The 72,089-nt window shown below is 35.0% G+C and overlaps 2 long non-coding RNA genes across 26 annotated transcripts; both read right to left on the reverse strand.

The window, feature by feature from the left end:
• Nucleotides 1-24,378: 24,378 nt before the first annotated feature.
• LOC110874330 lies at nucleotides 24,379-30,370 on the reverse strand. Its single transcript, XR_002555848.2, has 6 exons — nucleotides 30,220-30,370; nucleotides 29,469-29,524; nucleotides 25,343-25,415; nucleotides 25,221-25,270; nucleotides 25,050-25,130; nucleotides 24,379-24,865 (listed from the first exon to the last, which is right to left on the reverse strand). It is a non-coding gene; the product is annotated as an uncharacterized LOC110874330 (long non-coding RNA).
• Nucleotides 30,371-31,198: 828 nt separating this feature from the next.
• LOC110877680 lies at nucleotides 31,199-37,788 on the reverse strand. 25 transcript variants are annotated; one of them, XR_004862218.1, is made up of 13 exons: nucleotides 37,093-37,779; nucleotides 36,738-36,867; nucleotides 36,567-36,632; nucleotides 36,229-36,351; nucleotides 35,910-36,010; nucleotides 35,741-35,807; nucleotides 34,780-34,928; nucleotides 34,293-34,444; nucleotides 33,597-33,663; nucleotides 33,362-33,423; nucleotides 32,834-32,919; nucleotides 31,625-31,833; nucleotides 31,199-31,492 (listed from the first exon to the last, which is right to left on the reverse strand). It is a non-coding gene; the product is annotated as an uncharacterized LOC110877680 (long non-coding RNA). The 25 variants fall into 25 exon arrangements; XR_002557224.2 differs by having other exon boundaries at nucleotides 36,225-36,351; XR_004862221.1 differs by having other exon boundaries at nucleotides 35,910-35,944; nucleotides 36,225-36,351; nucleotides 37,093-37,778.
• Between the last annotated feature and the right edge of the window lie 34,301 nt (nucleotides 37,789-72,089).

The following is a 72,089-nucleotide window of genomic DNA, read 5'->3' on the forward strand; positions in this document are numbered from 1 at the left end:
TAAAGAGACGGATATGTTGGAAATTAAATGATGTTGGTGTACATTTAGATTTCTTCAGTTTAAATGATGTTGGTGTACTTTAGATTTCTTCAGTTAGGGGGTTGAAATGGGCTTTATAGGGCTATTGATTTTGTTAGCCTTTGTTGGGCTCTTGAACTGTTCAATAACATTTGGATCAAATATAAGGGGCTTTATTGAACTGTTCAATAACATTTGGATCAAATATAAGTGCTCTAATCCATTATTAAGTTTAATTGGATCAAATATAATGGGCTTTATTGAACTGTTCAATAACATTTGGTTATTTGAATTAGGCCAGGCTTTAATTATTAGACAATATAAAATTAGGTCATGCTTTCATTTTAGACAAGAAATTTTCAGTTAGTTAGCTAATTTCTATATCAAACATGAACTAAATACAAACAATTTAAATGATGTATTATAATCTATTTCGATGGTTATTAAAGCTACACGTGTGGTCATACATACTGTCTTCAACATTACTTTATAAAGATACAGAACTAAAGACCAAAATTTAAATGATATATTATAATCTATTTTTTAGTATTTTATTTCAATCATTACTAAACCTACTCGTGTGGTTACACGGGTCCTACACCTAGTTTATTTATTGTTTGAAATACAAAAACCAGAGCCCTAGATAGAACTTATCATGTAAAAATATAAAGAAAATTATTTGTACATAGAAGCATAAATGTCTTCCTACTGGACTTCTAAACAAAACATATCAAACCAAAAGAGAATGCTAATTTAGTATAAAAAGGACTTTACAATAGAATAGCATTAAAATATAATAAATAAAATAACATGAGAGCATACCTTCCTTACAAGCTCATCATCATCCACATAAGTGCTTAGTTTCCCAAATAGCTCACATAAAGCCTACCCACCTCATTAATAGTAACTGCAAGAATTCGAAGTGTTCAGTAGCAATCACAGTCCAATAAACATGTAATACATGTTAAATCTGTATGTCAGTCGGGCATACTCAATCTTCGTCGGATTACTCAACTTATGCGTCTGTACTCTGTTTATAGCCGCCCTTTCCTTCGCACGTTTTGTTGTTTACGAGGTCAAATAGGATTGTATGTAGGCTTTCATTAATCGACTAATTGGTGCTTTCAATGGGCTGTTTAGTGTATTACTAGTAACTGGGCCTTGGATAAAGAAAACACACCCATAAATTTGGAGGCCTTTTAATTTGGGTGACCCTAGGCCTGGGCCTAGGGTCTAAAGCCCATTGGGCCAGCCCTGGTTCCACTGTGTCGAAGAAAATTCCTAGATACGGTATATTTGTAAATTATCAATTTTCTAAAAAAAACAATTGAAATTTACTTCCTTATTATTAATATTATAATTTCGTGATAATTATTTAATACAATAGTGTTAATTATTAATTATCAAATAAGTTAGTTGTCGATAATTAAGTTTTGCCAATTTTCATATGTTACAGTTGTGCTCTGCCAGAAAGATCAAGTCTCAGCTAAAGTTGAAAGCAGGCATGATATCATTAGTCAAGGGGGAGTCTGTAAGTACAGTATCCGGCAACTGAAGTTTATCGATGCCACACAGAACTGATAGCAACAATTAAGGGGGAGTCTGGAAGTGCAGTTCCTGCCATGTGAGTATGCTTTATCAATTCTGGTCAACAAAGTCAAAGGTCCAAATCAAAGAAGTCAAAAATGGTGAAACATGACAGATTCCAGATTTGTAATGTGTGCCTTGTCCAAATTTATCTGTTAAATTCGGACTAGGTTTGGTAGTCCGAATTTGTATAGGAGTCCGAATATGTCTATAAGTTCGGACCTCCTAGTTATCTTGAGATAGCCGAGTTTGTTAGTTAGTGTTTGGAGACTTTGTGATGTCTGAATATGTGATATATATTCGGACTAGGTTTTTGTCAGAGTTTGTGTATCCCGGACAATATGCTTTGTCCGGGTTTAGTACCTAGTCTATATGTGTGTGTGTGTGTGTGTGTGTTGATAGGGTAGGTTAGGGTAAGAACTCTCACAAACTCCTACAATCCTTCAACAGTGTGTGCACATTTCTAGAGAGGGAAACTATGTGTTAGTGAGAGAAAGCTAGGTTTAGATCTTATTGATCTAAACCAGCTTGTAGAAGATGATGTATACTCTTTCGGTTTGTAAATCTGTGATGATTGATTCGATAATAAAGAGATTCATCTTCTACATCTTTCTGTCTTTTATGTTTTTGGTGTTTCACATCTTGTTCGAGGGCAGTGGATGTTGTTCGTCGATGATCCAGGGGGTCTTGGGGACACTCAGTACACGTAACACAGAAGTTAACTTTTGAATTGAGGTGAATCCTAGACATCCTCTCGCATCGGTTTTTTGCTTAAAGTAGTCACACACACTCATAACCGCTTCTTCCTCCTTCGCAACTTCTTCGAAAAATAAAAATCTTTGGTATAGACCGATAAACAAATCTTCCAATGGAGGCGAAGACATTGTAAAGAGTATTTTTGGTACAAAACAAGTATTGTTACATTGGGAAACCTCTATTTGGACTATCCTCTATTGCTTTGATCTAAACATCTGTTTGGCCAAACATATGTTTAGTCTTCTTCATAAGACCTTTGCTCTTCAACAGACTTTATTCTTCAACAAATCTTGTTTCTTCTTGAACAACGGTTCCAAGGCTTTTGTAACAACCCTTGAAAAAGGCCATAACGAACCATAATCGAGACTCCAAACACTTACAATAGGAACCAACACGAGAAATGAAGGAACCCAAATTTAGACCCCGCCGCGCTACACGACGGTATTAGAAAGATCTGGTCGCGTGACACGACACCTCGTTGTTCGCCAGAAGACACATGGTAGCCATGTGACATGCCTACATGGTGACTCTTTACACCTAAGCCCTAGCTAACACCTTCGCGCCACGCGACGGTGATAATGGAACCCGGTCGCGTGACGCGACGTGGTGGTTCTTCAACTATAAATTAGATGTAATTTGAGCATTTCAACCTGTTCAAATTCTTTCTTTCTTTCTCTCACTCTCTCGTTCTGTTGTTTTAATTCCCAAGCCCCTAAACCCTCGAAATTCTGCTTTGTAGAAAGTGTGCTAACCCTGATTACTAGTACGATACCCTGTCCGATTGATCTGAAACAAATCAACGGATGTCAAAGTACTGCCTAGATAAGGCGATACTTTGTTAACTACATTGGGATTTTAATCTCGTGATTACCATTAAAGTTTGAATTGGGTTAATACACTAATACGAGTTGCATTGTGTGCTTATCTAGAAATTAGAACTTAACTAGTAAAGTTAGTGGTTAAGTAAATCTAGCAGTTAAGAAAACTTAGCGGTTAAGAAAGCTTAGTGGTTCAGTGAACTTAATAGCTAAGGAAACTTAACAACTAAGTAAGCTAAATAAGTTAATTAATTAATCGGCTAAATAAGTTTATTAATTAATCGGCTAAGTCAATTAATAAATTAATAGGGTAACTAAGTTAATTAATTAATCAGATAAGTAAGTTAATCGGTTAAGTAAGTTACTTGATTAAATAGTTAAAGATTAATCAGTTAAACAACTAAGTAAGATAATCAGTTAAAAAGCTAAGTAAACTTGACAGCTAAAACAATTAAGTAAACTTAATAGGTAAATAAACTTAATAAGTAAGAAAACTTCCTAGCTAAGAAAGCAATCTGCCTTACCTATAAATAGGTAGCCTATGACTTCATTCTTTCTTGTTCATTTCTTCTTCTCTTCTCTCTTTATAGTTGGTGTTCTAACCAACGATCACCGATACGATACTCTGTCCCATTGATTAGTAAACTGAGTAACGTATGTCAAAGTGCTGCCTGAATAAGGCAATGCTTTGTTAACTGGCGTTGTAGTTTTGATCTCGTGACCATCGTTAGGTTTGATTTGGTTTTACACTACTGCGTATCCTACTCTGTTAAACTATATGTTTAACTATCCAAAAGCTGAGAACCATAAACTTACTATCAAACAAGATGCTTAATTACCAGAAGATTCAGAATTATAAGTAGATGCTTAACTATCAGAAGGCTTAAAATCAGGAGACCTGTTAAATCAAGACTGTATTCTAACAAGGTGAGTCATTCTCTTTTTATCAAATGTTTTGCAAAACCCTAAATGTTTTTTAGTTATACTTACAGTGATTAAATCTTTGTATTATGAAATTACTGCCGGTATGTGGGGTTTTGTATACACTACTTGATAATCTTCATTATTGGACAAAGAGTTAGCCAATGAGTGATATGACCACAGTCATAGGAACTGCCACCGATTGACAAATATTGATTTTAGTAACTAATAGATGTAAACAAATGTACAAACTCTTAGTGTTGTAAATTATAGCAGTGTGTTCTTTTATACAATTGAATGATTTCACCAGTATTTTCAGATGATAAAATGTTTTTAAACATGTTTCAGGTGATTACTATAGATCTGAATAAGAGTTGTGATACGGCACCAAAAAGCTTAAAGAAGTGGCTTACTTTATCAATTATGTATTCGGGTTTATCCCATATTAAAGCTGCCTTTGTAAAACACGGGTTTATTCCCATCTGTTTAAATAAATAAAATCCAGTGGTTCTAAACTCTGATATTTTTCCTAACTCACGGTCCTGGTGAAAAATTCCGCTGCAATATTTTCGAAATAACCATCGGCACCCACTTGACTGTTCACAACTCCTGTCCAAGGTGTGGTCGGGCGTTGTGACAAAAGTGGTATCCGAGCCACTGGTTTAAGCAAATAGGTGTTGTAATAATACCTAAGCTTAAATAAAAGAGTTAGGAAATTAATATTGACTGGTAGCACCCAGGATAGTATTTAACTATTTATACTTGAACGTAAGAAAAATGCCTTAGTATATGTTTCGAGATAAGCTAATTACTTGCGTAGATAAAGTGTGATGGGTGTTGGTATGCCGAGATGATGATGACTAGAACATTGCAAGTATGATAAATAAGCAATAACACTTGATCACCGTTATTTATTGCTTATTAGTACTACTCTGTTTTGGAATATGATCCGTCATGTGAATACTAATTTCCTTGTTTCTTGATGAAAGTCCTAATAAAAGATGCACCTTTAAAAATCATAATTTGAGAAAATTCTGTTTATGGTAAGTACAATAAATAATTAATTCTGATGCATTGACGAGGGTTTACTAGAGATATAATTGGAAATTTACCATCAAGATGTGGATTTCACTCCTAACTTGATGGCGTGATTTCGTGCAAAAATGAATAACGCCGATTGAGAGTCTTCACCAAATTATGGGTAAATACTCTTGTCGAGAAGCGATTAATGGTATTTACCCTTCCAGTTACTACACGTCCCTAGTCGATTGAAAAAGTGAAACTTTGGCGGGATTGAAAATCGAGGAGTGGGACTAGTTGTCAAGATGCGGGTTTCACCGCTAACTTGGAAACATCGTACCCTAAGTGTGGTTAGTACTCGTTGAACAGATCGAGAAAATTAATTCCGATGCGTTGATGAGGGTCCACTAGAGTTAGAATTGGAAATTTACCATCAAGATGTGGATTTCACTCCTAACTTGATGGCGTGATTTCGTGCAAAAGCGAATAGAGCGGATTGAGAGTCGTTCACCAAATTATGGGTTTCACGCCTATTTTGGTGAAGTCATCTTGTTTGTATAATACGAGTGTCTTCGATTCTTCAAGCGTGTATTTTGTGTAAATGTCTTAGGAAAGACATGTGTATATTTAAGACAAAGAATAGAGATAAAAGCAAGGTAGGAAGAAATTGTAACATTTAAGCAAGAAAGTAAGAATGGTCAAGTTTGGTCACTTAAACTACAGACTAGGTCAAACATGGCAATTCTACCTAATTCCTTATAGTTATGGCTCTGATACTAATCTGTCACACCCCAACCTATGGTGGAAACGTCATGGTGGGACGAGGACGAGATTGTTCGAGACTTCATAACACCACTGCGACAATAACTAATTCAAAACCGATTTCATTTCATTTCATAATTTGTCAAATACATCATGTGGAAATAAAAGTACAACATTGAAAGAGGAAAGTACAACATGTTTGAGAACAATACAACAAATATAACAACATAATCTAGTTTTCTAAGCGTGTATCTAAGCATCCCTACTAGATTCCATGATCATCAATCTTATCAACCTGCAACATGTTTTAAAGTATAGTTCAATACACAAAGTATTGGCGAGTATACAAGTTTAAATACTAACATAAGTATAAAAATAATTTAAATGAATCCACATGGCAAAACTTATTAACTAGATTAACGTAAAACTGGCATGCGATTAAAGTGTCAACCCAAAGATTACCGCTAACGTAATCCTATCGTAGCAACGATAGGACCGTTCTGTTTAACTTAACATGACCACAAGACTATGGGCGATGCGTTACTCCTATAGCGCTATACATGTTAAGGGGAGGCTCGTACGAAGTTGATGACAAGTTTATCACATAAGAATGTTCCAGTAACATAAATCAAGTATAACGTATTAAGCATGCATGATTGGATTGTTTGTGTGATTGCATAAAGTATAAGTGTGATTGTGTAAGTTGATAAAGTAAACATATTGCACCCAAAAGTGTAAAACGTAAAGAGGGCGTTCGTGTATACTCACGGTTTTGCAAATCTTCGTTTGTAATTCCCACGAGTTATGGAGTTGTTGACGAGAGGAACACCGAGGGTACCTTACATGGGGTAAACGAAGGTGTGATTGTTTAATGTTGTCACACTTTATGAAGCTTGCTAATTTGGTTTAATTGTTTGTTTGAAAAGAGATGTCGGATTAAACTGACAAGTTTGATGCTAGAATGATTAACTACTAAAACTTGAATGCTTGTGATTACACGAAAACTTGATTAATGATTTTAAACAATACTTGAGAACAACGTTCACACCCGGTTCGGTACTTGAAGACCTAGGGTTTCTACTTAGGTTTAATTCAATTGCATATATGATTACGAATTTAGTATCGCGTGGCTTAGGTGCCAAAAGCTATCAACGTCGTACATGACGGACCGCAATGCACTTTGTTACCAATAGCATGTAAATCCTACTAATTGATAAGGCATAAGTGCACAAATTCATTTTGCAAAGTCAAATTTTATCATCATTGACAATTCACAAATTCAAATCAAATACACGATAGTTATCAAAAGCTTCAAAATCAAAATACAATTTGTCACAAATCAAACACACCGAGGTGAAACCCGAGAGGATAACCCGCACATGATTGAGAAAACTTGATCACCGGATAAATTAAGCTTGATCACGAACATCTTGAAGCCTTGAGGTTCAGTATGATGAAGGTTAGGGTTATAGTGGATGATGGTGATGGAAGGTTTGGTGAGATAATGGATATGATGATGATTAGGGTTAGGAAGATGAAGATGGATGATCAATTCCAATGATTATTGATGATTCAGATTGATTAGAATTGTGGTTTTTGAAGTTCTTGGCTCCAAGAGAGGTTTCAAACTCAGCTGAGGGCGTCGCCGACGGCCCAGGAGGACGTCGGCGATGGCTTGTGATTAGTCAGATACTTCCGACGGCTTAATAGGCTGCCTACGTCAAAATCCACCCGACGGGACTTTGTAGAGGGCGTCGCCGACTAGCAAGTAGGGTGTCACCGACTAGAAAGTAGGGCGTCACCGACTACCTCTCTAAAACCTGTTTTCCTGATTTAGTTATTTCGCATGTCCGGTTGTTCCGTTTACCGTCCCGATGCCCCATAAAGTTCCCCAATAGCTCCTTAAACTCCGTTAGACCAGCAAAACACAATTCTCATCAAAGTAGGCTATTCGAAACCAAAAGTCATGTAAAAGATCAACTTAAATACGAGTTACACTTCGGTTTTCGACCACTCATCACTGGGTTAGACTCAGAAATGGTTTAACTGGTTGAACCGGGTTGTACAGGGCGGTTCAACCGTGTTGACTAATGAACTCTATAAATCCATAAGATATAATTTCAACTCAAAAAATAATTCAAAACTACATTATTACATAATATAAAATATTCCAAAGGTTAACCCATAATCAAAATATTATCCAAAAGTTCATGATTAGCAATTAGCAAACACTATAACAATTAACAGCATGAATGATTGAACAAAAGTCAAAAGAAGTTAAACCTGGATGATCGGTTGAAGAACTTAATTTGAAAAACCTAATTAGTGATTTTCTATCTTTGAGTGAGAAAGAAGTTTGATTGATGTGGATTGTCAATAGTATGCGCTAAGTTTTACACTTTAACTAAGAAGGTAAATAGTCACCTTTTTAGTCAACTAAAAACTAAACGTTTAAAAATTTGACCTTTGGCCTGGTATGAACCGGTACCGGTATACCGGTATAACCGAATTTACCGGCGGTACAACTTCTTTGCCATTTCCTTAGTTTACCGGTGTGATTCGTACCAGCCAAGCATCCGACATCCGGTTTAAACCGGTTTTTAAAACATTGTATTTATATAAGAGAGAATTGGAGTGAGTAAATGGAAAGAATAAGAGAATAGAAAATAAGAATGTGCAATTGATATTAACCAATAAAGTTGAAAAATTGGTCAAATTAATTGCACTTTCTATAGATAGAATAGCCACATAAACTATAAAAATTTATTATTATTAAACACTAAATTATATCTTTAAAATTAAACATTTTAACACGTCAATCTATTTAATAAATAGGTCATGTTTAGATAGACCTTTTCACAACAAACTCAGATTAGTGGGATTCTATAACCGAGATGCAAAACCAAGTTTGTTGTATGAAGACGCATGATTCAGGATTCAGCCATCCACGATAACAGATGATAGTAGATAATTAACGGTAGTAGAGTTATGGTTGAACCTAAAGATGGATGGAGATTCGATATACGTCGATAAAACTTTGATGAAGATCAATTTTAAGAAAATAAGTAATTGGCATAAAAATCTAAGCTAAAAAACGTTAATAAATTCTCTAAATCTGTTAGAAATTAAACTTTCATATCTATTTAAAAGAGATAAACCTTTTCTAATGATCAGTTAAAGACTAAATGTATTCCTTTTCTAATTTGTCATACCCATTCTCTAAGAAATTAATTTAAAACTTGCCATGTTCCTCTAATTAAAAAATCATTATTTATAAAAAGGGTACAAAAACACTTTATGTAAAAAAATAGAAAACATAAAAACGTTTTTTTTTATACAAAACACATTTCGTAAAACAAGAAAAAAACAAAGAATCACACATTTTCTAAAAAAAAATTCGAAAGTCGTTTTAAAAATATTTTCTCTAACTAACTAGTCTTTTAATTCTTTATAAAAAGTATTTAAAAAATAATCATATAACGTTTTTTACACGATAAACATAAGTTTTGTTTTTTTTTTCTTGCCATACCCCAACCCCGTAAAAGAATGACACGTTAACCGTTTTGTAGGAAGTTCGTTTATTTAATAAAAGAATGAACATAGACTATTTTCTTGATCACTAAGTTAAACAAACGAACATTAATAATTGTTTTTTATTCATTTAGTTAAAAGAACATAGACACATATTTCATTCATCCATTGTTTGTTTATGTTTATTAACTAGTCTAAGATCCCGCGAGTTTCGCGGGTGAACCCATATTTGTTAAGATTTGTTCTAACACGGAATTATTATGGAAATCTGAAGTTCACGATCAAAATACAACGAACCAACGTACTATAGATACAAAATAACTGAAAGGACAAGTAAATGAAAGAGATCTGTTTTTGTGGTTTGAAATATAAATTGAAAGCCTATTGCTCTAATATTTTTGCTTGCTGGAGCTTCGTAACCAATAAATCAAACTTTACCACATATAAGGACCGAGCAAGCTTTTTACATTTTTCAAGCATATGTTTTTTTTTTTTTTAACATTTTACATTGTCATTCGGATTTTCAAAGTTAAAGAAAGATGTAAAAAGTATTGGGTATCTTTACCACATATAGTAATCTAGAATGGTTTAAGTAGGTTTTTAAATTATTAATGTTCTTTATCTTTCTATTTAATTAGCTTTTTAATTAATTTTTATAAATAAGGTAAATCAATTTTGAAGTAATTTATTATGGAACTTATTTAAAATTAAATCATTCGTTCCACAATTTAGGAAATATACATTATTAATCTAAATGGTTTCTAATATAAAATTTTCAAACATTCCAATCTTGAATGGCAATGTAAAATGTAAAAGATTATATCATTTAATATATTAAACTAAATTTCGTTTTGATGTGAATATGATATGATAATCATGGGTGAATGAGTGGATTAGTTATTTTATTAATAAAAATGTTGTGGTTTCAAAATATATCTTTTAAATTTGAATTAGTTTCTTAATATCAGTATACTTAAATAGGGAAATGAAGAAATTATTAAATTTCACATATACATTTTGGTAACTTACTACTTAGAAAATTTTAGAAGTTATTAGTCAGCCATATAATATATGGTTATTTTTTTTAAATGCCAACAAATCTATTAGTCATCAATACTGGCAACAACAGTTAACCCAACATTCATACAAAGTCCACAAAAAAAAAAAAAAACTACACAATATTACACCAAAAACAACAGTACATCAAACCCCAAGCGGGCTAAATCGAAACTGCACCAATCTTCCCAGCTTAAGTCTTACCGTTTTGTCCTATGCTTAACACAAAGATACCCAAAAGTTTTTACATCTTTCTTTAACCATGAAAAATCTGACTACTTGTTATTAAACACAACATTGTTCCTGTTTTCCACAAAACCCACACAACAACCTGGATAATGGACAACACGACCTTCCGCCATTTTTGCGAACATGGACAACGATTATGGATGGAGAGTGCATATATACCATATTATTTTAAAATATGAATCTATAAATTTATGTTTTTAAAATCAAATTAAAAATGGATAGTCATTCATTGAGTACATTGAGGGCGACCGAGTTTGGACTTTGTTTTTTTATGGGTTCTCCAATTCAAAAAGTTGTAATATATGAAAAAAAGGAAAGCAAACGAATACATATGTGTTGGCTAAGAATAAGCCAGATAAAACCATAAAACCTGAGACAATTAAATCAAGCCAGATCCGCTTTGTCTAGATCTTCCATTTGCAGGGCCTGTCAAGGAATAAATAAAAGACTAACTTCCACTAAATCAAAATAAAACAACTTAAAGTTCAAAAAGAACCTGGTGCAATGGGAGACAATGTGCGAATGGTAAAACTTCAACTTTGCCGTTACGAAGATTGGTTTGATTCAATCTGATTCAAAACAAAGCAAATAACCAAACCATTTTAGAATCATCGAATCAACAAAATATAATTAGACTATACAAAAAATATAACTAACACCAAGCAGAAATTATAAACCAAAATGATAGATAATAACAATCAGATTGAATATGCACACTTCTTTGATATTTTAAAAGAAATCAAACACACTCCAGACTATTTTCAGTCTGTTACGATTTACCCTGTTTGACCCGTTAATTTTTTAACTAATAATTTTATATTACCAGCTTGACCACTTAAAATACAACATAACCCTAACCAACCCATTCATACATAAGAGACCTCTAAAGAGAACCAACAAGTTGTGGTATACTAACTGACTTATCAAAGAATGTTGCATCCTATCCAAGCTCAGGGTTAATGATGCACTATTGTAACCTCAAATGGTATGAATATTTAACCAAAAACACTAAAGAATTTTAACCCATTAAGGTGTATAAATTAACACATATCTATGCAAAATTATAAGTTGTATAGTGTATAATTTTGACCCGTAACACATAATTTCAACCCATGATATAAAAGGTCTTAGTAACCAAAATTTAGTTAAAAGTTTTACTTATTCTTATTCTTATTTCATTCACTTGTTTTCAAATGCTGCTACTCAAGTTACAAATCCTATATTCAATGGAGAATTAAAACCTATTCAATCGGTCAATTAAAAATACGTACCTGGAAATAGTGTAATCGGCTTAGCACTCCAACGGTAATGGTATCATCGAAAGGAAACAACTCTAAATGGTAAACTGAGAAAAAAAACAAAACAACAAATACAGAGTCTTCTTCAATTAAAAACAATAATACCTGGCAATAGCGTAATCGGCTAGCCGACTCATCAAATTCATAGTCGTAGGAAGCCTATCTATAACGACTCGTTAAACCAAAAAAATTACCTTCAACGGGCACCCACCTGTTCCAATTAAGTTAATCCTGCTGTTTGTAAAAGACCGCTTCTCTATAACCAACCTCAAGCTTTGAACCGAAAAATTACCAGACGAATCCAGAAACCATGACCCTCTATCCTGCCCCGAACCATACGCCACAACAGAACCTACTGCTTGCAGATCTGTCAGTTCTGGTTGACTGCTGAGCTTCCTCGTCCAACTAAACTGCAGATTGTGCAGGCCATTTGTCTCCACAACCCGGTCTTTAACGCTTACGCATTTGTATAATAAATAAATAAATTAGAAATGATTTTATGGCTAATTTTATAAAAAATAAACAAATAAATTTTAAATAAAATGTAAAATTCATCAAACATACTATAATTGATTTTAAATTTATTATGTTGTTTCTGTCTTGGAAGCATCATGTTCGCCTTTTTGTTGAATGAAAGTTAATTTAAAAAAAAAATGATTTTAAATTTATTATGTTTCATAATAAATATAAATTATCAAACATAGAATACATGGTATTTATATTAGAACACATTTATGATTAAATGTAAATCACATGGCGAGCAGCTCTCATTCCCAAACGGAATACCTATGATAATCATAGAATCAGCAGGTTTACGCTTTAGAAATTATTTTCCTCGTCATCAAAAGCTTCCATTAACAAAACAAAATCAAGCATAAAACACCAATTAATACGGTTTCCTACCTGAGTCGCCGTGGAGGACGAATCGACACAAACATGTGTGTGTTATAGTGAATGAAATCACGGACATCAATAACACATTAGGGTTACGGGTTTGTATAAAACCCCCAAAATCTACACAACTGTTGGTCTAAGTGGGTCTCCTATTCAAAAAGTTGTAATAGATGAAAAAAGGAAAGCAAACGAATACATATGCGTTGGCTAAGAATAAGCCAGATAACCTGAGACGATTAAATCAAGCCATATCCGCTTCGTCTAAATCTTCCATTTGCAGGGCCTGTAAGGGAATGAACCAAAGACTAAATTCCACTAAATCAAAATAAAACAACTTAAAGTTCAAAAATAACCTGGTGCAATGGGCAACAATGGGCGAATGGTAAAACTTCAACTTTGTCGTTACATAGATTGGTTTGATTCAATCTGATTCAAAACAAAGCAAATAACCAAACCATTTTAGAATCATCGAATCAACAAAAACTAATTAGGCTATACAAAAAATATAACTAATACCAAGCGGAAATTATAAACCAAAATGATAGATAATAACAATCAGATTGAATATGCACACTTGTTCGATATTTTAAAAGAAATCAAACACACTCCGGAGTATTTTCAGTCTGTTACGATTTACCCTGTTTGACCCGTTAATTTTTTAACTAATAATTTTATATTACCAGCTTGACCACTTAAAATACAACATAACCCTAACCAACCCATTCATACATAAGAGACCTCTAAAGAGAACCAATAAGTTGTGGTATACTAACCGACTCATTAAAGAATGTTGCATCCCATCCAAGCTCAGGGTTAAAAAGTGAAACCTTAGAAATGTAGAGCATATTGTATGAAATACTGTCTAATATAGTAATATACTAATATGTATAATTAACATCAATAATATTCAAGAATTGCTCACCGTACTTATCATAAATGCAGCAATGGACCCAAAACCAGCAAGAGAGTTCGTATTTGGAGATCCCTTAAAGAATGCCTTAAGACCATCTGAAAGCAACTATGAGAAAGAAGCAATTATATACGATCAGCTAAATGTGTGGCTCTAAGCTACGTCAGCATAAAATTAAAAAGCAAATAATGTCCTATTTTGGTCTTTTCTCATTAAGACAAATAATGATTAAGTATAATAATGTGTATATTAGAGATCAATAGTGTTAGTCTAATATTAACACATAAAACATTTGGTATATGATTGTAGTCTCATGTTTTTTTTTATGAAGAAAACGCTAGTATATTTTAAAGAAGCAAAACCAAAAAAAGCTATCCGTTAAATCTTTACCATTTTCGGTCCCATACCCCACAGCTAGCACCATGATCTGAAGTTGTTCCACATGAACGTGAAGATACCTTGCGTACATTAAACGACTCAAATATTATTTAGATTCTTGATTCGCTTATGCGGTTTGTGATTATCTAAATGACTAAATCATGTGTATATTGTATTACCAAAGTGTAAAACTGGAAATCCTTGCCCCCGGCTTCAATAGCAACAACAATAGGTCGGTTTACAACAACTTTCTTGAGCGATGATTCGTCATTAACCGGTACATCATCATAACCATCAGTAGTAACAACCTTCACGTTTTTTCCGCCCAAAGCAAACACTCATCAGACATAAACTATAAAACCAAACTGAAAAAATTCAAAGAAGAACACAATCCAAACCTTTTAAGCATCACATCTACCCTTTCTACCAGTGTAAGGCTAGTCTTGTTCGGTCTCAATACCACCATAATCAAATATATAATCAATTTTTTTTTGTAATTATCTGTTAGTGTTATGGTATTTATATATACACATGATTAATAATAAAATTAATCCTTATTATATTATCATATAGATCCGGAGAAAGTAAATTTACGAAGTTAGGGTTTCCATCATCAATCTAAACTAAAAGACACTATGAACCCCATATTATCAAAATCAATCAAACCCTAAACAAAACAAAACAACACACAAAGAAGTTCAAATACCTGTGAATAAAACTTGATGTGAGATTATGATGGCTTATTTCAGAAGTCGACAGTGTAGAAGACGATAGAGCAGAGATCAATTAGGGTTTTTTTAGTTGAAATTCAAATGAAGAAGCAAAGGATCTCAATGATTTTGGCAGGTTGGATTGATTGGAGAGAGATAATGAAGAGGCGGTTTCATAATTGAATGAAGGAGAATGGAGGAAAAGCGTGTTTGAGAAGCCGCTTTTTATTGAGAAAACAATTGCCGCTCAAAATCAATTAGGGAGGAGTATCACATTGCCACGTGGCATCAAGTAGCCTAAGTATATGCCATGTGGCCTAAGCTTGTTTTGTTTTATTATTATTTACCAGCGGTAAGACCCGTGTGCAAACACGGGTCGTTTCTTAGAAACCATGCATAGCCCATATTGACAAAGAGAAAAAAAATAATTAGTGCAGACTTATAAAATTGATATACACTAATGGTCAATAGGTTTATTCAACAGCAATTCCATTATGTTGATAGCAAACTACTGTTGTCTATTAACTGTTAAAAACCTCTGTTTCTTTCCAACAGACTTTCCTAAAAAATGTTATCCATTATCTCCAACAGAGCTTGCCAGATGGATAGATAGTAAACAGATATGCATGTTAGTCAACCCATGTTAAAAAGGTCAGTCAACAAAAATTACAAAGGTTAGTAAACAGATGTTAAGAGAATTAACAAAGAATTTAGTACTCTCATTAAAAATGAGAGCTGCAAACACGGGTCGTTTCTTAGACAAGCATGCATAACACATATTAATAGAACATATAGATACGTGCATAGATATTGTACCAAAACGTGTTATCTATTATAGCTAAAAGACAACTATAAACATAGATTATCGATTAATATATCAGTTACATACAATTTAACTGTTTACCCAAAAAGACAATATAAATTGTTTATAAACATACGTACTTCATAGAATTTGAATACAACTTAAAGTTCAACAAACGTTAACTACATACACACAATCACCTGCCTCAACAACTTTCAGCAAAACTAAATCAAGGAATCACCAGATTTTAGAAATCAGCAGATCTTTATTCTCGCATCAACATTTCCCGGATTTGCCCTTTGAATTGGAGCTCAAAATCCAAAGAATCAGTAACATCTTCATCCCTATCAAGCTGAAGGTTAAAAAGATCTTGGAGGTCAACTGGATTCACACCAAGTGCATTCTCCCTTGATATCTTTTCAACACTACCATCAAACTTGATCAAAGTCAATTCATGGGTCTGTTTGTCACACTTCCACTTTACTATTTTTGGATCTGATGGGTTTCTTGGGAGAAGTTTTATTTGAGAGGAGTTTGGCGATTGAGGCCTGGTTGCTAACTTCTGAAATGATTGAGCAAATTGAGCTTGTAGTTGCGACGAAGCATCATCCAATCCATATCGTAACTGATTTCTGATGGACTCTTTTCTGTACTCAGCATACCTATTTTCATCTTCCTCATCCATCAGTTGTTGTCTTTTTCTTTGGTTCAAGGCAGCGATGGATACATCTGCTGATGAGAACAACTTTTTAGATGTAACGGTCTGCCGACGTATAACAGTCATTTCATCTTTGTATACTGGCTTTTTAGGAAGGGATGGATCTGTCTTTCTTCGCTCTTCTAACCTACTGTAAGCTCGATCAATAGACTGCCTAGTCCATTTTCCAATTTGTCTAGCAGTCCCAACTTAGCTACTACAAGTTCTGCCTTCATTCTCTTATACTTCAACACTTCAACCTTTTTGTATTGTTTCCAGTTGGGAGCAGATTTTCGCATTTGAGGATCTTTATTCATCTTTTCAATTCTATTAACTTCCTCATTAAGAGCCTCAAAGGGCCAGTCTTTGAAATCAGACCTGTGGGCTTCGTAGGGCTTGGTTTCCATGATAGTGTTCAAGAAATCATTCCTTAATGTCTTTTCTAACTCAGCATTTGGTGAAAGATTTGACATATTCTTACTCAGGTCTCTAGCAAAATCTTCCAACTTCTTGACTTCACCAAGCCAATGTTGCATGCGAGCTGATAACTTAATGTCTCCTAGCCCTTTACACTTTTCATTTGCCTTATCTTCTGCTTGCTTGCCCTTTAGCTTCAGATATTCATAAATATTCTTTGGAGTTTCGAATCCCTGAAGAGATGGGAAGGTTCTTTTGGATGGATCATCCTCTGTGTAAAATTGAGTCATTTCATCTTGAACTGCAAGCAGTTCCAGAGGGAAAGTTACTGCCAATGGGTTGATCTTTGTTGATGGAGTTGGGACGAATGGTTTGGGTGAAGTTTGGATGAACGGAGTAGCTGATAACGGAATTGGTGCGGGTATATCTTTTTCTTCCTTCTCTTCTTCATACGCCATGAGTTTTCTCTTTCTTGTGTAAACAGATTTTGGAGAAGGAGGAGTTAGGGAAGAAAAAGGTGCCATAACTGTAAGGGTTGATTATGATGGAAATTGAAATTGGGTAGAATCAGTGGATTGACTAACAACTGTTGAAACAACTAGTGTGTCAACCGCTGTTGTCTTAACATATGCTGAAACATTTGTTGCATCAACAATTGTTTCAGTGGAGGTTGGCAGTGGTGATGAGGATTTTGTATTCTGCTTTTTGACAGGTGGTTTTTGTCGCGACCCCCGACCCACCCTGGACGGAATCGGGAGCCGCGAGCAGTTCCAGTGGTACCCGTGGTATCTGATTTATGCGGCAGCGGAAGTCTTTTATTACAGGATCTTTTCACGGTAAAAATTTCTCGTTTAATATATTACACAAAGTTTAAGGGATAAATCCCATAATTTACAATAAGTTGATTTCACACAGAAATCTTTATTTTTCAAAACATATTTTATTGATTTATTCATACTGAGCCACTTCCTTGAGCTTGTAGTGCTTTACTGCACTTTTCCTGGATCACACAAATCACCTGAAACATGTTTGAAAAAGGTTTTGTCAGCGGGGAAATACTGAGTGAATCATTCGGTTTTTCTAAAACGACCCGTTAGTTATAAATTACAGTATTAAGGGGAATTACAATGTTTTTATCAACCAATTATCAAGAATGGGTATTTGTCACTCGACCGGATCTGTGACTATGGTCATACCACTATTGGGTCCCGTCGCCCCAATAGTGACGGCTCACTCACCTAGAGTAATAAAAATAGTAATGTGCACAATACCCCACATACCAGCTGTAATTTGGTGATTACAAAGACTTAATCCCTGTAATTATAACCTTTGAAAATAACTTAAAGTTTTGTAATACTTACTCACAAACTGTGAGAAAACAGTTAAAAAGAAGAATGACTCACATTGCAGATTAACGAGCAAATAGATATAAGCCTACTGATTAGCCTTGATTAAACCTAGTTTAACACAATGCACACACAGGCAGGTTAGTAACTAATACAGCAGTTACGTCAATTCACGAGATTAAACCCTCACAACGGTTAATCAGTGCAATACTCGATAATTCAATCGGATTCACAACGAATAACAGAGCATAGTCCGAATTCGAACAGCACTCAAATATTCAAGTCGAAATCACGACGAATAATCAAAGTACAAGCTCAATTGAGCAGCACCCGGATTATTGTTGGATAGTTATAATCGATCGGACGTTGAATCGTAATAGCGATCGAGTTATTACCCTGATTGCGGCAGCACCTCGTGATCGTGTGTGTGTTGTGAACTGTATTGTATGTAACTCGACGTACACACAGAAGTTTTACGTCGTTTTAACTTCACATTTTAAGTGCCAATGTCGGCTATTTATAGCCAGAAATTCGACTCGCTTACGGACCGTATGCCTAACCCCTTACGGTCCGTAAGGGAACCTGGTCTGCTTACGGTCTGAAAGGACTAACCTTTACGGTCCGTAAAGGGTGCAGCCTACTTCCTAGCCTAGCTGAGTTCGGTTGTAGCCTTGGTGAATCAACACTTTTAACAAATCAGGATATAGCAACGTTTATATTTAGATAATTATCAATTAGGGTTTGCCCCCCTCGAGTTTTAGGGGCCCTGATCCTGATTCTGATTGTTCCGGAAATTTCAGGGTTTATGCCAAATTACTTGGGTGTCTTAATTAGGGTTTTCTTATTGGATAATTATTATCCTAATTACGGATTTTAGTGACAGTTGTTACAGTTTTTCTGGTGAGAGTTTTGTTTTAGGTGTATCAGAATCTGACTTCTTAGGTTCAGCAGTGGTTTTGAGTTTCGCAGCAGTGATTGGTTTTTCTGGTGGTGATATTGGTTTAGGAAATATGACAATAAGAGATTCGTTTTCTTTGTGTGATTTTCTTCTATTTAAAGTTCCAATGTTGAGCACTTCATCTTCCTCTTTTGTATGCTTCCTTTTCTGCTTTCGTTCAATCTCCTTATCTGTCTGTTTGTTAACGGAATCATCAATTCCCTATTTCTTACCAGTATCAGATTTTCTAGGAGATTTTGCAGAAGTTTGCTTGGCAGGCTTTGGATTTTGTTTTGGCTGATTCCTTGGTGTTGGTTTGCCAAAGTTTTTCATGGAATCCTTTTCCCTCTTTTCAGCATCATCTTCATCATCTTTTTCAAACACAGGTGCAGAGGTAGTACCAGTTAACTTTGCAATGCATTCTTTTATACCCTTGATGTCAGCCTGCGTGTCTTTGTATCTTGCTTCAACCATAACTCTAATTAGCTTCATGTGGGAATTAAGTTGAATCTCAGCCAGTTCCCTTTGAGCTGCAAGAATGGGTTGTATCGAATTCCAAAGCTCTTGGCATAACTGCTGATGAGAAGGTCGACTTTTGAAAGCATCCACCAACTGCTTCAATTGATCTTTCATATCAGCAACAGTTGTTTCCAAGTTAGATATCCTGTCCGTCAAATCCTGGTATTTTAATCCATCACCTAACTTAATAGGATCATCTGAATTCCCACCAGATGTGGTTGTATCTGCTTTTGAAAGAGGAGGTATCTCCAAATTTTCATTAGCAGATGCCCCTTGTTCTTGGTTCTGGGGACTTCCCTCAGCATCAGTGGTTACCTTAGTGATCTCACCCGTGGTTAACTTGAACTCACTAGTGGATACCTTGATAGACACAGCAGTTGTTGCCTTCAAGGGAGTCTGACTGATGAAACTACTGTCCAAGTGTAAATCAGTGGATTTGACATTTGTAGTAGCTGCTCCACTTGAAATACCATCAAGAATATGCTGAAATTAAAGAGGTGTAGCCTCCTCAACTATTTCTGGGTTAGGTAATTGAAAAGGTTCAGACATAGCTATTGTTGAAGTTAAACTCTCACTAACGTGTTCGTGAGAGGTATTGCTATCACTCTGAATGTCAATAGCTTGAAACAGTGTTACAAACTTTGGTGGAATGGAAGATGAAGGGATTGCTGTCGAAAGAGACACTGCCGCGGGAGAAGGGCTTTTAAGTATACTCTCATATGAGTATGAGGGTATGACATCATATTGTGGTGTCCCTGTGAATACAAGATGTTCCTTTTGTGAGGAATCATGAGGAGTTTGGTTTATGGGTTGAGATCTTTCCACATGTTGTGAGGAAGTAGCAACAGTGGTTTGTAGTGACATATGTGTTGTCACAGGGTTAACCACTAGGATCTCATCTTCCAGAGGACCTGTTTTACTAGTTTCGGTGGGCTTTTTGGATTTTATTTTGGTCTTTTTGACTTTTGTTGGTGAGGTTTCACAGCAGTGGTTGTAGTGTTGTGATCACCAAGAGCAGTGGGCTCAACAACAGACGTTTGAGGAGCAGTTGTGGACTCATCTAAAACTTCCTCATTCCCCTCTGCTTCAGTTTTGAAAACATCTGACTCTTTAGCCATAAGGCGAGTAAAAGTTTCAGATATTAGATTATTCATTTTAATAGCTTCACCTTTTTCAAAAGCTTTTTGAGAAACATGTTTTTGCAGGTAGTAGCTTAATAGTCTAGGAAACATAAGAAAACCAGCAGTTTTCCCCTTTTTAATAGCAACAGTTTTCCCCTTTTTAATAGCAGCAGTTTGCCCTTTCTAATGTTTTTTAAATTTGCAACCAAATCAACAAACAGTGCTTGGGAGTAGTTAAAATCAGTATTTGTCAAAACTGCATACCCCAATGGCTGAATTTTCAAAGGTATTTCATTAAAAGAAGTAGTTTAATTTGAGAGACAGATTAAGAGTGTATGGAACAGGAATTTCATTGGTGGTGGAAAATACCTTTAAACATAGTTGCCTGATTCAACTGTCCATGATATCCCTTCCCAATCAAGTATGTTTGAATCTCATTTTTCGGCAAAAAGGTCTTACCTGCCAAGTCGTTTACCTCAAATGTTGTTGATATGGTACTAGGGGTAATAGCAACCGATTCACCTCTGACTTTTGAAGTTATACTTACGGCCACATTGTTTTGTTCTTCAATATTCACATTAGCCCAAAAATCGCAAAGCGTCTCTTGGAAAATGGGTGCGTCGGCGATAAGAATCACCTTATATTTTGATGATGTAAGAACATCAATCATTGAATGATAGAGAGTATTGTTCTCGGTTTTCTCAAAAATAGCAAGGTAGTTATGCGAATTTTTCATCACCAAAGTCATGATCGGAATTGAAAGTTGCGAGAGGTTGACGAAGAAGTGTTGAAGAAGAAGGTGGAAACCACTCTGCTGAATTTTAAACTCGAGACGAAAGTAAAACCTCTGTTTGGGGATGAAACAGGGGTTTATAAATTGAAAAGGTGAATGCTGACGTGTCAGAAGTTAGAAAGATCTAATGGCTAACATTTGTCCACGTCACAACCTCTGCTTTGATAATGGATGACAGTTGTTGCGAAAACCACTGTTGGCCAACAACAGATGTTAGGCAACATTAGTAACTCAGCAGTCCTCAGATTAAACGGAACCTATGAGAACAGACAATAACCTTCAACAATATTTGGAAACCACTGTTGGGCAACAACAGATCTTATACAACAATAGTAAGTCAGCAATCCTTTCAACAGACTTTTAATATAAACGAATAAATTGATATTAAATATCAGCAACCATTTAATGCAAAACATTTAGAAAATAAATTTTCATGGGAAAACTATAAAATTAAATAGAGTAAACTACCATTTTGGTCCCTGTGGTTTGGGCACTTTTGCCATTTTAGTCCAAATCTCAAACTTTTTAAATTTGGATCCCTGTGGTTTCACTTTTGTTGCCATTTTAGTCCAAAATTCAAAATACCTCCTATTTGACTATTAAAAACTGGTTATTTTGTTTTTATCTTTAGGGGCAAAATGGTCATTTACATTTTATAAATAAATACAACCTCTTAACCAGTCAACCATCCATCTCTATCTCCCAGATATGCACCATCCCCATCTCCACTAGATGCAGATAACCACCACCACCACATCCCCGTCTCCTTCTTTCAAACAACAAAACAATAACAAAAGTTAATGAATCGGTTCGGCTATAATGCAAAAGCCTGTATCAAAACAACAAAAGAGTACAGAAATCGTGGTTACTAAAAAGCCCTAAATAGAGAATAGGGGTTTGAACAATTGAAGGAAGAAACCATGGCAGAGCTCAACAACAGCAATGAAGAACCACAAGTACTCCCTCCCAAGCGAAAGCAAACCCTAGACGAAGACGAATCCACAAAGAAACTCCGTCTCGGCACTGAACCTCCAGCCGCCGTCAAAGAAGAAGATGATGATTCTGATGATGAAGATGGTGGTGGTGCTAGTGAATCGGACGGTGATGATGATTTTTCCGATGATCCGTTCTCGAGGTCTGCAGATTTCTGGTGAGGAAGTTGGAAATGATAAGGGTAAGGATGCTTGCCTGTCAAGGAGGTTAGCAGGAATTTCATGTTTTTTTCTTTTTTTGAGTGTGTGCCAACATTAGGGTTTTAAGAACAATGTTGCTAGTGTTGGTGAGGGAATATGTTTTATTATCGTCTATGGGTTTTTAATATGCACCATCTGTCTCTACCTTTCTTTCAGATCGGTGGTGGTAGGTTTAGGGTTTTTGAGTGGCGGCGGTGGTGGCATTTAATGGGTACAGTGACGGTTGTGGTTATTAACGGTGACGGTGCTGGGTGTGACTGACGGGGGTGACAATGGTGGTTGTTGATGATGTTGCGGTGATTAATCAGGAGATTGATGGTGGGAGATAGAGATGGTGCATATCTGGGAGATAAAGATGGATGGTTGACTGGTTGAGAGGTTGTATTTATTTATAAAATGTAAATGACCATTTTGCCCCTAAGGATAAAGCCAAAATAACCAGTTTTTAATAGTTAAATAGGAGGTAATTTGAATTTTGGACTAAAATGGCAACAAAAGTGAAACCACAGGGACCCAGATTTAAAAAGTTTGAGATTTGGACTAAAATGGCAAAAGTGCCCAAACCACATGGACCAAAATGGCAGTTTACTCAATTAAATATCAAGAAACTGAAAGGACAAATTTTAAACCTCTGCCATAAAAAAATAAAAATAAAAACTCTTCATTTAAAGACCAACAATAATCTAAATGGCAAACAAAGGCTACTACCACTTCATCGGACACAAATGTTGTAAATAGTGGTAAATCAACAGTTGAGCAATAACAGATGTTCAGAACTGTTGAGCAGTGGTAAATCAACAGTGGTAAAAAACCTCTTCATTTAAAGACGTTTTACAAAGATCTGTTGAGCAATAACAGATGTTCAGAACTTCTATTGTGTTAATCATTGACAATGCTTTGGAAATTGCTGTTGGGAATAACAAATGTTCGCACCAGTAGCAACTCAACAGTCGTTACAAAAAACAGGTATTATGAGAATAGACAATACCTTTAAACAGTGGATGAATCTTTTGCCAAACAGATGTTTTAAAAACAGCTGTATTCAACAGACTTTTAAAGATTTTTGTCAAATTTTTTCAAAATACCTATTTTTTAAGAATGTTCAGAACTTCTATTGGGTTAATGGTTGACAATCCTTTGGAAACTGCTACTGGGAATAACAGATGTTCGCAACAATAGCAACTCAACAGTCGTTACAAAAAACAGGAATTATGAGAACAGACAATAACTTTAAACAGTGGATGAATCTTTTGCCAAACAAATGTTTTTAAAACAGCTGTTTTCAACAGACTTTTAAAGATTTTTGTCAAATATTTTCAGAATACCTGTTTTTTAAAAATGTTCAGAACTTCTATGGGGTTAATGGTTGACAATCCTTTGGAAACCGCTGTTGGGAATAACATATGTTTTAAAAACAGCTGTTTTCAACAGACTTTAAACAGTGGATGAATCTTTTGCCAAACAAATGTTTTAAAAACAATTGTTTTCAACAGACTTTTAAAGATTTTTGTCTATTTTTTAAGAATGTTCAGAACTTCTATTGTGTTAATGGTTGAATATTCTTTCGAAACTGCTGTTGGGAATAACAAATGTTGGCAACAATAGCAACTCAACATTTACGATAGCAGGTATCAACACTAACAACTGTTGATGCTCAAATCAGTAAAAATAAAATGCTCTACAAAGATTAATAGATTAAAAATATACATATCACATATGACGATAGATCAACAATTACATTGAGAACTGAACAACGAAATTTAAAAATCTTCAGCTCTTGAACAATAGCCCTGTCCTCATATACTTGATCCTCAACTTGCTTTATAAAGCGATACTTTAAATCATAACAACCCACAGAAGGATATGATGACATTTTTAACTTGTATATTTTTTCAACTCTGATGTAAAAGAAGGATATAATGGTAGTAAAACGTGATGAAAAGCTTCTGCACTGTTTTTGAATTCTGAAGTGCAGAAAGACATCACCTACAGGTTTCTGGACACTTGGTCTCTCATAAATAGACCAAGATGCAGTCCATCAAAACACCTCTTCAGCTCTTGAACAGTAGCCCAATCCTCATATACTTGATCCTCAACTTGCTTGATAAACCGATACTTTAAATCATAAGAACCTACAGAAAGGTATGATAACATTTTTAACCGTTGAATGTAGAGCCAAATTCATATATGTTATTTAACTTGTCTATTTCTTCAAGTCTCATGTAAAAGAAGAATATAATAATCGTAGTAAAAAGTTAAATATCACTAAACCGAAAGAACAAAAATAAAAATAAAAAAACAGGTTCTCATAATTACCATTAACTTCTTCATTTATCATAAAGAAGTACTCCACTTTCTGCACTTTAGACTTCAAAAACAGTGCAGAAGAACTCCCCTCTGCTCGCTCGAAAAAAAAAGCTGAAATATATCAACACCTTAAAATAAATATTATCAACATATATCAACAGTTTAAAAGAATCCACAAACCTAAAATAACCCGCAACTGATTGTTTGAATTTTAAACAACTCTGATTAGGCTGAAATATAAACAGAGAATTAGAACAGATCACTTCAAATTTTAAGATTCAAAATCAGAGAAAAAAACATACCCTCAACGATGTTGCAACAATGATGTTGCAAAAATTTCGTGAAGTACAAAAAGCTGTAATCGCATATGAACCTCTGCTCACATGTAAAGCCGAGGTCAAAGGTGAGTGTGTGAAACAGAGCTTCAATGAAACAACGTTGTTGGAACAATGATATTGGAACAAAGAACTGTATATGAAGATTAATCGGCTCAATCATGAGAGCTATGCATTTGAGTAAGAGAGATATGATCGCAAATATGTTATTTATAGGGAGGCAGATTCATATGTAGTTTGAATTTTGAATTTGGAGCCAGGATTTTGATTTAAAATTTGAATATGGGCAGAGGTTTGAAGTGGGTGAGTGACATGCATTAATTGAAAATTACATATCCCCATGCATTTTGAATTTCAAATTACCCGCAATTTCAAAACATCTGCTGCTAGATATACGTTTGCCAAAGGAACCATCTGCTACTTTCTTGTAGATGGGCAGTGGTTTGCCCTTTGATTACACAAGGCAGTGGTTTGATAGATCATTAAATGTATTTTAAAGTGATTTATATATTAGCCTTTATGATGTAATAATGATATAAGAAAAGCCTTGTTGGACATGTTCTCCTGCTCACACATCAACTTTTCTTATGTCATTGAGATTTCTCCTTTTATAGAAAGTATAGATAGATTATAGATTATAGACTTTTCTTTAATTAATACATGGAAACATACACATATGCATATGTATTTGTTTTCATTTATGCTCGCCAGTATGTTCGTTCGTTTACATTTTTGAATTGTTCATGTAGAATATTAACGGACATGAATGGACATGAACAAACACGATCGCGTTAATTTTCTAAATGAACGAGCATGAACATATTAGTTAACTATTTTTATTAATTAACAAATGATACAAAAAAGGTTTCAAAATATGTAAAAAACTTTATAGAATATTATTAAAACAATAACTTTAAAAATTATAACAATTAAAAAAAACTATTTTCTATTTTTTTGAACGGCCAACGAATCCTCCAAATGGGCTACTGCGAAAATTAACCACATCGGGATACACTCTCCTCCGAATCGGAGAAAACCCTCACCTAGGGCAGAAGCCTGTGAACACTCGCCTGAAGACACGACAATGCGGTGAGGTAAAACCCGTTCAGTTCAAGGATCGAACTAGTAATTGCCGCCTACTCGCCTAGTCTCCCTTCATCACCAGGTGCCACTGAAAACTAATGGGGAGAAGCAGGAAATGAACCTGGGTCTCTTGGAAACCCAAGTATCTCCCTTACCACTCCACCACAAGCTCACTGACAAAAAAAAAGAAAAAAAAAAAAAAAGAAAACCCTCTTTTCTATTAAACTAAGAAAAAACGTTATGTAGAAAAAAAAAAAACAACGCTCGAAAAGAATAAAAAAGCATTTAACAACAACGACAACAAAGGACGATGACCGACAACAACAATCAAATATACCAAAATGAAAAAAAAAAAAAAAAAAAAAAAAAAACCCGGTTCGGAGAGGAGGGATACATTCAACAAAAATATAGAAAACAAGGGTACGTTTAGCTCCAGCATTTGAAATTCCATATAAAACTTTTTTTTCTTAAAATTTACCTAAAAGTGAATTATGTATTCCTTCTTTTTTAGTCATCTTCATATAGCCAGCCACCATTGTCATTCACCTTCATCATCATCCTTTTAAAGGTTCATCTGTTCACCTTGTACATATAGATTTGTCTACGAGGTTATGTGACGTTGGTTTCAAGTTCGGTTATGTAATATGTAATTAGATTATAGTTTCAAGTTCAATTTGTACATATAAATTTGTCTACGTGGTTTATAAACATTGTATGCTTATTTTATAAATATATTGAAAATTGTTAAGAGTACAAGAGATTTTAGAGAACTTAAGTGTGTAATAGTAATTATCTTGTTTACATTATATAGTTACAAGAATGAGAAACTGATATCTATATTATAGATGGTAGTCGATACCTTATCAAAGTAAGTGATTTGGGTTAATGTGGTAATAAAGGTATGTTATAACACTCTCCCTCATACATATTACCTCTCATCATACACTATAAGTCCAGAGGGTGTGGTAAGTGCACCTGGCCACATCAGACTCGTTAGCGCCCTATAGCGCCCCCACCCTATTCCCTATGCGCCAAGTGTGGGGGGGGGGGGGGCATCGATACTCCGCCATTGCAGTAATGAGCGTTAAAGGGAAAAGCAGGTGTGGCCCATTCTTTTCAACCAATCAAATCTTTTTCCCTTTATTTTTTTGTATTTTGTTTAATATGAGACTTTAAATGGTCTTTAAACCATTGCATGCAAGTTAAAGGAAGGAGCTTTAAAGCCCTCTATGTAACAGAACGCTGATGTGGCATGATAAAACCTTTAGAAGTTTTATACCACAACTTCCAACCTATAAAGAGCACTAACACTCATCACATTCATCACACCCAATCATAATTTGACACCGCATTCTATTACATTCTATCACACCATCAGTAAAACACTTGCAATACTCGTCATATTCCATCAGTAAACTTTTTTCTTTATTAAATATAAAATAAAATAAACTAAAAACCACATTTTTAAAATGCATAAAAAATATGAAAGACAAATATAAATTAAAAACACATATTATATATATTATATATATTAATTAAGATTAAGACTCTTGATGAATAGTAACTTAAAATATTTAAGTATTTGTTTTTTATTTTTAATGGTATTATATTTATTTGTTTTTTATAGTAACTCAAAATATTTAAGTATTTGTTTTTAATGGTATTTTTTTTTATTTTTAGTGGTATTTGATTTTATTATTTAGTAACATTTTATTTGTCTGATATTGGTCGAACGGTATCGGTGGATTCAGTTTATGATGGTACCAATATCGATATTCAATTAGCGTCAGAAAAAGAGTTGTATAAATGAAAAGTTTTCGAAAACGAAAAAGATGAATACGAGTACGAGTATCGATGTTGTTCGGTACGATACGGTAGCGATATGGTGTTCGTTTATCGAAAAACACAATAAAAATAATTAATGGTACTAAAATCGATGTTGGTTGTTTGGTTTCGGTTGAGTTCACTACGATAGTGGCATGGTATATGTTATCAAACTGAAAACTATAAAAATAAATACATACAGATACCGATGTTGTTCGATTCAGTTTGATATGGTATGGTATAGCGAGATGGGTGTTAGTTTATCTAAGGTAATAACAATGAAAATAAATGCCGACACAGATGTTGTTCAATTGATTTTGGTATGATAGCGGCACAATATTCATTTTCAATAAAATTTATATCGCAATGTTGACAAAATAAACATAGAACACAATGAACCAAATTGATATCAACTAAACAACATCGGCACCCATAAAGCAAACGAACCGAATCGTTATCAGCTAAACAACATCAGTACTATTATTGAAAACCGTTCTTATTTTTTTGATCGATGTAAAGTTTTCTATTTCATTATTATAGCACGTATCGAAACTGTAACGAACCGAACTAATACCGACCAAGTTCTCGTCGCGAAGCGCGGGTGAATATCACTAGTTTTCATTAAAATATAAAATTACAATAAAAATTGATGAAATAACCTAAAGGCTACAAATAAAAAAAAGTCTACCTAAAGCATTGAAGTTAAAAACCCTAAATGTGGCCCAACCCCACTTGACACAAATTTCTCTTTTGCATTCTAGTAGAATCGACTTGTATGTTACATCACGAAAGAGTTCGAAACCGAAGCTGACTGTTGTTGCCTCTGAGTGCCAGGTCCATCACTGACTATGGCGATAAGTTAGGCCAATTCTACACCCGTTGACCATTATCGCTCTAGCTAGTGCGACAGCTCAAGTGGGGCTCGTCGGGCCCAGTAGTACTACTCAAAATTCCCCCTCTATCCACCCAATACTAATGGTCCAAGGTTTGTGAGAACTTTATGTAATAACATTCTATTTTGTGGCCATAACGATATAACAAAAACTCTATCAACTAAAGACGTTACATTACCATAATGTTAAGCATTACGTTCTTGTAACGTGGCATTACTTAATTTGCAGTAATGTGATACATGTTTTCTCCCCTTGTGTTTTATAAGCGTTAAGAGTGGGAGCCGTGAACTCACCTTTGGTTTGCTCGGCTAGACTTAAGTGATTACGAGCAGGTGTGGTCAACCACGTCCTAGAGATGGTTACCATTTGGTTGTTAGTTAGTGTTCATACATGTCACTTAAATCCTATACGTATCTAACACATAACATGCAAACACACTGACATTTAAGTGTTCATTCGTGTACGTGTTCATCTCATATCATACAACACGTTCCATGATACTCATTTAGGTTTTAATCAACAATTTATACCTTGTAGTAACATGCATACACCTTAGATGTATTTACATAAAATTTCAGCCCCTTTCAGTTTAATGCCCGTTTCTGGACTGTTTTAAGGAATGTATTTAAAATAGTAAATGGACTATAAAAATTCCAAATATGTTATGAGACATGTCAATTGGTCCATTTAACCTTGTGTAAAATTTTCAAAGCTTAATAGTTTACAAATCGACTGTAAAAACCCGAACAGATTCTGTTTGCAATCAGCCTTTACCATAACTTTCAGCAAATATAACCTCTATAACATCAAATACATTCATTTTAACATCAAGTTTCATCATCAACACATGTGTAATCGAAACCCTAGCATGCATATGAAATCATAACGTCACTAGATCATCATGAAACATTATATAAACATTGGGAAAAAGTTTCTAGCAAACCCTAACACATAAAAACCATGTTTTCATTCACTCAAGCACCCAAGAAATCAACAAAACGCAGCCATGAATAACAAGTTATGTGTGTGTGTTTGAGGGATTACCTAGACCGATGGAGATGAAGATCAAGAACCCGATAAAGGTGAGTTTCCTTGCTTCTTCTTGAATTGTCTAGAGAGAGAGGGTAGAGAGAAAACTATGGAGGCTAGGGTTTCAGTTTGTGTGGAAGAAGATAAGGGGAAGGAGATAAGGATGTTTAAATAGTTAGGGTTTTGAGTTGGTGGGTTAGGTGGGTTGACTAGTGGGTATATACAGCGTGTAAGAAGCTGTTTCACGTCTCATGTTTCGCTTATAGTTGCTCGTATAATTATAAAGTGAGTATATCAAGTAGTTATTTGTTAATCCGATTAAAACGAATATATGGAATATGTATGCTATATATATAACACATAATATATGTTGAATCAGTATCGTTTGGCAAAAGTTGTCGATTAAACAACACGTTGCACGCATCTTAGCTTGCTATTATACGTTGTTATTATTTACTAAATAATATTCCATAATATTTCAATTAACTTTCTATAGTTAACAGGGGTCAAAAACACGGGTTGTCACAAACAGTTTCTCTTGATGATGTTTGGATCATCACTTTAAAATACGATTATAATGATCCATAAAGAGAAATTTTGAATGACTAAGGATACGTGGTCGAAAGTCCGGTGTTACACGTACTTAAGTTTGTGTTTTTATGCGAATTTAAGTTCCGAGTGATCAAATTTGATTTGGTTTGTGTTTTGCAAGTCTAATTGAGACGTCAAAGCCCTTGATAATCTAGGTTATGTATTATCATTGACATTAACGTAACTACCATTCCAAGTTATAATAGTTATTGGGATCCAAGGATCAAGAAAATGAATAAGTTGTTTATTATACAAGACTATGTTCCCCTAAAATTTTTAAAAACAATACTAAGCTGAATTAATTGTTTCATAAGATGGAGATTCATATATATAAATATATATATATATATATATATATACTAGCCTAAGACCCCGCGAGCTTCGCGGGTGGCTAAACACCAACTAAACACATAAAATAGTTTAAACATAGAAGCGTTAAAGTGTGATTTGTTAAGCCTAATATTTTGAGAGATTTGAGCACGTCCCAATAGTACATCTACATGATGTTTTCGAGTCAACCCAACCGGTTTAACTTGTGCCTAACAACTTGCTTGCATTTGGCATGTTACTCAACTTGTTTAACCCAATTCTATTTGCCACCCTTTAGACGAAAATCAGCCCACGATGCAAGCCATCACTACTTATTAGCACCATCTACACAAAATCCAATAAGAACCCCAAGGTTTTTGTGTCTTCGCTGCAGATCAAGGGCATAAAAATTTATTCCTCTTGAATTCAGCAACAAATGTATTGCATTCTTGACTGAAACTTATAATACTATAATAGAGACACGTTAATGATACTTTAGAATGCTAACTTACACGCATACCTATGAGGAATGTAGATCAAATAAGACCAATCACTTGCCTGCCCATAGAAAACTAGACCACAAAAAATTTGGGACTGAGTTCTAGTTGATCAACAACTTCTTCATATCTAAAGCAAAACTCTTTAACGTCCGTTTAGGATCCGATCACTCTCTCCGTAACCAGGTCGATCAAATGAAACAATATAGATCCCAAAATCTCCAATTAGAGCCTACAAAATTCAACTATTTAGCAAACCTTAATACCGAAAGTAATAATTATCATAAAATACGAAAGAAAAAACCATACAGGAGACACAGTCGTGGACAAGACAACATAATGCTTGACAGATTCAAATCAATGGGCATAATTATTATAGTGTTTTTGTAGTTGCAATTAAGACTTAAATATTTATGAGAATAAAAAAAACATGGTTGAAAGTCAGACTGGCCCATTTCAACCTACACTGATAATGACCCGGTTCAAAACAAATCTCAGCAAGTCCAATAATTAAATCAATATAAACCACTGTCGAAACTCAATTTCACTATTTTGTTGGCAGCATCGCTATCGCTATCACATAGTGAAATTCAAATAATTGGATTTAAACTTTTCCATTATCTCATCAAAAATCCAGATGCGCACCAAAATTTTCGAACGGTTCATATAACATCAAAAGAGTTGTATCTGCAAATACAATTCTTTCAACCATCCTTTAAATAAGTACATTTGAATAAGCCACATAATTAAACCTGTGAAAAGCTTTTACTACTCCAAAATTCGAACCAGCAATTGAAATTATCTATGGGTCTCTAAGACACACATACAACAGAAGCTAACTTTTACCCATGTGACCCATTTCAGTATTTAGCTAATTTTAGAGTTTACCCGTGTGACCCATTACTATTAGAACATACCTGGATCGTCCCATTTGACCCGTCATAGTTTTAGCTATTTTTTAAGAATTTACCAATTTGACCCGTTGCGCGTAACATAACCCAAATTGACTCATTCTTACGTAAACGGGTTAAAATAAATATTTTCTAACCACTTAAAACTGAAAACGACCTACATCGATCTAATCTAACATTACCATTTTGCCCCTTGTTTTCATAGATAAACATTTTAGATATTTTTATAATATTTAGAAAAACTATATTAAATTACATGTAAAATCAAACTTGTTGCATGAATTTGAATCCATATTTTGACTATTTTGAAAAGAATAATACCTGACAAACAAAACAGAATCACCAGCTTTAAGACTTTTTGCTTAAATAAACATGCTCCAACATGGGGTAAGTAGATGGTGGCTTCCCTGCATTAGAATACAATAACAACCCAAATAAAGGTTTAGCTTATTTTTGTTTCAATAAAATAGCACACCAGAACTCAACCGCAACACTTCTGAGTACTTCCTTTGATGAGTATAACCTTAAGTGAAAAGGCCACTTTTCCCAGGCATTACACTATGCACCCATGAGATGTTACATGAATATTTATACATAAACTGACATGATTCAGTACTAATTCAGCCGGTGAATTCACTTCATGATATACACAAGTACAGAATAGTGAGCAACTTGAAAGCTTAGTAAATAGATATGATGGCGGGGTGTTCAATAAACAACACGAGAACTCCCCGCCCCCTTGTATTTAGTTGGTGATCCCATTGCATAAGCAAGACAGTCAATAGACCCATCAAAATGTCGACATATATTAAAAAGGTCAATAAATATAGGATGCGTAGAATGACATACCTCCTTGATTCAAAAACTCAGTTGCCACTTTCACCTGATCAGCTGGCAACGGGGGCTGATATCTACAAAACAATTATTTCAGTATGTATGATTACAGAAACAATATAATTACAATGATCACTTTATCTTTGAAATTAAACAACTAAATAAAATTGTTTGCATTAAAAACATACTTTCAGCAACTTTCAACCCATTCGACTCAAAGACTTGCAATAAAAAGAACTGAACGACATACCTTGAAAGGTTCATTATTAGTTTTGACCAGTTACCCGACCCGCTCGACCAGCCTTATCTCGTAACATCTATTAGCAAGTAAGGGGAATAATGAGTAAAAGAAGTGTAACTAATTACCAGCTTCCAATAGTGTGTATTTCAGTTATGTAGATAGTGTGTGTATTTCAATTATATTGTTATTGCAAAGTTTCGACTCCATATTTTACATTTTGATATGGAAAACCACTCAAAAATAATCACTGCAAAAACCTTAAATCTGTCACTCTCAATATGTGAAAACTGGCAACAAATTGGACAATCAAACCATCATAAAATATCAGTGATTATTTCATGCTTATTAGTCCTTAGCCACCCATTGCAAAAGAAAATCAATAAAATTATAGACATTATTACAACAATTTCATATAATAAACCAAATATAACTAACATCGTAATCAATATCATTCATAATCTCGAAAATAACATACCTTCCATATGTGATCTTGGTTTTATATAACAAAGGGTAATTCATATATTGTAACCCAATACGGCCACCCTTCGCTTAGTTGTTTGTTCAACTTTTTCACATAAAAGCGCCCAAAAGGTAATTACGTAATACATGTAAAGTATCTAATGACTCAACTGATTAACTATGTGACCCTTTACCCAAGTCACCCAACCTGCCTCTTACCACTTGTGGGTATGCTTAGTGCTTTACCTCAGGATGAAGTTTCTCCAAAGGCATCCAATCCCAGGACCACAAAGGTCAGAAAGCACAGTAGCAACAGATGATACTACATCTTTCTCTTCTAATTGTAACAACTACTGTATATTAGATTCCCGGTCAACTCTTGATCTTCCGTCTGACATCTTATCCACAGTCACAAAAAAGAGTATTAATTAAACGTTAACAATGGCTTCAAAATAAAAGATACTTAACGAATATAAAAGAAAGAAAACAAACTTGATGCTATTTGTTTACATGATTATTATATACATGTTATAAGATGCATCCCGTGTGATTAGTTGATTTGGAAGGCAATCATTTTACTTTTTTTTTTTGTAAAGGCCAACAAAAAAGCTTTTCATTCAACAAAAAGTTAACCTTAATGGGACTCCACTTGTTCCACACAAACTCAATGCTCAGCTCAGTAAAGAAAATGTGTTAAATATGGAGTTTAACGCTCTTTAACTTAGAAATTTACCGAGCGCTCCAGACCCCACAACCAACGATCCTCTCTAGTTTCTGCACAAAGTTTCCAAGTTCAGCTCCAATTATTCCATCGGACCCGCCAGCTGCCAACTCCAAGAAAAAGTTATTTATCTCATTCTCCGCCCTTACTCACTTGATTGGCTAAAGAATATCAAGAGAAAAAAGTTATCAAACAATATATATAACTCTTTTAGAATAGTATATACACACGATGCAATTGTTGCCTTCAAAAACCAAAAAGCTCGTCTAAAGAATGATGCAATAACAAAATATGTAACTACTTATGATAAATAATTACATATTAAACCTAATAATGAAAAATGATAAATTATAATCGTACTTTATCGAAACGCGTCAACTGGGCTATATGTTTCACTATTAAAGAAAACAAAGCTGAAATGATTAAATGGGTCAAAAGTAAATATCAAAACCAATTGACATGAGTCCTACCTAACTTGAAAGTGTTCGCAGCTCTAGAGATTAAGGAACAATCATACGAAAGAACTGGTACTAGTTGTGTTTTAATATACAGTTTAATTTAATTTAATTAATAATAATAATAATAATAATAATAATAATAATAATAATAATAATAATAATAATAATAATAATATACCTGGTGGAATGTGCCGTGCGCATTGCTACGCTTGGCCATTTTGATGTTCGGTTATACCAAATGGATATGGCTCAAAAGTCGCCCAAAGCATAGTTATATGCATAAGACCTCGTAAAACATTTTAATTAACGAAAGCGTTGCAGTTTTATTAACCCTACCTCCTACAGTAGGATCATACTAATCATCTAAATGTGCCGATGTTCAGAAATCTCATAAACAAAACACATGCATTTAATAATTCACCAAATTAAAGTTAAAACAAAATTGCTGAAAGTCGGTATCGAATCGGTACCGAAAATGCTAAAAGTCGGTACCGAATCGGTACCAAAAAAAGTACCTGGTTCGGTAAATTCGGTACCGGTACCGGTTTGGTACCGTTATCGGGAACGATTTGCTCATCCCTACTGCTCATACAAAAACCAATCCAATTACTTGCAAATTACAAAAAACAAAACATGCACTTCATATGATCATAATTGTTCTTACTAACAAATGAACTGACTTACCTTGTGATAATATGTAATTGCATCCGTATAATTATCTTGTCAAAAGAATACAAAACCAACCATAAAAAACTTTCAAAATATCACAATATTTTCTCTTTTACCTGGTAAACCATTTCAGATATACATTAGAAGGTTTTATTTATTTGAATACATAATAGTGGACTTACAACCATTTGACCACACAACCCATTTGAGATAAATTTTTAGTTAAACCCAGCCAACCCATTAGATATACAAAACATCCCCGTTTGACCCGTTCGTCTATAAATGAGTCAACATTTCCACCTTTAGCTACAATGTAAAAGTCAATATTACCTACAGGTGATACGTGTAAAGCCAACATGTGTGCTTAAGTTTCTTGTTGATAGCTCAAGGGCCTTTGCATTCCTTGTTCTTGTGCATAAATAGGTGGCAAACCAAACCTGTTTCGCATGGTAAGGGTCTGCGATGCACGATCACCCACAAACAAACAAATGTAATCAAGTAAACAACATGATGATTAAGATGATAAAGGATCTTAAGTTAAGTTTTGAAACAAAATCAATCAGCTGTTAAGATACTAACAGCTTCAATGCTTATCAAAGTAACCACACAGTGATGAAAACATGACATCAAGAACAACTACAGCAAGATTTACAGGGATAATGAAACATATACATGTACTTTTAGTTGAAGCTGCTTCAGATACTCAATAGTTTCATCCAACATTCAAGCCTTATCAATCTAGCACAAAACAACAAACCAAAATCATACAATCAAAACCATAACTTCTACAAATAATTAAACACATCTTAACTTTCTTCAATCATTAACGTAATTAACCCTAACCTTGTTAGAATTTGGAACCAAAGTCTGCAATGCTTTCAAGTTCCTCACCCTGCTCTGCTCATCTAGCTTTACTCCGACCACCACCGTCCGTCCTTCGGCCAACTCTCCGGCGAGCTCCGTTTGAAGATTTCTGTAATTTCAACCAATCGAAATCAAAATTAATCAAAGAGGATGATGTAAACTTACCGAAAATCTCCTGTTTTTGATCGAATGAAGAAAAAAGAATCATCTATCGAGCCCTAGATCAAGCCTCAACAAAAAACAATCAATTCCAACCAAGTTGCACCGTATGGAACCCCATAAAGCCGAAAATTATATGAATCAGGTTACAGATTACAAATCAAAATAAACTTACCAGGTCACTTTTGATTGTAAAGAGATGAGATCTAGGGTTTTTCAAAGAGAGAAAACTGTAAGGAGGCAAAGGATGAAAAGAAAGGTGTGTGTTAATTCTGGATTTAGGGTTCGTGATTGTAACAACTTTCAATAATGGGAGAATCCAAAAGGAAACTCCAAATCAATGCGATTGATTATGTAGCTGGTCGATGCTCTAATCGGAACGCAAACATCACCATTGGATGGATGGCTCCAACCACCACTTGTTTCCATTGTCTCTCTCTCTCTCAAGCTTCAAACTTTTCTGAAGATTTTCGGGTTTCTCATTGGACGGCTGAAAGGAATGAGAGTAACCAACATCACAAGTTTCATAGGATTGTAAGATTAAAAGCTTGAATAATCGATGTAAAAAACAATAAACATACTTGGATTCAATTCCACTTGTTACAATTTGAACGCCATTGTATGAAAGGTGTTGATAAAGAACAAACATGGATTAATGGAAGAAGATGAAAGAAGATGAAGAGGAAGAAGAGAGAATAACGAACAGAATAACGAAGTTGATTGTTGCCGGAGAAACCTTCACGGTGATGAGAGAATATGAGAAAGGATTTTGGCTAAATCGCAAATGTAGAAAATCGAGATTTAGGGTTTGTGATTTGAAAAAAAAAGTTTGAAAAGAGAGGATAATTATGGAAATAAAAATGACATTGGAAGAGAAAGCGTGTGATTGAATTGCCGCTCAAAATTGCTCAGGAAGGGATAAGAATATGCCATGTGGCATAAGTCAGTTTTGCTTTATTAGAAATAGTAGGTATATATATGGGTGGGTGTTGGCTACAAAGTCTATTTTTCCTACAAAGTGTAAAAAGTCATAAAACACCATAATCTCAACCATAAAACACACTCAAAACCCATAAATACCAAAGTGAAGATTACTAAAACGCCATATTTTGTGGTTTTGTGTTGTGTTTTGGATGATAAGACTTTGATTATCGAATGACTAATATTAGTGTGTTTTATGTTGATTATCATGTTGTGTTTTATATTCGTAGTTCTACGATGGTGTGTTTGAAGTTTTTATGGACTATTAGGGTTTGGATATTGTGTTTTAGTGATCTTCACTTTGTTATTTGTGGATTTGAGTGTGTTTTATGGCTAAAATTGTGGTGCTCTATGACTTTGTACACTTTGTAGGAAAAATGGACTTTGTAGCCGAACCTCACCCATATATATATATATATGTGTGTGTGTGTGTGTAACACACACACTTAAATATCATTCTATGGCTATAATGACAAAATTATTACAACCAGTATCCTCAATACTTAATCATCTAGGTCATCGGGTTGTGTTTTATCGCTTAACGGGTCATATTTTTCACACACACATAAATATATATACACACAGAAACACACACAACTTAAATATGAACTTTTTATCGTTTTAAGGTTTGAGTTATATTTTGGCCCTGTATTGTCGACTCCGCCGCAACGCACGGGTTACCCACTAATAACTTATCACCTATATCAAAAAAGTGGTTTCGTGCTAGTTGGATTCTCATATTTTAATTTTTAATCCCTGAAGGATTAAAAAATGTTTGACATACCATTAATAATAAATTAATAGAAATACAACGGTGTAATGTATAAATAATAGATGTATATGAACTAGGGCTGTCCAAAAAGCTCGCGGTTCGGAGTTCGCTCGAAGCTCGCTCGATATGGCTCAGTTTGAAAATGAGTCGAGCTCGACTCAGTTAGAAAGTGAGCCTAGCTCGGCTTGGCTCGTGACGAGCCAAATTGGCTCAGTTTGGCTCGCTTGGTAGCTCGGCTCGACTTAGCTCGAATTATTTTACTTATAATATATTTATTTTTATATACATAAAATATATTACAAAAGAGTGATTATTATTTACATGTATTTAGGCTTGTAGCTTGATATCTGTGACATATTTAAAGGTTGATTGCCATGCTAATGAACAAATATTGTATTTACTTGAAGTATAAAACTTATTTTGCGTTGTTAAACGTGATTTTGGCTTGTAATGTATTAGGTTGAACTTATTTTGAATACGTTCGTTTGAAGTATTGAATAACATTTTAGAATACTGAATTTTGAGAGCTACGTATTAACTTTTATTTTTAAAATCGAGCCAAACCAAGCCGAGCCGAGACAGCTCAGTTTAAAACCAAGTAGAGCCCGAGCTTAGAATTTCAGCTCGGTTTCAACTCCGAGCCGAGCCGAGCCAGCTCGGTATATAATCGAGCCGAGCCCGAGCTTGCCCTAGCTCAGCTCGGCTCATGAACAGCGCTAATATGAACGTAATCATTTTACATAACGTCATTTTACATTTTTACTAATTTTGTGAAAATAACGTTAAAAGAGGGGGATGATTAATCATGTATCATGTGCTGACCTTGATAGTCGAAAGACAAGAGGATACATGCACTAATCGGCGTTTGTCTTAGTTGCTCCGTGTTATGTGTCTTATGTCCAAAGGTTGATGTAAAACTACTTTCGAGTCGGGGATCTCACTGAAAGCATCCTCTCTAATCCTACGGAGTAGAGGTAAGGATGTTTACATCTTACCCTCCTCAGACCCTACCTTAGCTTTGCTACTGATAGGATTTACTGAGTACGATGATGACGACGATGATGAATCGCTTGACATGGTTTGACGTTTAATGAAAATAAAGAATTTGTGGTACATTACCAGAGTGAGGGGTTGTTTGACAACTTCTGAATGGTTAACTGATGAACCAGTAAGAGGTCTGAACCATTAAGTGTTGTACTAGTAAGATGTTTAAACCATTAAGAGCCAGTATAATGTTAAGTGATGAACCAGTAAGAGGTCTGAACCATTAAGTGTTATACCAGTAAGATGTTTAAACCATTAAGAGCCAGTATAATAGTTAACCATTCAGAGGCAAATGTCTGACCAATTTAGATTAGAGGTCTTAACCATTCAGACTCTGTATAATACTTAACCATTCAGAGGCAAATGCATGAACCATTCAAACATTTGCTCGCGAAACAAACAGTCTGAACCATTAAGTGATGAAACAGTAAGATGTAACCTCATTAAGAGGTAAACAAACAACCCCTGAGTAAATTATCAGTGGTATGTATTAAAATTAATAGGACTAAATTAAACAAAACAATTAATAGGCTGCAAATATTAGAAGTGATCAGATATGTGTGGGGTGTAGCCTGATGCTGAACTAGAGGCCCGACTATGAACCAGAATGAAGTAGCGTTTATGAAGAATTTTACATATCGCTGATAAAAAAAATCCCACAGTTGTTATCCGCAACCCTTTGCCACAGAACACCAATACTACGCCATTTGCTTTCTTTCTCTTATGGTGAAAAAATTGTTTAACTATTCTACAAATTTCACGTAATTCAATATAGATTTTTCTTTTTTCTTTGTCTAATCAAAGGTTCAATTTGGTTCAGTGATTTTGTTAAAAAAATCTAAGGTTTGTCGAATAAGTGTAATCAACATTTGAACTCAGCAACTGGCAATGATACGTGACTCATTTGGTTTCATTCAAAGTTTCAATCGGTAACCAAAAGATGACAATCAATCAATCAATCATGTCCAGTACTAGTGAGACCTTGAGCTCCAAAACACCTAAGAAAGAAATAAATAGAACATGAGTTGTGTGCATAAAGCTACTAATATAACATGAGTGGTGAAAGAGTACATGGTAAACAAGACAAATATAACAACACAAACAACCTATACACATAGATACATATCTATGACCATACACTACACCTAAACACAATTATACCCTCCCCTAGAAATCCTTAACCTTAATCCTACATCTCCACGAACTCCTATCATGGACCATGTTCTCAGAGATGTGCAATCTTTGCAAATCCTTCCTAATCCGCTCATCCCAAGTAATTTTGGGTCTGCCTCTACTCCTTCTCCCCTCCATCTTGAGAGTTTCAACCACTCTAACTAGCTCTATCGTCTGCCTCCTCTTCACATGTCCAATCCATCTCAATCTTCCATCCTTTATCTTATCTGATATACTAGCTACTTCTAACCTCTCCCTAAAAACATCATTTCTTATCCGGTCTAACCTTGTGTGCCCACACATCAACCTTAGCATTCTCATCATAGCCACCTCCATCTTGCGTGTTTGTACTTACTTAATGGCCCAACAGTCGGTTCCATATAATTTAGCAGGTCTAATTGTAACCCTATAAAATTTCCCTTTCAATTTAGTTGGAAACCTCCTATCGCACAATACCCCAATGGCAGCTTTCCACCTACACCATCCAACCTGGATGCGGTGGGCAACGTCACTATCTATCTCTCCATCCCTTGAACAAACGATCCTAGATACTGGAACTCAGTCACCTGCGGAACCACTTGACTGTCAATGGTGATCTGAATGTCCTCGTCGTTGCCTACTCCATTAAAGTCACAATACAAGTACTAAGTCTTAGATCGACTAATCCTTAAACCTCTGCCCTCTAAAGTTGCTCGCCACTCTTCTAACCTTGCATTCAGGCTTTGTTTACTATCCACAACTAACACAATATCATCCGCAAAAAGCAAGCACCATGGAAGAGCCTCCTGAATTAACTCTGTCAACTCATCTAGGATAAATGCAAACAGAAAAGGGCTCAAAGCAGACCTGTGGTGAAGTCCTACCTCCACAGGGAAAAAATCAGTATCCCCTACAGGCGTCCGGACACTAGTCTCAGTCCTAACATACATATCCCTAATTAAGTCTATATACTTCCCAGAAACCCCTCTACTCTCCAACCTATCCCAAATCAGTCTACATGGCACACTGTCATAGGCCTTTTCAAGATAAATGAACACCATGTGTAGATCCCACTTCTTCTCCCTATACTTCTCCATCAATCTCCTTAGAATATGTATTGCTTCTATAGTTGATCGTCCTGGCGTGAAACCAAATTGGTTTACCGTGACTTGAGTTTCTTTTCTGATACTCGTCTTAATTATTCTCTCCCATAATTTCATAGTGTGTCCTAGCAACTTCATCCCTTTGTAATTCCCACAACATTGGGTATCCCCTTTGTTCTTATATACAGGTACTACTACACTATTCCTCCATTGATCTGGCATTTTCCAAGATCTTAAAATAAGATTGAATAAAATAGTTAGCCAATGAACTCCTTCTACTCCCAGGCATTTCCATACCTTAATCGATATGTTATCTGGCCCAACTGCCTTAGCCCTTCCTATATTTCTAAGGGTTGTTCTCACCTCATCCCCTATGATACGTCGACAGTAGCAGTTATTCTGTAGTCAGTGAATCATCATTTTCTTGTTGGTATCCCTCCCGTCATTGAAAAGATTGTAGAAGTACACTTGCCATCTCATCTTAATGTCGTGTTCTTTGACCAAAACGCATACGTCCTCTCCCTTTAAAAACTTCACTGCTCCTATGTCCTGCCTTCTACGCTCTCTAGCTTTTGCAATCTTGAACATGTCATGCTCCCCCTCCTTTTTTCCAATCGATCATACATCCGATTGTAAGCTGCGTTCTTCACCTCTGACATTGCCTTCTTCACCTCTCTCTTGGCCTCCTTGGATCTCTCCTTAAAACCACTTGCTCCTTCTCGACTGTACACCTCAAAAGATCCCTAAAGCACCCTTGTTTAATCCTAATTTTAGTATGCACATCCTCATTCCACCACCATGACTCCTTATGGCCACATCTCTTTCATGTTGTTACCCCTAGCGTTTCCTTCGCCACATTAGTAATGGTGTTTGCCATGTCCTCCCACATTTGGTTTGTGTCCCCATCTACTCTAGGCGATGTCATTAAGAGGACCTATATTGTCGCCCTTTAACATACCCCATCTGACCCTAGGTCGCATTACCCTCTCTCCCTTGGTCAGCTTTCCTCTCATGACTATATCTGCCACCAATAAACGATGTTGAGCCACTGTTGTCTCCTCTGGTATAACCTTGCAGTCCCTCCACCACCTTCGATCTCCTAGCCTCGTCAAAATATAGTCAATCTGAGTGTTACGTCCACCACTACTAAAAGTAATCAACTGTGACTCTTTCTTCTTAAAGAATGAATTCAAAATACCTAGGTTGTGAGCCACCGCAAACTCTAACAAATCACTACCAGGGTTGTTCCTATCATTAAAACCAAAACCCCCATGAACCTCATTAAAACCATAGCTATGCCTACCAATATGGCCATTAAAATCGCCTCCTATGAAAATTCTTTCTTCCCTAGGTATGGCCCTCACAACTCCGTCTAGGTAGTCCTAAAAATTTCTCTAGGCAGTCCTAAAAATCTCTCTTCTCTTTATCCCCTAGTCCCACTTGTGGAGCATATACGCAAACAACTGCCACTACTTCCTCTCCTAGTACTAATCTCAACACCATAATCCTATCGTTGTGTCGTATCACCTTTACCACATTTTTGTACAAGTTTATTGTGACAACCCGAGATTTCAAGGTCTTTCCTCTACGCATCACTTGTTCACAATTCTGTTTTCATAATTTTTTTAATGTTGTAACTCGTGCATAATATATGAATAATTGAAGTATTGTTATGTACGGTTGTTTAATGAAAACTTAAGAATAGTTTATGTTTCATAACTTCATAACTAAGGTCCTTCGCCAACCCCACTTCTTGACGAAGATAGTTCTTCGTCACAAGCATTTCTTGACGAAGATAGTTCTTCGTCATCAACAGTTCGACGAAGTATGATTCTTCATCGAGGGTGTTGTTCGCCACGAGGGCTTTCGGTCGAAGTGAAGCCCAGTTATGACTCGGCCCTATTTACATTTTATTCACACATATCTATACGTGAAGTTTATAATTAACAAAACCCTACTCTTCTCCTCTCCTCTCCCCTTTGACGGCAGCTTCATCTCTTTCGAAGCCTCTTTGGTTCCATAACACATCCGTAATTATCTCATCATTCTGTTAGTACATGATCCTTATTGTTTGATTTAATCCCTTGAAGGGTCTAGTGATATAAAGAGATAATGAACTGTTTGATGTTATTGTTACTTGATGTTTGATATATGAGATTTAGCATGATCTAGGGTTGTGCTAGAAACATGCTAGGATGTTATTTGGATCGATTGATGTTAGTCTATAAACTAAGATTGCCATTGATGATTTGCTAGAAATTATGGTTCGATTTGCATGAAAGATGTTCGATGACTTGATTTTGTACGAATGATGAGAATGTTAATTGTGGGTTAATATGATCCATGATTTAGGTTTATCAAAGAAACATGTTCTAGGTTGTGTTGTTTAGACGAACGACGACAGTTAGGGTTATTATTCTTGAAACTGTTGAGGCAGCGACGAAGATTCCCCCCCTCCCCGAAGAACCCAGGTCGACGAAGAACTTGATCCTTCGTCGACTGGCATTCGACGAACAACTGGGATTCTTCGCCACCATCCCTCTTGACGAAGTATAATTCTTCGTCGAGAGTATCCTTCGCCGAGAAGCATCCCACAAACAGTAGTTTATGATGATGATGTTGATGAATGTTTGTATTTATAAAGTTATATAATATTAATTAAGAATGAGAAACCTGATTTGGCTCGTGTGAGTAGCAAACTCATATGTTAAGTATTGTTATGTGATTTGAGTACTTGCTATGTGTTATACAATGATCTTTGCGGTAAATGCAATCTGTGAAAATATGTGACTTATTTGTGTACGAAACTGATTCTTATTGGTAACCACGGTAGGGTTTGGTTGACCAACTTGGAAAGGGTAACTTAACATACCGAGCAAAACTAGGGTGAGTTCACTTCTCTTTACAAGCATGTGCCCGGTGGGGACAGTCAAACAGGTAAACAAATAAACGGATTTTCATAAACCCATATCCTTGTAGGGGATATGAGGCGGTTTTCTGTAAACGTTGATGTTGGATAATACACTTACTTTCTATCACTTAAGTCCCATCATACTACCGAACTAGTTGCTTATAGGGCAACGGGGTTATTAGTTGATAGCGCTATTAGGTTTGGCACCCTCACGACGTACCTGGATAGGACGGACATGAACTAATAACTTTAAAATCATGACCAATGTTTGATAGAGCATTAGAGAAGGGAAAAAAGGAGCCGTCTGCGGTATCGAGTTATTATCAACATAACATAAGTCAATACTTGATAACAAACAGTTAAGCAAACTGTGAACTCACCAGCGTTGTCTGATACACTTTTCTGCATGCTTGCAGGTCCTTAGGTACACTGTCATGGAACTTGCTGTCTGGGAAGCTAGAGTGGTCATGGGTCGTGACATTTGGAAACGCTTCTCGCTGTTGCATTTTTTTTGAACATTTTCATTTAGACTTATTGAATAAATTATTATGCTTCCGCTGAACATGTTTAATTTTCTACATTGGTGTTTGAATTATACTATTTCGTTTAATGGAAAGTTTATTTTATTTATGGTTCAATATGATTAGTGGCTAGATCCTGGTACGTCACACGCCTCGCGGGAGTTTCCGCTTGTGGTATTTTTGGGGGTGTGACATTTATAGCCACTAGAAATCCTACCCCATCCTTTACCCCATCAGACCCTGAATATAACAACTTGTACCTATTGCGCTCATCCCCCTTGTATCCCTTCCACCTAGTCTCCTGAAGGCACGCTATCTTTACCATACGTCTTTTAAGTGTATATACGACCTCCAACAATTTACTACTAAGGGTTTTCTACATTCCATGAAGCCACACACAAACCATACCCCCTTTCTTTTCCCCTCCCTGCACCCCTCGTCCTTGAACACGGTCTCAATGAAAAGTCATGATATCTACCGTCTATGATTGCTACAAATCGCCCGATAAACCAAAAAGAGCACACGCGTAACAAATAAATTGTATCGCAAAAATCTCGATAAAACATGTATAGTGGATAACATAAAACACGCAGTGAGCAACAACATACAATGGATATACGGTGTCAATGGGTGATCACAAAACATACACTAATCAATAAGGTGCGTACAAATTCAATAATTAATGATCAAATAAAGAGTTATAAGCAACCTCACACAATAAGTGATGTGTTAGAGTAATGTATGATAAGAGAGACCTTTTATTTTACTAAAATAAAAGTACTAAAGTAAATTAAATAGTTATATAATATTATAGACGTATGTATTTTTTTAATTCAAATTCAAAGAGTTATATATAATAGAAGTATTACATGTATATAATATTGTATACGTAAATATATATAGAGATAGAGATATTATTAATATTGTATACTTAAATATATAGAGATAGAGATACACAAATATTACTTAATTGAAAAGTTAGATAAAAACACTTGTTATAGCCTGTAAACTTCAGCCCCGCCGGATCAAAAGGATATTGGCCGCAAACTCAGACTCGCCGGAGATGTACCTAAAACCAATTCGATTGAAGTTCTACCAACTCCTGACCGACACCTTTTAACACCTTGCCGGAAGGCCTACCAGAACCTGCGCCAATTTCCCGGAAGGCCTACCAGAACCTGACCAACACCTTTTATTCTCGCCGGATCGAAAACAAGATCACGGGAAAAAAATTGCACAAGCTAATTGAAAAAGGAACCAAAAAAGATCTTAAATGTGACATTGTTTGTTTAAACTGAACAAAGTTATATATTATTTTTTAAGATGAAACCCAATTAGAGATTTAGAGAACCAATCACCTCTGCAACCATAACCGTCAGAAAAATCCTTGATCGATAGCCGCTCAAAAATAAATAAAAAAAACCTGGCCACCTTAGCTCAAAAAATAAAAAAAATAAAAATCCTTAATCGACATCTGCTCAAAAATCAAACCCCGCATCACTTTTCGGATATTGAAGAAGTGGTGGTTGGTTCGACTTTTCAGAGATCTGAAACTACCACAACATATATGTCTCCGTTTCTGGTGGTTCTGTGGTGGTGGTATTCGTGGATTTGAGGGTTGCGGTGGTGTGGGCTGGAGGTTAGGTGGTGGTGGAAGGATAGTGGGGAGGGAGGTTGATCGGATACGGTTGCCGGAGTGGTGGTGGTGGTGATGAGAATGGAGGTGGTGGAGGCAGGATGGGGGGTGGTGGCAAGATGTGGTGATGGGGCAAGATGTGGTGGTTAAGATTTTAGGGTTATGAAATTGGGGAAGATGAAGTTTATATGCAATTTTTTTGGTTTTATTTATTAAACATGTAAATAAAAGCATGGATTGACCAAAATACCCTTAAGTAGATAAACTAACCGAAAATTTTAATCTGGTTAGTGCTAAAGGACATAGAATGTAACGAGTTTTACAATAAAGTATTGTAACTGTAATTATTAAAGTTAAATGCTGTCCATTGCAATTCGATACAATCATAAATGACGAAAAGTATAATTTACCCAAAGGTAAATTTACATAGTATTGAAAATACTAGTTTATTACCTAACCAAAAGATGACACATGAAATAAATTTTGAATTTTCAACATTCTATTCTAAAATATTATATATTATATATATATTGTTGATAAAGGTGGATAGTAATTTTATTTTTATGTTAATATATAGCTTATTATTATTATTTTATATTTAGTATATTATAATAATATTTGCTTTCAATACCATATTTTTATTTTTGTTCTCTTTTTAAAACCATATATTTCATTTTCCGTTTTTTAATAATTATTTTCTTTATATAATATATATTAATTTATCAATTAATTTGATATTTCTTTAATAATTTATGTATAAAACTTTTTTCTAAAAATTCAAGTACGTAGTTGTGCTTTATTTTCCTCTAGACATTCCGTTATAAGTTTTGTTAAAAACGAAGTTATACTCAAAATAAAGTATTTATTTGGTATCACAAAACGGTACGATGATAAACTAAACCGTTCTAATGGTTTGACTTTCTAGATAACATGCTTGTTTTCGAATCACGTTTGTTTTACATTATCATTTGCTCGGTTTCGCCGTAACGCGCTATGTAAAAAAAAGCTAGTATATATAGTTAACCAGAGAGACGATGAATAGTAATTTTATTGTTAAAATAATATGTAGTTTTTTATTATTTTTTATTTAATATATTATAATAGTTTATTATTATATTTACTTTCAATAACATATTTTAATTTTTCTTTTAAAACCATATATTTCCTTCACATTTTTTTAATAATTCTTTTTTTTTTCTTTTTGTAGAACACATATTAATTTATCCAATAATTTGATACTTCTTTAATAATTTACGTTTATAACTTTTTTCTAAAAACTTAAGTACGTAGTTGTGCTTGATTTTTTCACTCGACATTCCGTTATAAGTTTTGTTAAAAATGAAATTGTACTCAAAATAAAGTGTTTGTGTTGTATTATAAACGGTACAATAATAAATTAAACCGTTCTAATGGTTTGACTTTTTAAACAACATGTTTTATTTTCAAATCACGTTTGTCTTACATTATCATTTGCTCGGTTTCGCTGCAACGTGCGACGTCAAAAAAAGCTAATTATTATTATTAAACGTAAAGTATTTTTCTTCCATTAAGTTACCCTATTATCATCTCGTATAGGGTGTGGTCATGACCCTCAATCCATCATGATCACCATGACCCTCCACATCAGCGCCATATCGGTGTAGCAATCCATTAATGGTCCTACATGGCGATTGATGACCTAACCATGCCCCTCACAACCTATAGCCTAATTCTTAGGATTTAGCAAGGATATCGAAACCGCATAGTTTCTAAGGAAGGTTACCAAATAAAAAAAAAAGGACTAATCGATAGTTAATACTTTCAAAGGTGCCCATGACATTATAACCTAGTGGCATCTTGGTGCCACAAGGGGCTTTCCCATATTTATTGGGTTTCCTTCTGAATTGGTGTATAGACATTATTGCCTAGTGGAGATAAATATAATCGGGTGGTTCCGTTGGTGGCACGATGATACTCAAATGATCCGTAAATGATCCAAAGTTACCGTTAAAAAAAAATACTTTCAATGGTGTCTTGACAATGACAAGGCAAATAATTCTTATGCTTTGACCGCTTGTTTGTAACAGAACTTCGATCTTCAATCAGAAACTAGTGAAAGAGTAAGAATACTGGTAACCCGTTAGAGAACAAGAGGTTTTAGAAAGAACTCAAGTGTATAATACTCATAATCTTGTTTACATTATATAGTTACAAGAACAAGAAACTAAAATTAAGTTATATCATTAATTGTACTAAAGGGTCTTTGGCCTAGTTTCATGGTGTTGTATAAGACTTTGTTTTTTTATATGGTAAGACTTCAAAACCCATTGGTGATAAAAATTTAACCGTTCGAAAAAAGTTATATCATTAATGGTGGTAAATACCTAGTCAAAGTAACTGATTCATAAATTAAAATTATTTTTCCTATAAAACTTTGAATATAATGAGAATAAATGGCTACAAAATAAAACATGTAGTAATTTAGAACAACATATATAAATAATACAAAAGATCAAATACAAATATCTTTAACGTACAAAACGTATGAACTAAAGGGTTTCCGGAAAAAACGCGGTGACATTTTCGTAATTATCAAAATTACTCTACAAATAATCTTGTAGGGTAATTTTAACCCTATAGGGTAATTTCACATAGTATCAAAATTAATCTACACATGATTTTGTAGGGTATCATAATTACTCTACAAATGACCATGTAGGGTAATTTTGAATTGTATGTTGTTTGATAAACTTGTAGAGTAATTTAGATAATTATCTTACAAGATCATTTTACAAAGTTACTCTACAAGATCATTTGTAGATTAATTTTGATAATTACCTTACGAGTAAAATAATTACGAAAATGCCACCGTGTTTTTTTTTTTTTTTTTTTTACTTTTTCATGTCTTTCATACGTTTTGTATGTTAAGCGTATTTGTACGTGTACTTAACTCCATATATAAAATATAAAAAAGGGAACAAATGAGAATAAAAGGCTATAATGAATTTTGATGCAAAATTAAATGGATTTATAAGTATTAGTTGTCTTTTGAAAAAAAGGACATTAGAAATGTATAGGTGATGATGTTCACAAGGAATTATCAACTTTAGACTTCTTGAAAAAAAAAGAATATTTATTTCTCTAGGCTTATTCAGAGAAACTTCTTGATACTCCACATTAAACTTTACAAGTTGTGTTACTTTAACAAAAAGAAAAAGATACCCAAATAATAACATAATGATTTTCGATGACAGAATTAAAAGAAACCGTCGCTTAAAAAAGTAAAAAAAAATAAAAAAAGTTCTACCACCCCATCAAAGATGCTATCTTTATTAACATTCGTTTCCGGTCAAAAATCAAAAGTAAAACCCATATCCATTAGGCCACACTACAGGGCCCAATAATATATATGGGTTGAAATCATATGCTAACTGGTTTGAAAGAGGCCTTTCTTATGCCAGTCCACATATTATTTGATTATGAACATTCATAATAACTACTGGTGTGCAAAGTTGGTTAATCGAGGGCTCGTTAACTAAGGGCTTGGTTAATTGAAAAGTATTAATCATAACTATAACCGATGGTCGGTTAACCATTGTTCGGTTAACTGTTGGTCATGGATCTGTTTCGGTTAATTTTGGTTAATTATCCAATGTATATAAAATTTGTAAAATATAAACTCATGAATATAAAACTTACAAAACTATATAGATACCACATGCATATTAGTAACGAGCCTTATTACATAATAAAACAAACATTAATAGACCCTCAAATGAACTGAAAGGTTAAAATAATCTAATGGGCCGTGAACTTATAAAAAATATTACATTTAGAGAGTTTGGTATATATATATATATATATATATATATATATATATATATATATATATATATATATATATATATATATATATATATATATATATATAGAATTGCGCTAAAATGAGAACCACCCCGAGTTGTAAGAACCGCGAGAACCACACCATCCGGGTCGCCGTTTACCACGATTTTTTTTTACAACTAGATGTGTGTATTATAAACACATCCGTAAAAAAAAATTTAAATGCCGCGCCCGAGGGGGTAGTTTTTTACACCACAAATTTGGTGTAAAAAAAAAAGAAAAAAGAAAAAAAAAATAAAAACACCAAACTTGTGGTGTAAAAAACTACCCCCTCGGGCGCAGCGTTTAAATTTTTTTTTACGGATGTGTTTATAATACACACATATAGTTGTAAAAAAAATCGTGGTAAACGGCGACCCGGATGGTGTGGTTCTCGCGGTTCTTACAACTCGTGGTGGTTCTCATTCTAGCGGTCCCCTATATATATATATATATATATATATATATATATATATATATATATATATATATATATATATATATATATATATATATATATATATATAGGGAAAAGATCATGTGAGAACCACCTCTTATTGCGAGAACCGCGAGAACCAATGTGAACACAACCAAAAATGCCTAAAAATAGCTAAAAATCACAATTTTTTTTAAATGTTTTTTATATAAAAATCGCTACTTTTCGAAGCAAAAAAAAAATTTTTTTTTGGCCACTAAAAGTAGCGATTTGAGCATAAAAAATATTAAAAAAGAATTTAGATTTTTTTTTTATTTTTTTAGATTTTTTTAGGTTTTTGGGGGTTTAGTTTTTAGCATTTTAGCTTGTGGGGGGGGGGGTTTAGGTTTTTTTTTTTTTTTTTTTTTTTGGGGGGGGGGGGTAGGTTTTTTGAGGGTTTTAGTTTTTAGCATTTAGCTTGGGGGGTGGGGGGTTTAGGTTTTTGAGGGGGGGGGGGGGGTTAGGTTTTTTTTAGCTATTTTAGGTTGTGTTCACATTGGTTCTCGCGGTTCTCACAATAAGGGTGGTTCTCGCATGAGCCCCTTCCTAGGGAGAAGATCATGCGAGAACCACCTCTTATTGCGAGAACCGCGAGAACCAATGTGAACACAACCAAAATTGCCTAAAAATAGCTAAAAATCACACAATTTTTTTTTTAAATATTTTTTATATAAAAATCGCTACTTTTCGAAGCAAAAAAAAAAAATTTTTTTTTGCCACTAAAAGTAGCGATTTGAGCATAAAAAATATTAAAATTTTTTTTTTTAGATTTTTTTAGGTTTTTTGAGGGTTAAGTTTTTAGCATTTTGGCTTGGGGGGGGGGTTAGGCTTTTTTTAGGTTTTTTGGGGGTTTTAGTTTTTAGCATTTAGCTTAGGGGGGGGGGGGGGTTAGGTTTTTTTTTTTTTTTGGGGGGGGGGGGGGTGGGGTGGGGGGTTTAGGTTTTTTTTTTTTGGGGGGGGGTGGGGGTTAGTTTTTTTTTTTTGGTTTTTTTAGCTATTTTAGGTTGTGTTCACATTGGTTCTCGCGGTTCTCACCAATAAGGGTGGTTCTCGCATGTGGAAGATTGAATATCGCATGTGAAAAAATGGCTAGCATGGGATAATGTGAAAAATGGCATCGGGTGTGTAGAATCGCATGTGAAAAATTGAATATCGCATGTGAAAAAATGGTATGGGGTAATGTGAAAAATGGCATGGGGTGTGTAGAATCGCATGTGGAAGATTGAATATCGCACGTGAAAAAATGACTAGCATGGGGTAATGTGAAAAATGGCATGGGGTGTGTAGAATCGCATGTGGAAAATTGAATATCGCATGTGAAAAAATGGTTAGCATGGGGTAATGTGAAAAATGACATGGGGTGTGTAGATGGAGAAAATCGCATGTGGAAGATTGAATTCACACAGCTCGTATAGTTCGCATGGAGGTATTAAATCGCATGAGAGATGAAGATCTGACGGCTGGGGTTATCGCATACGTAATGTACGATAAGCCCTATTGTACGTTAACCGGCCTATATATATATATATATATATATATATATATATATATATATATATATATATATATATATGTGTGTGTGTGTGTGTGTGTGTGTGTGGCTAATCGGTTCGGTTATTTTCGGTTTTATATATATGATTAACCGAAACCGAAATTCGGTTATTCAAAATTCAATAACCGAACCATCGGTTATTGCTTCGGTTATGTTTTTAGTTCGGTTAATTCGGTTATTCGATTTCGGTTAATTTGGTTTTATGCTCACTCCTAATAATCAATTTAGGGGTGTGCAAGGTCGGTTAACCAAGGGTTCCATTAACTGAAAAGTATTAACCATAACCATAATCCGATGGTTGGTTAACCATTGGTTATGGATCGGTTTCGGTTAACTATCCAATGCATATAAAACTTGTAAACTATCAACTCATGAGTATAAGACTTGCAAAACTATATAGATACTACATGCATATTAGTGATGGGTTATATGTACATAATAAAACAAACACTAATGGACCCTTAATTGGAGTAAAAGGTTAAAAAAATCTAGTGGGCCGTGAACTTATAGATAATATTACATTTAGAGAGTTTAGTATGTGTGTGTATATATATATATACACACACACACATATATATATATATATATATATATGTGTGTGTGTGTGTGTGTGTGTGTGTGTGTGTCGAGCTAATCGGTTTGGTTCAGTTTGTTTCGGTTTTAGATATATGATTAAACGAAACCGAAAGTTCGGTTAATCTAAAACCAATAACCGAACCATCGGTTATTGCTTTGGTTCGGTTTGTCGGTTCGGTTTCAGTTAATTTGCTTTTATGCTCACCTCTATTAATCATAATAGCTTAGTATATATCCCTGTAATTTAATTAAAATACATCTATTTCGTTAAACTTTATTTAATTTTTGAACAACCTTTCACATCAGATTCTCTATCTCTATATTTATTTTACTCACGAGCACTTATTTTGTTGTTTTTCTCGGTTTCATACACTTATAAAATTATATTTAAAGATAAATTTTGAGTCTCGGTACTTAAAGAACTAGTGTAGATTCTCTGAATTTTATCTCTATTTTAGAGATGTTAATGGAGAGTGCAAATTAAAGAAAACTTTATATTTTTTCTATAATTTTAAGAAAGTGACTATATAAAAAAACCAGATGTGAATGCTCTTATATCTTAAGTATAAACATCTTCTTTTGTCACGTGTTATCTAAATTTTTATTGAGAAATGTTTATAAGCATTTATTGCTGATCAGTTTTGTAAGTACATAATGGAAAACATATAAATTGTGTACCTATTACAGTATTCAGGCTAGCAGATTATCCAAAAACTGATGCAGTCATGGAGGTAGACATGATTTTCAACTCGACCTGGTTCCCGTTTAGGGTGTATATGACTGATGGTATTTAGGAGTTTATATGGTGATGAACTCGTGAATAATGGGAGAGAGAGGGGAAGACGATTCAGTTAATATTATAAGTCTAATCTTTAACCCTCTCTAAGTATCTCCTTAAGTACATCCAAGGGGAAACCTTTATTAGTTAGTAAGGGTAATACGGTCCATCAACAATTACCAACTAATACAATAATAAGGTATAGTTATTTTATTTTGATCTAATATAATATAAATAATTATAATAACTACATGACTAAATTCATATATTATATTTAATCTAACATTCTCCCACTTAGCCGAGTAATCATTTATTATGAGCATTAGATAAGCCTGGTCAGGAGTTAACGCTCATTTTAGCTTTAACCAAGAACCGTAGTAGAGAAATACAACCGTTGAGTCATCATTCAACTCAAGATCTCATTAGTCATACTATAACCTTAATTTAAAAACTAATAGTTATGATCAAAATTTACAATTAAGCCATTTAAATATTCAATCTGTATAATAATTGTCTATACGCAAGTATGTATCCAGAACATATTTAGAGACATACAAAATCAAAACTGATGAGGAAAACTAGTAGTTAATAATTCATAATACGCTTTGCAATTGCGAATAGTCATCAATAAACTCGTCATTATTATAACTGCTTACATGACGGTTATAGATGATAGACTTTTAGTTATTGGATCCCTTAGTATATGATGAACGTATTCGATACAAAGATTTAGTTATTGGATCCCTTATTATATTCGTATCGAAATTTAATGCAACACCTCTCAAACTATTACTGTTCATGGAGAAATGGTAGCTGACTTTATCACAGTAGGTCTTCAATATATAATCTATATGGAGTTCATAAACTTATGAGCCCACTGATAAGCTTTCAACAACCTTTAGTGACCATTGCTTTGTGATTAGCAACGTATTACGTCCTTATAACTTAGGTTGTTATTATCAGTTCATAATGACTCCTGCATGAGATAGGTTTTGTCTAGGGATGAGGTTGGTACCATACCGGTACCGATACTGAAATTGAGGAAAAGTGGATACCGAATACCATACCGCATTTATCGATTCGGTACTGGTATCTGTACTGGTTTTTTGGTACTTTACCGCATTGGTGCTTTCCATTGTTTTATCTAATTTCCATAACTGGTGGATACGAACCATTGTCTTACAAATGATTTTAAATTATCATACTAGAAGATGCCATGAATGAGTACACTTGGGCCATGCTTTTTAATGATGATAAAGATGTTATGATCAATTTAGGAAAAAAAATCGTGGAGATGGGATATTGGTTTGGAATTTAGATCTAAATAGAAAAGTACAATATAATTGAAAAATTAATAATGTGTACAAGATAATTTGGCTCATATGCATTAGTTGTTTTAATCAATTGACTCAATCATACAACTACTATCTAGTATCCACCTATTGTTCATTTCACAAACTATGCAAACACTTATATGTTTAGTTAAAAAAAAAATAAATATCTAACATGATTATAAACAAATATTCAACTAGTTTATAAGAATAAAATACATCACCCAAGTTAACACATCTACCATTATTTAAAATATAAATTGAAGGATGTGATAAAGCTAATTCTCTCTGAATAATCAAGAGAGATTTGAATGTATTATATACTTGAATAACAATATACAAACAAGGAAACAAATAATTACAAATCAATCTACATAAGGTCGATGCCTTAACAACGGGGCTGAATGTATGGCTGAAATCGAGTCCGGGGATTTGCGTAAAACCTTGTGCAACGAGACGGGCCTTGTGCCGATCGATTGACCCGTCATAACGGTACTTGGTACGGAAGACCCACTTTAATCCGACAACATTGGTGGAGACCGGCCGTGGGACAAGAGTCCACGTTCGGTTTTGTGAGAGAGCTTGAAGCTCAACATGCATAGCATCCATCCAATGTTTATGTTTTGAGGCACTTTTGAAACCTTTGGGATCAACAGTGGAGAGGAGACAAGCATGCAAACATGAGTGCATGATATTAGCAAGGTAAGAGGTATGCTTGGGGTTGGGTTTGAAGGTGCCGACTTTGGATCAAGTTACTATATGGTTTGTTGGTGCCGGTGAGGAAGGAACGATAGGTGGATCGGAGGAACCGGTAGCGGAGGGCGATGGTGTAGTAGGGGTTGGAGAGGTGATTGGTGACGAGGCAGTGGAAGAGATAGGTGACTGGGGAATCGGTTCAAGGGCAGGTTCGGGGTTGGTGGGTGGTGCCAATTGGACAGGGGGTTCTTTGCAAAGGGAACAAGATGAAGGTGGAGTGTGGGGTATGGCTGAAGGGGAGCTGTTCGTGGAAGGAGGGGAATGGACTGGGGAAGTAATTTCGGGCAAGGTGGGTTCATGGAAGGTGGATAAAAAAAGGGTGGAAATGTTCGTGTGGGAGGAATTGTCTTTGCAAGGAAAGAACGTCTCGTCGAAACGAGCATGTCGAGTAACGTACATACGAGACGTGGAGGGATCGAAACATTTGTAACCTTTATATTGAGGGGCATACCCCATGAATATGCATGGGATGCTTCGAGGGGAAAATTTGTGAGGAGCATAGTCTCGTAGGTAGGGATACACGCAACATCCGAAAACACGAAAGTTGGCATAATTGGGTGTGGTGGAAAAGAGAATTTCGAATGGGGATTTTTCATGCAAGACTTTCGTGGGTAGTCGATTCATAATATAAGTGGCGGAGGTAAAAGCATCAACCCAATGAGTAATGGGAACACATGCATGAAATAACATGGCTAAGCCCGTTTCCACGATATGACGATGCTTTCTTTCAGCTCGACCGTTTTGAGGTGCGGTATAAGGACAAGAAAGCCGATGAAATGTGCCATTGGTGTCAAAAAGTTTGCGGACATGTTGGTTTACAAACTCCGAACCGCCATCACTTTGGAATACCTTAACCTTGCGGGAAAATTGAGTTTGAACTAGTCGCAAGAAGGTATCCAAGACCGAATAAAATTCCGTTTTTGCCTTAAGTGGATATAACCACGAAAAACGTGAGTGGTCATCAATGAAAACCACATAGTATTAATGACCGTTGGTACCTAAAACGGGCGAAGGACCCCATATGTCACACCCCAACCAATGGCGGAAACATCGGGATGAGACGAAGTGTGAAGATTGCTCGAGACATCATAACGCTAATAATTGTGACAAGTATTTAAATAATCCGATTTCATTTCATAAGATGAATTGTCAACATTACAAGAAATTCAAATACAACAAGTCTAACAAAATAACACGACAACATAACAAAAATTGATACAACATATTAAACCCTAACGTCTATATGTGTATCTAGGCATCAACGCTACTTCTTTTCTTAGCATCATCCTTATCAACCTGTAACATGTTTAAAATAATTCAATGCAAAAGCAAAGGCGAGTATACAAGTTTGATACATACATAGTAAAAGATAAGTTTTAAACAATTCCTCATAGCAAGCATGTGATTCAAGATAAACGTTTAAACATGGCATGTGTCTAACATATCAAACCAAGGAAACGCAATATGCTCATGACATTACCGACGATAAAGGGCGGGTCGTTAATCCTATAGCGCTACATATGTCACGGTTTGGCTCGTACGAAGTTAATGATAAATTCAACACATAAGTTTCACCCAAGTTTAAAGTATCAAGCCATCACGTATACAAGCATGTTATAGGAATATTCATGTGTTTAAGCAAAATGTTCATGTGTAAGTTTTTGATAAGTAAACATGTTATACCCCAAAAGTGGTAAAAGTAAAAAAGGGGGAAATACGAGTATACTCACAAGGCATGCATATGCTTTCCGATTATCCAATTGTTGACGAGTAGAGATTTAGAGTCCGAATGTATAAGGGTTAAAGTTCAAGTATGTTTAGAGTCGAGATTCAGTGTTTAAAACAACATAAAAATAAGATATGAGAATAACATGGAAAATAATCATTTAGTACATATGATGCTTGTTCTTGACACTAGGAAACTCGAAGGAGTTTAGATGTTTTCATGGAACAAGGTTCCATTAGAATCGTGACAAGTTATCATAGTCTAGGATGATGTAATCTAGTACCCCGACATATGAACACTAGTTCATCATCAAAGATTCGATTATTCGAATAATATATTTAGGTTATATGTCCAATAGTTCAAGCATGAGGTAGAAGATTAAAATTTTCATTTTGGTACCTCTAAATGTCATAGAAATCATGTAGAAGGTAGGAAGATCAAGTCTTCCATTTAGGCACCTCTATGTGTTCACCCTACACTTGATGTAAAAAAACAACCAAGGAGGGTCATGAACATACAATAAAGAATAAGAAATATACACACTAACTAAGAGAAATCATCAAGTCATGTGAGGATTGTATGTTTGGACAACCCAAGTTGTTCCATAATCACTCATGTATCAAAGACAAAGTTTGACATGACTTGTGGGTTAAAAACCCTAAACAAAACACCAAGTTTATGAGGTTTAATCCTCTGATTTTTAAGTGTCTCAACCTTGTTTTTAAGCCTAACCAACCACTAAAGTGTTGTAAGCATTAGGACATAGGTTTGAGATGAGATAGACTCAAGTTTGGTAAGAAATAACAAGGATTTCATGAAAACAAAAACAATCAGTGGACTTTGGAGCTTTTTTTTGCTGGAGTTCCAGGGACTTATTTACTGTGAAAAACCCATAGAAACGTAGATAAGGTCAATACAAAGTAGTAGGAAAAAGAATCGAGTGAATCGGATAAGAATTGAGTGAGTTATGCTCATTTTCGTGAAGGGGTGTCAATCTGCTCGAACCTTTGCTTTCAGCTCGGTTTGGAGGATGTTTTGAGAGTTTTTAGGGTTGCAAAAGTGGTAGGGAGGCTGGTTATAAGTGGTATTTATAGGGGGAAGGATTAGGGTTTCAATGGGTTGGGCTTTGGAAGTGTTTAGAAGGGGTTACACCTTGAAACTAGCCCACAAAACCCAACTATATGAGGCTGAATTTTGCTGAATTGGGGCTGCCACATTTCTTTATTTTTTTTTATTTTTAAAACATTATAATGAGTAATTTTGTTAATTAAGTTGTGTAATAATATGCAACAATGTTTCCCCTAACTTGTAACAAGGTGAAATATGAAATAAAACATGATTTAACTAGGTAAAAAGTGTAATGTACAAGTATGTAACATGTTTGTAAGTGACAAGTATATGTCACATTTTAGATGATTAACCGTTGTATAAATAAGTATATTATTAGGGGTTTTTAGGTATCAACAATTTAAGGACAAGCATGGACATGCACCGTGAATAAGTATCGTATAAGTATGAATTACAAATAAGGATTCGATGTACAATGAATTCCAACGTATGAACATGTATGAATATGTAGATGGTGAATTTAAAGAAATACGAATTTTATTTATGATCCAAGTCTCGGATTTTACAACGAAAAGACGACTACAATAATACAAGATTTCCAAAAATAGCATTACAAGGCGAGCTTTCTAATTATGGAAAGTATGAAAAAGCAGGGCGTTACAGTCTCCCCTCCTTTAGGAAATTTCGTCCCGAAATTTATTTAAGAGGTAGATTTAAAGAGTTTTGGTAACAGTTCGAGACTTGAGATTTTGAAACGTTTTGAAAAGTACGAGATTTTGGGAAGATAAAGATAAGTTTGTAAAATGATTTGTCGAGCCGAAATGGGTTTGAGGCATTAGCAGGGGTAAACAGGTATAGGTAAAACGATTTGAAATGGCTAAAAATTAGAAAGTTCTAAGGGTAATAAGATAAGTTAGGATTTGAATGCTTAAACGAGCTTGATTGTGAACGAGGTTCGTATGAAAGGAAGGAAATAGGAGCGTGGGGCGAACAATTGACACTAAATGAACGCAAGTATACGAATGATATGGGCATTAGATAGATGAAAGTAGCATGTTAAGGATGAAGTCTCGTCATGGATAATCGGGCATAATGTGTTTGTGAGTTCCTTAAAGCTTGTATTAGGTCCAAGAGGTCTGTAAAACACTGAATTTCCCATGGCACGTTTTACGAAATTTTGGTAACATGGTGAAAACACTTATATATAGGAAGTACCAGCGGCGTATCCACCATGTTTTGACCATGTTACGTCCGTTTCGTCTTCGGTGTCATGTTACGTTCCGTGTATTACCATACGTAGTAGCACACGCTATGGTTCTCATACGTCTATCACTATAATCCCGTGTGCACCCGTGATTATTTTGATCGCCGCATGATCCGCATAGCTTGTACTAGTTGTGTATGAATCGGGGTATACATAAAAGTTTAGAATGTGTACGTACAAGAATATAGTATATAAGCAAGTCCATGCTTAAGTATGTGTGGGACCCACGCAAGCGAATCCCTCAGGTTACGCTCGCGTATAGGTACGAATGTATGAATTATGAGTAAGGATGAAAGTATGAGCATAAGTTTAAGTATGAATACGCATGTATGTATGAGCATAAACATAAAACGTGTAAGTAGTATGTGTATAAGTATAAGCAGAAAGCGTATGAATATAAGTGTAACGAAGTTGTACAAGTGTAAATGAAAACATAAAGCGTATGAATATGAATATGAATACGAATGTAGTATAGACATGAATGTAAGGACAACGTAAGTGTATAATTGTGAGTGTATTTATTAACGTAAAACGTACGAATTTTGAATCATGAGTATAACATAAATGTGTAAGTGTGAACATAAGTGAAGGCGTAAAATGTATAAGCATGGATGTAGAAAATAATGATTTTGGTTTATAGTATAAATCGAAATACACGAGTTTATGTGCGTAAAAGATCAAAAGTTTTGAGTATGAAAGAAAAAGTGAACGAGTGACACGCGTGAGATTGTTGTGAGATATTGACTAAAACGTATAAAATGGTATGCATATGTAGTTGTTTGCGTAAAACGTGAAGTTAAATAGATTGAGTTGTCATGAAATGCAGAATCTAGTTTGTGAATGTAAGGGAATATAAAACAGCTATTGGTTACGTGAAACGTGCTTTGTAAAAAGAATGGAAATGCTACTACGGTTTTAAAAGAGATTACATAACTTGAAAGTTTGTCGGTCCTTATGAAGTTTCCTTGCCCACGTGTTTTGAAGTTAATTGACGTATCGAGTGAGGTTTTGAAAAGTTCTAGAGATTAATAAGTTTGCACAGTTTTAAGTAACTTTGTATTAGAAAGTTTCGAAGTTTACGGATTTTCGTGAAAAGTTGATCCTTTAGAAAAAGGAATTTTGGTATATGGACTTAGTGTTTGCTGAAAAAGCGTCTTTTAATAAAATGTTTTATTGCTTTTGAAAGAAGTTTTAGTAGATGTCGAATAATATTTGTAATATTTTATAAGTGTTTCAATAGTTATGTTGAATACAAAATTTTGTGAGCAATGGTTTTGTTGGACCGATTAAGTTGATGAGTAGCATTTCGTGAAATTTTGAGTGTTGGGGAATAAGTGTTTATGGTAAAAGCTAAGAATTTTGTGTGTGCGAGTGATGTGAAAATAAATTATAGAATAAGAGGTACGTTAAAATAAATGAAGCATTTTGAAATACATGATAAATGATTTAGGTATAAACATGATTGTGTTTACATAATATAGCCTATTAGAAGAAAGCATTGGTAACGATCACCTAGGTAAGGGAATCACCCCTAACTCGTTGGTGAGGTCGTTGTAAGGTGAGAAATAAAGCGGAGTTAATCGTCAAGGTAAGGAAATCACTCCTATCTCGATGATATGTCTCCACTCGTTACAAAAGTGTAAATAAAATTACGTGAAAATATGCATGCAGATAATGTATAATCGTATGAAAAGTAATAGCATGATGCATGCGCAAAAGTGAAATCTCAAAATGGTTCAAAATTGGCAAAAGATCGAAAATAATAAAGCGTGAGTTTGATAAAAGGAAGCTCGGATGGTTCCAAAACGGAACGTTGACTAACCAAAGTGGTCGAAAAATCTTTCGAGTTTGGGGAGCATGCTTTGGCCTAATAGGTGGAATACTCTCGCCGACAAGTCGGTTAACGGTATTTACCCTTCCGGTTACTACATGTCCCAAATCAATCGAAATTTCGAGACTTGGCGGGATTTATGAAAAACAAAATATCAAGGAGTGGAACTAGTCGACAAGGTGCGGGTTTCACCCCTAACTTGACAATTTCGTATCCTAAGTGTGGTTGGTACTCGTCAGGTCAAAATTTAATTTCGACATGTTGACGAGGGTCCACTAGAATTTGAAATTTGAGATTTACCATTAAGATGTGGATTTCACTCCTAGCTTAATGGCGATATCTCGTGTAAAAAGAAGAATAGGTAGATTGTGAGTCGTTCACCAAATTGTGGGTTTCACGCCTATTTTGGTGAATTCGTCTCGAGTGTTTACGGATTTAGAATAGTCGAGTAAAATGCATGAGGGAAAGAGTATGTTAAAAGAATAAACAACAAATATAAACGCACAATGAAGCATATTAAGAATAGCACATAATGAGTGGGATAATAAAACATGTATTAGCGCATAATAAAGCAAGTATAGCATGTCAAGTGTTAACACATAAGCGCCATATATGCTTAAAAGTTCAAAAGAGAATGAATAAGAGCAAATAAGGTAGCATGCAAGTAGTTTCAAGTAAAACATAAGAATAAGGCTCTAAAACTATAGACTAGGCTAAAGCATTCCTACTTTTCCTAATTCCCTATAGTTATGGCTCTGATACCAATCTGTCACACCCCAACCAATGGCGGAAACATCGGGATGAGACGAAGTGTGAAGATTGCTCGAGACATCATAACGCTAATAATTGTGACAAGTATTTAAATAATCCGATTTCATTTCATAAGATGAATTGTCAACATTACAAGAAATTCAAATACAACAAGTCTAACAAAATAACATGACAACATAACAAAAATTGATACAACATATTAAACCCTAACGTCTATATGTGTATCTAGGCATCAACGCTACTTCTTTTCTTAGCATCATCCTCATCAACCTGTAACATGTTTAAAATAATTCAATGCAAAAGCAAAGGCGAGTATACAAGTTTGATACATACATAGTAAAAGATAAGTTTTAAACAATTCCTCATAGCAAGCATGTGATTCAAAATAAACGTTTAAACATGGCATGTGTCTAACATATCAAACCAAGGAAACGCAATATGCTCATGACATTACCGATGATAAAGGGCGGGTCGTTAATCCTATAGCGCTACATATGTCACGGTTTGGCTCGTACGAAGTTAATGATAAATTCAACACATAAGTTTCACCCAAGTTTAAAGTATCAAGCCATCACGTATACAAGCATGCTATAGGAATGTTCATGTGTTTAAGCAAAATGTTCATGTGTAAGTTTTTGATAAGTAAACATGTTATACCCCAAAAGTGGTAAAAGTAAAAAAGGGGGAAATACGAGTATACTCACAAGGCTTGCATATGCTTTCCGATTATCCAATTGTTGACGAGTAGAAATTTAGAGTCCGAATGTATAAGGGTTAAAGTTCAAGTATGTTTAGAGTCGAGATTCGGTGTTTAAAACAACATAAAAATAAGATATGAGAATAACATGGAAAATAATCATTTAGTACATATGATGCTTGTTCTTGACACTAGGAAACTCGAAGGAGTTTAGATGTTTTCATGGAACAAGGTTCCATTAGAATCGTGGCAAGTTATCATAGTCTAGGATGATGTAATCTAGTACCCCGACATATGAACACTAGTTCATCATCAAAGATTCGATTATTCGAATAATATATTTAGGTTATATGTCCAATAGTTCAAGCATGAGGTAGAAGATTAAAATCTTCATTTTGGTACCTCTAACTGTCATAGAAATCATGTAGGAGGTAGGAAGATCAAGTCTTCCATTTAGGCACCTCTATGTGTTCACCACTACACTTGATGTAAAAAAACAACCAACGAGGGTCATGAACATACAATAAAGAATAAAAAATATACACACTAACTAAGAGAAATCATCAAGTCATGTGAGGATTGTATGTTTGGACAACCCAAGTTGTTCCATAATCACTCATGTATCAAAGACAAAGTTTAACATGACTTGTGGGTTAAAAACCCTAAACAAAACACCAAGTTTATGAGGTTTAACCCTCTGATTTTTAAGTATCTCAACCTTGTTTTTAAGCCTAACCAACCACTAAAGTGTTGTAAGCATTAAGACATAGGTTTGAGATGAGATAGACTCAAGTTTGGTAAGAAATAACAAGGATTTCATGAAAACAAAAACAATCAGTGGACTTTGGAGCTTTTTTTGCTGGAGTTCCAGGGACTTATTTACTGTGAAAAACCCATGGAAACGTAGATAAGGTCAATACAAAGTAGTAGGAAAAAGAATCGAGTGAATCGGATTAGAATTGAGTGAGTTATGCTCATTTTCGTGAAGGGGTGTCAATCTGCTCGAACCTTTGCTTTCAGCTACGGTTTGGAGGATGTTTTGAGAGTTTTTAGAGTTGCAAAAGTGGTAGGGAGGCTGGTTATAAGTGGTATTTATAGGGGGAAGGATTAGGGTTTCAATGGGTTGGGCTTTGGAAGTGTTTAGAAGGGGTTACACCTTGAAACTAGCCCACAAAACCCAACTATATGGGGCTGAATTTTGCTGAATTGGGGCTGCCACATTTCTTTATTTTTTTTTATTTTTAAAACATTATAATGAGTAATTTTGTTAATTAAGTTGTGTAATAATATGCAACAATGTTTCCCCTAACTTGTAACAAGGTGAAATATGAAATAAAACATGATTTAACTAGGTAAAAAGTGTAATGTACAAGTATGTAACATGTTTGTAAGTGACAAGTATATGTCACATTTTAGATGATTAACCGTTGTATAAATAAGTATATTACTAGGGGTTTTTAGGTATCAACAATTTAAGGACAAGCATGGACATGCACCGTGAATAAGTATCGTATAAGTATGAATTACAAATAAGGATTCGATGTACAATGAATTCCAACGTATAAACATGTATGAATATGTAGATGGTGAATTTAAAGAAATACGAATTTTATTTATGATCCAAGTCTTGGATTTTACAACGAAAAGACGACTACAATAATACAAGATTTCCAAAAATAGCATTACAAGGCGAGCTTCCTAGTTATGGAAAGTATGAAAAAGCAGGGCGTTACACCATAAATCACAATGCACAAGGTCTAAAGGGTGAGAGGCACGTTTTTCATTTAGAGCAAATGGTAATTTATGTGCTTTGGCCAATTGACATGGAGAACAAACATTTGGTTTTGGCAACAGTGAAGTAAAAGATAAACAACCATGCTTTTTTAAAATAGAAACAATATCAAAACCAACATGTCCAAGGCGATTATGCCATAATTCAAAAGACGCTTTATTAGACGAAACGGAAGCAACATAAGCAAAAGACTTGTTCTGAAGTACGTAGAGACCGTTTTCACACCGATCGCGAGTGAGTGGTTGGCTTGTTTTCCGGTCCTGAATAATAAAGAAAGAATCAGAAAATAAGACATCGACAGGAAAGTCACGGGTTAATTTGCTGACCGAAAGAAGGTTCCTGGTAATACCCGAAACGACCGAAACATCTTTTAAGGATACATGCTTATTGAGAGAAACATGACCCTTATGTGTAATAGGTAATGAGTGACCATTACCGAAAAAACTTTAGAAGAACCCGAATAGGGAGAGGAAGAGTCAAGATTACCGGTTTCATTTGTCATGTGGAGGTCGGCTCCGGTATCGGTGGTCCAATCTGGGTTATCAGGGGAGATGTGGCAACGAGCATGAAAGGCACGAGCAAGGTCATCGTCACCCGAAGCAGAGGCGGCGACAAAGGATTTAAGTTTCGGACATTTATTTGCGTAATGCCCGTTAGTTCGACAGAGTTGACAGTGAGGCGGGCGTCGTGGGCGATTGTAAGAGGTGTTGTGAGAGTGGTTTCTATTCGAACCAGAACCGGATCCAGATTTGGATCGGCTAGGAGTGGCAGCGGAGGATTTGGAATGTTGTGCAATAAAGGCAACAGTTGGAGTGGAAGGAGGATGAAGGTGTTTGAGAAACTGCTCATGACTTTCAGCCTTGGTTAGTAGGTCATGGAATGGAAGAGGGTCGCGAGCCATGCGAATGGCCGTAGACCAGCTTTCGAAGGTGGGTCCAAGACCACAAAGGAACCAATGCGTCTTGTCCGTTTCACTGACCGGATGACCGATAGCCGAGAGTTGGTCACAAATAGATTTGAATTTGCGCCCAAATTCGGCAACAGTGGAAGATCCTTTGGATAGTTGACGGAGATTTTCTCGGAGGAGATGCATCCGTTCGGGAGAAGTGTTGCTGTAGGCGGCCTCAAGTGCGGTCCAGATTTGATGCGCAGTGGTGAGACCGAGGACCTCAGCAACCGCCTCTTCGGTTAAAGAAGCGTGAGGCATAAGAATGGCTTGCTGATCAGAGGAGAGCCAAGTGGCATAGTCCCTTGTTCCTTGGAGTCAACAGTAATGGTTTCAGAAGGAGTGGAGAGGTGCCATCGATGTGGGGAACGAGTTTCTGATTAGCAAGGAGAAGGAGTATTTGATTGTGCCATATGAGATAGTTGGAGGAGGAAAGCTTGACAGTGATCATGTGGAGGAGGGTGGCCATGGGGAGGGTATTTTCGGTGGTAGTGGTGGACATGATGAAGCAGGCGAAGAGTAGGGAAAGAAGGAACAGAGGATCGAAAATGGTGAGAAAGAAAAGAGGATCGGTATTAGGCTGATACCATGTGATTAAGCTAATTCTCTCTGAATAATCAAGAGAGATTTGAATGTATTATATAATTGAATAACAATATACAAACAAGGAAACAAATAATTACAAATCAATCTACATAATCACTAATTAATACACAATAAATGAGGAGAAAATAATGGGATTTGATATTATCTCTTAAAGGATAAATTACTTAAATAGTGGCAAAAAAACCCTTGAAATTCCTTAGTAAAATTCAGTACTAATACGGGTTTTTACTAAAAAATACCGGTATTGATACCATTATCTACCGGAAATTTAAAAATCTAATGCCGGTACCATACCATTTATGATCGGTACGGTAGCGGTATGGTACCGGTATTTCGGTAAAAAATCTCATCCCTAGTTTTGTTTGCTGACATAAGGACATAAGGTAAAAAAGCTCCGCTTTTTCGTGATTAGAAAGCTTGACTTGCATTTCTATTTTTGGAAGCTTGTTCCTCTTGTAAACGTATTTCGTTTTATCGTTGTAAATTTAATCGTAATAAAATCCATTGTTTTATTCCAAATTAGACCGTACTTATTCGTTACACTTATACGTTTTAATTCGTTTTATGTTAAACGGCTTATTCGTGATTCTTGTAAACATGTGGTAAAACTTACAAATACGTATCATACATACACAACTGTTACGTTTTTCACTCACGTCTATACTTCATTGGACTCTTACAATGATTATTCACGAGTCTTATACTTATATTATACTTAATTTTATGTTAAATACTTAAAATCATCTTATAACACACCTCCACACATTAAAACATAATGTCCCACCCCGATATTTTCACGTATTACCGGTGGGCCCGGTGAGGAGTATCGTGACGTAGTTGATATCATCATAGTCAAATTATCACAGTTTAATGCACAGCGGAAGCTAAAGATAACAACATTACAAACCGAATGAAAGTAATATCGATTATTACAAAAACGGTTGTAAGGGATCCACATGCGGATTAAAGTTAATAGGAACATTGTTCAACAGATATATAAACATCTAAGCTTGCAAGACTCTTTATTGATGCTAGGAGTAGCCAACCTATTCCGCCTAATACCTGCACTTTAGCCTTTTTTGGAAAATACGTCAGTTTACACTGGTAAATAAAATTAACCGACTCTTTTGAAAAGTGTTTAAGAAAATTGATTTACAATGCACAAGGCACAAATAATCTTTTATAACTTGGGATAATTATTTAAAAATAATCTTGTAAAAGAATTACATGTTTATTATACGTTCAGTAGCCCGGTCTGAATACCGGGTTAAAGATTAATAGACACGCCACATAATATATTCCGCGGCGAGTTATTCTCGAACAGGCGGGTATATTAGTTTTACATACGCACCGGCAGGTGTATGCCTACACCCCGTGCTTAAGTCGTGATCATTTCAATGAATGAGCCGAGGATATCTTGGACATGGTCATTAACCCCCCAAAGGTTTAAAACAAACAAAATAGAATAAACGGGTTATCTCAATGATTTAACCTTCATACGATAAAAAATTCAATACCCGACCAAGCGGTATTTTATATACCATACCCTAAGCCCGTATAAGGGAAAATAAGTTAAAAGTATTTACCTGAGCAAGTTATACAAATTTATCCTAGCCGTACAAATCAGCAAGTTCAAGTATCTTTTACTGGTCTCTTAAATCTGGAACAAAGGTTTTAATTAACCTATTAGATTCCTAACGGGTCTTACTTAAGTTTAAACTTAGACCGGTTAGTTTTAAAGAAAGGTATACAGTTCAAAACGCATGATTAAGCGAAGACCGGATTAGAATGTGATTTATATCCGACAAGTTTGAAGACTTGTATAATATGGGTAAACTAAACACATTCTGGATTTTGAGATAAAAATGATAAGGTTTGACCCGTTTCGGTTAATTTATGCAAACTAGTTACATAAACTGCATCGAACGGGAAAAATGCATAACGGGTAAACAAATGAGTCATGAACAGGTTTCCTAAGTTAATATGCCTTAAATATGTTGTGATATCAGTAGGATACCTTCCATTATGCCCAAAACGAATTTAAACTCAAATTAAGCCCCATAGGGGTATTTTGGTCATTTTAAAGGTTATAAAAGAGATTAAATATTAATCTGAGGTTCAGGTCTGAAATGATCAGTAAAAATATGTAATTTAATAAGTTATATCAGTAGGGTACTGCATATATGTGAAATTTATCATTTATAACCAAACTATGCACCGTAGGGGCATTTTGGTAATTTCACATAAGCTTTAAAGGTCAAATTTGGAAATCTGAGTTCAAACTTTTGCTTACTGATAAAGTATAAAAATTTACTTAAAACATCAGTAGGTATTAAGTCTTATATGTCAAAAATAGTTTTAATCCATACTATGCGTTTTAAATGCATAAAAGTCGGTTCTAAGCGATTTTCAGGTTACATAAGGAAAGCTGAGATTTTTATCAGCCCAGAAGGCTTAAAGGTATTTTATTTAACATATAAAATCAGTAGCAAAAGGTTTGGTATCAAAATGTTATGTAAAACTCATTTTATTAGCAAAAAGGGTATAACCGACAATTACCGAATTAAAGCAAGAACCCAATATTATGTTCAGTTTAAAAATAAATAAAATCTTCAAAAATCCCAAAATATTATATTACATCAGTGGGTAAAAATTTTGGTGTCAAAATTTTGGTTTAGATAGGCTTTATGCTAATAATGCCGTTTAATTAATAAAAAGTTTTCTAATTAAGATATTGAGCATAACTCCTAATTTAGACCTCAAACTGATGTCAAATTTTTAGGACAAGTTTATAAATCAGTAATAAAGGTTTTTGTCTTCTCACATATTCAAAAATCTCGTTTTAAGGTCAAAAGGGCATTGATATTCGCTAATTTACACATATTTTAGTCCCCCATTTTATCCCCATTTTATGCGTTTTCGGCCATAAAACCGTCATTCGGATACTTAATCGTGTACACTTTTGTTTACAGGCCTAAAACAGCATACCAGACATGATGATAGTGAAAACGAGGACTTTCCGGACAAAACGACAAAGCTGCGAACATTCTGTTAGAATTCTGACCTGGGCAAGTGGAACGATCGTGCGATCCAATGCACGACCGTGCATCTCCGACAATTGCAGACCAGCCCGGCAGTGAACAAGTGTGCGACTCGGCGTTCAAACGTAGCCCGGTGACGCACGGGCGTGTGTCTGTCTGCACCCCGTGCGGTTTCGATGTTCAGCCAATATCCGGTAATGCACCACCCATTCAAGAGTCTGTGCCGCCCTAACCCAGAAGTGAACGATCGTGCGTCCCAAGGAACGGTCATGCGACCTCGAAGACCAGTCAACTCTGCTGATGTCACAAAAGTATGGTGCAACGTAATTCAAAAGTGAACGGTCGTGCACTTTATTGGCACGACCGTGCGGTCGCAAAAAGTTATAAAAAACAGACAGTAGCATTCTGTTCGTAATTCTGGGTTTTTGGGAGCTCATCAGGCGATTTCACAGGCTCCGGAGGCTTTGCTTTTGACCCGGATTCAAGCCACATTGTGCCGATAAGCTCCGTTTCTATCTGGATTCTCATTCTTATGCTTGTTTATGGTTTGAATTCTTAAGTCTTTCCATAATTTTGTTATGTTTCAAGCATTAAGATTGATTATTATGTATTATTGTAGCCTTTGGGCAAAAACACAACAATCCCTTGCTTGATTTTAGCCATTAGTAAGTTAATCTTTGTTTGTAATGACATTTTGAAGTATTTTCTATGATTATCTTTGATGATTAGTTTGCAACCTTGTTATTGATATTGATTTCTTGATTATAAGTAATTGTGTTGGATGATTGGTGCTTGGTTAGTTAAGATAGTTGAAAAATGAAGCTTAATTAATCATGTATTAGTAAACTTTTAATGTGGTTAACTAGTTTAACTTGATTAAAATGTGGGCACCATGATACTAGAAATGGTTAGTGGTTTAATAAAATGTAATTATTGTTAATCAAGAAAGCTTGCCCTCACGGAAGGACTCTAACGGGTTAGATGGTGTTGTTACGAATTCTTGCCATGATTTGTTAGCTTAGTTAGTAGTTTCGGCCAAAATTACTATCTTGGTGAATTTATGCGTAAGATTTGTAAAATGAACTCGGTTGTGATTTAATCTAGTTTATGCTTGTCTCGGTGGTTGCATTGTGTTTATCGGTGTCACCTTCCTTGATTAAGTGAGGTTAGAAAACTCCTAACGGATGACTAACTTATTTTTAAGAGATTTTCATAGACATTTATCAATTGCGCGTTAAAGAACAATTTTAGGTGGTTAAAGTGTGTTTATCGTTTTAGCTTTCCGAATGATTGTCATGTTAGGATTCCCGAAAGGGATACTAATTGTCTTAAAAATGGAAAATTGACCGAATGCTTCTAGTGCCAAACCGACTTAGTTGACATGCTTTGGTTGTGTATTAAGCAAGGCTATTTATCTATTCTAGTATTTGAAATCTAATATGTTTTTATAAGTATTTGTTTATGCTTACTTTAGTTTATTAAAAAACAAACAACTTATGTTTTTACTGGTAGTTTAGTGACAAAGGTCTAGTATTATTTCTCCGCCCATTTCCTTGGATCGTACTTGGTTCTCACCGATACTTTACTACATATATGACGGGGTACACTTGCCTCTTTCGTGTGTGTTTTGATGTGAAAGTAATAATCACTTTTATAAATTTAAAACCAAATCGTGTGTAATTTCATTGTAAAAATATGTGTAGTCGCGCACACGTCAGGCATAATGGTCAACATTTAAGCAATTAACGAAACATGCAAATGAATCAGATTAATTAGGAATCTAGTTGTATAACTTCAGAGGGTTATACTAACCTATAACCTGGTCCTAATGGAACTCTAAGGCATATCTAAACTAAGCTAAATCGGGTCAGAACTGAAAGTCAAAGCAAAAGTCTACTTTTGCGACTTTCGGTTCTGAACCGAGCCTAAACTCAAAATTGTCGGGTTGAACATGCTTAGACATGTTCTTACATTAACTACC

This window comes from Helianthus annuus, chromosome 7 (genome assembly GCF_002127325.2).
Source record: "Helianthus annuus cultivar XRQ/B chromosome 7, HanXRQr2.0-SUNRISE, whole genome shotgun sequence".
Classification (NCBI taxonomy): domain Eukaryota; kingdom Viridiplantae; phylum Streptophyta; class Magnoliopsida; order Asterales; family Asteraceae; genus Helianthus; species Helianthus annuus.